The sequence below is a fragment of the Eptesicus fuscus genome, chromosome 6 (assembly GCF_027574615.1).
Source record: "Eptesicus fuscus isolate TK198812 chromosome 6, DD_ASM_mEF_20220401, whole genome shotgun sequence".
Classification (NCBI taxonomy): Eukaryota; Metazoa; Chordata; class Mammalia; order Chiroptera; family Vespertilionidae; genus Eptesicus; species Eptesicus fuscus.
The window spans coordinates 83,194,515-83,266,603 of record NC_072478.1 but is presented as its reverse complement, the minus strand read 5'-3'; the positions used below and the strand labels follow the sequence as shown (position 1 = coordinate 83,266,603).

General features: G+C 38.9%; 1 long non-coding RNA gene across 2 annotated transcripts; it reads left to right on the top strand.

Annotated features, from left to right (window-relative positions):
* Positions 1-13,605: 13,605 nt before the first annotated feature.
* On the top strand, positions 13,606-53,802 carry LOC129149347 (uncharacterized). 2 transcript variants are annotated; one of them, XR_008556265.1, is made up of 3 exons: positions 13,606-13,740; positions 16,025-16,137; positions 53,791-53,802. It is a non-coding gene; the product is annotated as an uncharacterized LOC129149347 (long non-coding RNA). The 2 variants fall into 2 exon arrangements; XR_008556264.1 differs by lacking the exon at positions 53,791-53,802 and adding an exon at positions 43,377-43,501.
* Positions 53,803-72,089: the final 18,287 nt, after the last annotated feature.

Below are 72,089 nucleotides of genomic sequence, written 5' to 3'. Positions count from 1 at the left end.
ACATCAAAAATTTCAATCACATCAGTAAATTCTTCTTATTTTGCTGGGAAAACCTGACATTTTAATGTAATTTTAAAGCCAGAAAAATTAATGTGAAATATTATTTTCCTTAGCTTTTTACATTTGATTTTCTGTATATTTTATATTGTTCAATTTAGTTTAATTGCAGTATAAATCCCAGAGAACTTTAAAATGAAATTAGGCACATAGATGAAATATATGTGATTCTTCTAAATATGTTTCCTGGAATGATTCTTCTCAACCAGAAGGGAATATGTAAAATCTTCTTAAGCATATTTAATGCATGTTTATGAAGGTACTTAATTAAGATTATGTTCATATATTTTTTATCTACTGGAAACATTAATAAATTTCTAACTTTACATCCATTCTTCAATAAGTATCTATCAGCATTTTTATAAACATCTACATAAAAATATGTGTATTTGTACCTTAAATTATTAGAATATTTATATACTATAAAAAGTTTTTTCAATTTATTTCTATTTTTAAGCTCTAAAAATGACTTTCAAGAACAAATACATTCAAATTCTTTCTCCACAGCCATAACCATCTCACAAGATTATGAGGTCTTTGAATGAAAGGTTTGACCACTTCTCACTAAATTTTTATTCCCACTTTTCAAATTTCTATATTCAAGTACCAATTTTTTAATGTAAGATATACATTTGGTAATTTGTGCAATAACTTCTGTAGCTATTTGAATGGAGAAATTATCATTGGTGTAGTCAATGAAATGATGATGTTGGTAATAGGATGATAGGGGGCAATACATACAGTATTTAAGTAGGAATTATTTGCATTCAGACAGACATGGACTTAAATCCCTTCTCATCACTTACTAGCCATGTCCATAGGCAAATTGGCAGATCTCTGAGATCTTCAATTTCTTTTCTTTTTTTTTTATTAATTATATTTTTTATTGATTTCTTACAGAGAGGAAGGGAGAGAGATCGAGAGTTAGAAACATCGATGAGAGAGAAACATCAATCAGCTGTCTCCTGCACACCCTCTACTGGAGATGTGCCCACAACCAAGGTACATGCCCTTGACCGGAATCGAACCTGGGACCTTTCAGTCCGAAGGTTGAAGCTCTATCCACTAAGCCAAACCGGTTTCGGCTTCAATTTCTTAATCTATAAAATGTAAATAATAACAGTGCCTACTTCATAGGGTTTTAATGAGAATCAATTGCTATAATGTTTGTACAAAACTTATCACAGTGCTTGGCACACTTAATCAATGCTAATTAATGTTGTTTTTAACTGCTACTATTATTATTAGATTAGCCATTTGCATTAATCAGCTGCCAGATAATTTGTGGTGCTGAATGCCTTAAATATTTACTTATGTATTCATTTATATGTAAAATAACCCTTTTTATTAACACAATCAGAACTTGTACACTGTAGAAATGTTGAAAATAAAAACAAGAGTTCAAAACAATAACAATAACAATTAAAACTTTACATTTTTACCATTCCAGATTTATTGCCGATAATATCTTCAGCCCATAGCTTTCTTAGATTTTTCTCTATGTGAACATGATCATGTACATGTAATATTTTTCCTACTAAAGTAAAATCAGATTGAATGTACTGTTCTATAATCTCCTTTATTATCTATTAATTTCAACTTTTCATTTTAGTAAAGTTTTATCTCTTTGATAGCTATATCGTATTTTACTTTTCCTATTGACCCCAAATATTCTTTATAGCTTGTTATCTACGTTAGTATCTAATCCAAAACCGTATTTTGCATCTGGTTGTGTCCCCAAACACTCTTCCAATCAAGTACAACCCTTTTTTCTCTTCTTTTTATATAACATTGATTCACTGCAGAGATAAGATAACAATTTGCTTTTTCCCATAATTTTCTCCTTTTAAAATGACCTAACCTAGTAGTTATGGCCTCAAAAGTCCATGTAATAAAAAGAGAGAAGATAGCCCTGTCTTTTAAAAATATTATCACAGATACTGTTTGACCAGATGACTTTATTTGGTGTACAGTACATCCAGAATATTTAAGTAATATAGGGTCTTTGCCTTGCCCTGACTCAGCTAGAGAAATTTTACCAAGTTTTGTAGATGTCAATACTTCAGTATTTTACACAAATCTCTCCTATTATACAATGTCTTCCTGCCATTTCATCCTCCCTCACATTAACATATGGAGCAAATATATAAATATATTGTTGTCCAAGTGTTTTGTATCATCTTAGATTTCCAGATAACCCAGGACCAGTATTAAATAACCCATGTTGTACCTTAAAAACCTTAAATTTAAATGGTTAGGCACTAAAACTACTGAGAATGCTCTATTTTCCAGTCTATATGCATGTCCATGCAGGCCTACGACTGATCTTCAGCTAAGATTGCACCAATCTTAACAAAAGTATTCCAATTCTAGCACAACCAAGAAGACAGAAATGGAAAGTCATAAAAATATCTATGCACACAGAGGAGGGGAAAATTTCTCATGAGGGAAAGGAAACAAAGTACTCCTGTTTCGCTGACGTCTCTTCCCTTTATGGTTTACTGATATAATGGGAAGAAAACAGTGATTAATATCAAGATGCTAGAATGTTCATTACAGATTTCTCAACTTATGCTGTCATTCTCTAGAGCAGCAGCCTTTCAACAGTCCAAGTGTAAGAATTGAGGTTACCTAGGTGTTGGAGAACCAAAGTAAAATGAATTAAGTGGTCTTCAGGAGGCAGATATGCCACTGCCTCAGGGGGCCAGTGGACTAATAATAGTAAATGGGCTATCAGATCACCTCTTAGAGTTTCTAACAGTTAACTGTTCTCAACTCTGGACCAAACAAAATTCCTAATTATATCATTCCTAATCATACTGTACATAATTGAGTCCATATCTATACTAATAAAAGGGTAATATGCTAATTAGACCAGGAAACCTTCCGGACAAAGCCATGGTGGCGGGGCCGAGGCAGAGGTGGTTAGGGGCGATCAGGCCAGGAGGGGAGGGCAGTTGGGGGTGATCAAGCCAGCAGGGGGGGGAGTTGAGGGCGAGCAGGCCGGCGGGGGCGGTGGGGAACAGTTGGGGGCGAGAAGGCCAGCAGGCGGAGTGTTATGGGCAATCAGGCAGGCAGGCAGTTGAGCGGTTAGGAGCCAGTGGTCCCGGATTGCAAGAGGGATGTCCTATAGGGATCGGGCCTAAACTGGCAGTCAGACATCCCCAAGGGGTCCCAGATTGGACAGGGTGCAGGCTGGGCTGAGGGAAACCGCCCCCCCCCCGTGCATGAATTTCATGCACCAGGCCACTAGTTAATCAATAAAAGCATAGAAAAATAACCAATAGAAAAAAGAGTAACTGCATAAACTTCTATAGCAAAAGCATATTTTTGATCCAGAAATTCTATTAACTACACACTCAATGGAAATGAATATGTACACCCACTAAAAGACACTGTACAAGAATCTTCATAGCAGCACTGCTGATATCAAATAATCTTCAAAATTAACTGGAAACCACCCAAATGACATGCCACAGTGGAATAGACGTTTTTAAATAAGGACATATATTCATATACTAAAAGATGCTAGGACTGTGAGAATACTAGTAAACAATAACTACAGTAAATTTAACCTTTGCACTCACTTGCTTTTCTCTCGAGCTGCTACCGATGCTAACCGTGTCGAGTCACACTCGACATCCAAGTGCAAAAGGTTAATGAACTTCCTATGCATAATATGGAGTAAAAATACTCAGGCACAAAATATCACATATTATTTGCTTTCAACAGGCAAATCCTGTCTATCCCATTTAGAAGACAGGATATTTTACCCTCAAGGGAGAGTTTAGTGGTTTGAGTGGAGCAAAAGAAAGATTATGTGGCACAAATAATATTTGGTTCTTGATCTGGGTGAGGGTTACACAGGTATATGAAAATATATTGAGCTATACAATTTTGGTTTGTATACTGATGTACATAAATATCAAACACATTTATATAGAATATATGTAATATATACACACACATCTATAATAATAAAAGCATAATATGCAAATCGACTGAATAGCCAAACAGTGGAACGACTGTCCAGATAACTTTCCGGACGAAGCCGGGGCTGCGAGGGCCAAACCCCTTGCACGAATTTCGTGCATTGGGCCTCTAGTATATATGGTAATTCAATAAAAAATAAAAAGTATATATTTGCATCCCTTACAGCTCAGTTCCAAGTTTCTGTCACCTACATAAATAATAAGCAGTCTGATTCAGTAAAACTATATAAAGTTGAATTCAGAAGACCTGGATTTTAAGCTGTTACCATGAGCAAGTTATTGCTCTGAAACAGCTTTTCATCTATATAATAGAACAAATAACTTACAAGGTTGTCATTAAGATTAAATGACATGATGCATGATAAAATTATTGGTAAACTTTAAAATGTAGTATGAATATATCATATTAATAGAGGACAAGCTACTTAAGAAATATTTTTCAGATGAACTGAATAGTCTCTGCCATGACTTTAGGCATAGAAAAAATATTAGGATCTTTTTGAGCAATTAATGAGCAATGCTAAAATTTTAGAGTATTGAGAATGTGCTATATTATGGAAGGTAATGGGCATGAAATTTCAAATTATTCATTAAACATTTCACTCAGCATTTGGTAAAGATTTATTGCATGTCTACTGAAAGCCAGCCAAGAACAGAAGAAAATAAAGTATTTTGCACTCATGAATCATGCATTCTATGGAAGAAAGGTGAGATTTGTGTCTAAATCTGAGCTATGCCATTTATAGTTCATGTTACTCTACCTTTCTAAGCATCAATGTCCTCATCTGTACAACAGAAATGGTAACACTGGATACCTCAAAAGTTATTGTAAGAACTACTATGTGTAAAATTACTGGTTCACAATTTAGCATTCAATAAATGAATGTTAAAGTTACCACCACCACCACCACCACCACCACCACCACTGCCACCACCACCACCATGGGCCTGCCATTCATGGAATCATATGGGGAAAAATTATTTTTGCATTACCTCTGTCACAATGATCCAGTCCAAAAGAAAAACTTAGAATGTCACTTTTGTCAACCTCCCTTCCAAATTCTATATCTCTTACAAGAGAAAGTCCCAGCCCCGTAAGATAATATCCACTATCAAGCATGATTTGACTGCCACCCAGCTGCCTAATTTCATCTTCCAACTCTATGTTCCCAGCTCAGTACCTAATGCTCCATCAACGTGGCACTGCTTACAGTCCCACAGACACTCCACATCATTTCTTGCTAATATACCTGTACAGGTGCAGTCCTATCTACCTGATACACCCTTCTCTCCCTTCTTCCTGTCTCCTACCTACCAACTTAAAGGGGCTCTAGTATTTATCCCTCAGGAAAAAAAATATCATCAGGCTAGTTTGTTCAACTTTAGTCCTTCTACTTTCCCTTTTTCTCAAATTTTCTATAATAAAATCATATCCAAAACTTTAACATATGATATGGATGAGGTAGAAACCAGAGATTGCTTCTTGGCCCTTCCATCATTTTTCAGAGGTTTCAAACCACTGATCAGGGTGAGTAGACTTTTTCTGTAAAGGTCTCTGCTATAGCTAGTCATCGCTGCTATTCCAGGGCCAAAACAGCCATAGAAAATGTTTTCAACTGAGTGTAACTGTGGCCCAGTAAAGTTTTATTTACAAAATTAGAAACAGACTGCGGATCACATTTGACCTGCTGGTTGTAGTTGGGTGAACCCTGGTATAAATAATGGTAATGATGATGATGGTGACACTGAAGCAGTGAGCTAAACTTTTTTCAGGATAACCATATGCCAGGAAGTGTGCTGAATATTATCTAATTTAATGCAATGGTATTATAAGATAAAAACAAATTGTCATTTTACATATAGACCTTGCCAGTTTTAATACTATGTTGTCTGTCATTCATTGACACTGCAGAAATGAATTTACGGCAAATAGTCTCTTCATCCTTACTTTGGCAAGTGCTTACCCATCATCTCATTCTATTATTGGGGCTATAAAATGCCTTTACAATTGCATAGAACCCAAGTGGGAAATCCAGCTCAAATTCAAGAACCTTCTCAGTTTGCTGATGCTGACTTTAGTAGATGCTAAATTGAACTTCTTTATGATCTCTGGAGCAGATGGACCCATTAGCGGATATAGCTGCATGGAGAAAACCACTGAAATCTCCAAGGAGACAGAGCCTGGCATGTCTTTGTCCAGGTCTGGAGGCCGCGGGACTTGAAAAGTGCTTCTGAAAATCACTCTTTTCAAACATGCCAGATGTGGATAAGAGACACAGTCGCCCTGAGTTTTTCTGCAGTAAGACTAGTAATAAAAGCAGCATTTAGTGATTGTAAAGCTTCTTGACACAGACTGATTAAGATGCATTGTCTGATGTGGATTTTTCTTCAGTTCAAGTCAAGAGAGAACAAAGATAATCATTTCCATTGCTCAGGGCTCACTCAGACTGATGGATCCAGCCAACCAAAGCCATAGCGGAGGCCACTGCCTTGCCACAACATCGCAACTCAACTCATTTTATTACCTCCCTCTCTTTCTCTCATGAAGTGGTGGGCTTTGCTGAACATCAGCTTTCAGATTCACTCAAGTCTAAGGAAAAATTCTCTGGATGCAATAGCAGTGATGAAGGAAAAGAAAAAAGGGGAAATGATTTACATAGAATGCCAGCTATTAAGTGATAGGGCATAGGGGTGATTAAATGCATTCCTAAATTGAAAGTTCAGATTCTTCAAAAAGAGATAAACTTTTCTAGATTCATAAAAAGGGTAATAAAAACAGTGTTAATTAATTTCCCCTCATTAATCTTATTATGATTATTAAAAGTTCCCTAAGCAAGTGTATATATCACATCCTATATTTATGATAAGTACTATATACTTCCTTGAATTATTATTACTTATGTACTTGCATCTTTCTCAGTGATGTAGTTGAGCCAGCAAAGCCTGGTGATTAAGTATTTGGGCTTTGAGGCAAAGAGTTAGAGTATTGATTTAGTGTCTTATTAACTACAGGCATACCTCTGAGATATTTTAAGCTTGGTTTTAGACCATTGTGATAAAGTGAATATCATAATAAAGCAAGTCACACAAATTACTTGGTTTCTCAGTGCATTTAAAAGTTATGTATATACTGTACTATAGTCTAATAAGTGTCCATAACATTATTTCAAAAAATGTATATACCTTAATTAAAAAAATATTTTATTGCTAAAAAATGCTAACCATCATCTAAATCTTCAATGAGTTGAGCATAATCTTTTTGTTGGTGGAAGGTATGAGCCTTCAATTTGTACAAAAAAACACACACAAAATCTGTGAAGCACAATAAAGCAAAGTACAATAAAATGTGATCTATGAGTTTGTGTGTATAGGAATTTGGAAAAATCATTTGCCTTCTCTTAACCCCAGTTTCCATCCTATAAAGTGGGGATGACAATAGCACCTACATTATAGGATATTTGGGAGGATTATATAAGATCATGCATGCACAGTGTTTGAGCACAGTATCTGGGATATATAGAGTAAGCAATCAATAAATGTTGGTTATGATTTGCATTGGTGTGAAATCAGGGCAAATCTCTTAGTGCAGGAGTTTGAATGAAGTGTACCTGCCAAGAGTTTTTGCAGTATTCACATCACACTGGTATGTATATAGGGTCTCTCACTCCATTCCACTGGATGTCATTGAGAGTGAGAAGAAATCATGCTGGATCTAAATGAATACAGGGATCAAAGCCCGAGATCATGGCTGTGACTAAAAGTGGAATTAGTCCAGCCAGTTCAAAACTGTCACTGTGTTTTTTGTTTGTTTTGAATTGTGGTCTGATCAGCTGATTCATTTACTTTTTCACTCATTCATTCATCTGTCCATCCATCCATCAATTATTTTTTAAGAGTTTACCACATGCCAAGTAGTGAAAATAAAGATATAGTCTTTGCCTTCAAAGAGCTTAAAATATGAGGAGACACGCAGCATATTACCTACAATAAAGCATGTAACTTGTGATAAGGCAGGCTGCTTTGAAATCTAAGCATAAAAATACAAGTTGGTGGATAGAATCTTGGATATATGGCCAAGTTCCCTTTCCCACCTTACCCTTCCTTACACGCAAGCAGGCAGCTGGGAGGATCTGTTCTTATTGCCTTAAGAACAGGACACTACTGCAGAAAGCAGGGGAAAAGGCAGATTTCCCTGCCTTTAGAGTGTCAATATCCAGGCCCTAAAAAAACAGAAAGGACTCCTGGTTGATAAAAAAGATTCACTAGAGCCCTAACTGGTTTGGCTCAGTGGATAGAGCGTCAGCCTGTGGACTAAAGGATCCCAGGTTCGATTCCAGTCAAGGGCATGTACCTTGGTTGCAGGCACATACCCAGTAGGGAGTGTTCTGGAGGCAGCTGATCGATGTTTCTCTCTCATCGATGTTTCTAACTCTCTATCCCTCTCCCTTCCTCTCTGTAAAAAATCAATAAAATATATATTTTTAAAAAAGATTCACTAGAAAAAACCAGGAGAGAAAGAAAGGCCTCTTATTATCAGACAAGAAAATGATTCATCAGCTGTAGGAAAAGAGAAGAGTGCAGGGGAATTCATAAACAAGTAGACATCCGTGAGTCCCAGAGAAAGATTCTCTGGGAATGAATGTATAGGACAAAATCCCAAGTGAATGGGTTTGGTGCAGAATCAGGTCCTTGCTTCCTAGGTAAAGCTCAACCAGATTCAAGAGAGAGGATGTGACTCTCCATTGGTGCTAAGTACACATGATGATAGATTCACAGTGATTTCCTCACTGCATTGTGGTGCTGAAGAGGACAGTCCTGTTTGCCCAAGAACAGCATGGAATGAACATTTAGATGGTAATGCGAAACACTGCCTTTGTGATGTATGAAGATGGTTGACCCATGACTAGGTGGCATGATAGATTACTCAGTGACTATCTATGTAGACAGATAACATTAAATATCAGTTGTATACAACCCTGTCACATTGATGGCATACAGTATGACAGTGATTAAATGCAGTCTCTAAATTCAGAGTGTCTGGGTTTGCAGGCTCACCAAATTAAAACTATTTAACTCTCTGTGATTGATATTTCTCATCTGTAAAGAATAGATAATACTAACTTCTACCTCTAGGGTTGTTATGATGATTAAAGACATGCTCAATGATGGTAATGATGAGGACAAAAGCCCCATTCAAGAAAGGGGGAGGGATACAATTGACTGAAAACTAAATTTTCACTTCTACTTCAGACTAGGGAGTAAAGATAAAAAATAATCTGAGTTATTTGAAAATAAAAATGCATATTTCTGGTTTCCATTATTTGTGGACTTGGATTCATACTGGTCCACCAGCCTGGATGTATAGGCAGGTGGACTCAGTGAATGCTTGTTAGAAAAATAGATGTTTCAATGTGAAGATCTAATGACTAAGCAGTTGAGACGTTTTGTGAAAGTTGAAAAACACAGTATATTTTCGTTAGAAAGAATGCTGGGTAAAAGTTCAAAGGCCTGAGAGAAGAGTATATGGCCAGAATATGAATAACTTTTGGTCTGGCTGCAGTGAAGTGCGAAGTGCCTAAATCTTAGTGTAAGTTTAGGGAAGGGTCATCTCGATAATGCACCTGGTTGCCCATCCAATCCTATATAATAAAAGCCTAATATGCTATGTGTCCAGTTGTCCAGTCGTCCGTTCAACCAATCAAAGTGTAATATGCTAATGATATGCCAAGGCTGCTCAACTACTTGCTATGACATGCAATGACCACCAGGGAGGCAGATAGTCGACCAGTCGACCAGTTGCTATGACATGCACTGACCTCCAGGGGGCAGACGCTCCAACTGGTAGGTTAGCTTGCTGCTGGGGTCCAGCTGATCAGGACTGAGCGAGACGGGCTGGACATGTTCTGGAGCCCTTCTGTGGTCCCTCCCTGGCCCTGATAGTGCACTGGTGGGGTCCCTCGGCCTGGCCTGTGCCCTCTTGAAATCCAGAGAGCCGGTTTTTGCCTGACCCTGCTCAACACAGGAGCCGCCCTCTGGTGGTCAGTGCGCTCCCACAGGAGGAGTGCCACTCAGCCAGAAGCTGGGCTCCTGGCTGGCAAGTGCAGCAGCGCTGGCGGGAGCCTCTCCCACCTCCACGGCAGCACTAAGGATGTCTATCAGTCGGACATCTTTCAAGGGCTCCCGGACTGCAAGAGGGCACAGGCTGGGCTGAGGAGAGCCCCCCCTCCCCACAGTGCAAAATTTTGTGCACAGGCCTCTAGTGTTATAAATAAAATGAGAGGCAGATAATATCAGTAGAGGTAAAGTTATAAACTTTTTATATTTATGTATCTTCATGACTGAGATGTACAAAAAACTAAGATGAAAATTTTTCAGACCCAGGAAGATGGTTAAGGAAAAATACCTCTCTAATTTGGGTCACATGTACTGGTCTTAGTTCTCCAATGGCTTTCTATGTGTCAGAGATGATGCTTTATCTTTCATAGGAATTCCACATGGCACTTAGCAGCTACTGAAATCAATAAAGACTTGTGGGTTAATTGATTATAGTATTAAAGGTACCTATCAATTCTCTATGCCACTTGGGGTTTTCACAGTAATAAAACTACCCTGAACTTAGGTAACTATTCTGTCTGAGTTTCTATAAAATGAAACAACTCAAGCCCTACCAAAAAGAGGAGGGAGGATATTTCCTTTTTTTTTTTTTTTCTTTCTTTCTTTTTTGAGTTACTCATTAAGTATGAGTTTGGACTAAAGCAACCCAAGCTAGAGGAAAGGCAAATCTTTCCCACTGCATTAAAAAAATGGCTTCATAACAATAAAGAACCAGTTGTACTTGTGTGTGTGTTAGATTGCCATTCTATGAGTCAAATAAATCTTTATGTCATATATTTAATATAAAAAAACAGATAAGGAAGGGTTTGGGGTGATATATCACTACTTAGTGGCTGGAAACATTGAAGACAATATCAGCATGCTGTCTATTACCATGTATTATCTATAGTTCTTGTTTGAGCAATAGACACTATCCTTTAGCAGATGGGACTACCACTTTTCTCAATATTCAGAGTGCAAATGATAAATCCCGTGAGTCATCAAGTAAGAAAATCAAGAAGGATCATGGCTACTTGAGATATTATATTAGAAATGCATGAGATGTTATCACATTTACATACAGGTAAAGGAAGTATTACTTAAATTTTTTAATGTTAACTAATCTAAAACATTTCAGTGATAATTATTTTTGAAAGGTCTGAGTATATCTACCATTTAAAAAATAAGATTCTATGAATTAAAACACTAATATGATTATACAATGAATAAGGCTTATTTTTTAAATTAACATATCATTTTACTTAATTTGCATATATCACAAAATCATAAATGGCTGTAGTTGTTATAGACAGAAAAGGTAATAAATCAGTTCTATTAGAGGTAACATGTTAGAACCTCACAGAAAGAATATATCACAAATTAATAAGATGTTATATTTGACCATCATAGGTGATACCTGACAATCATGGGTAAGATGAAATTATTTTAGAAGGAGAGAAACAAAATGAAATAACTTAAAATGCTTTTTTTTGGGAAAAAAAGGTCTATTTATTAATAGTAGAATTCTCATAATAGTAACTATATGTGAAGTAAATTCCATAGTAAAATATAAAATGCCAGAAATATTTATGTAAATGTCCTTAAGAATGTAAGATCCCCTGAGGAAAATTGAATAAGAGTGATTCTGTTCAAATAAAATCTAAAATTTGTATCATCTAGTGTCAAATCCCACATAGTTACCTGATAGGATTAAAATGTAGGAAAATTTTCTTTAGATTATCAACTAAATGTTTTGAAGAACATACTGTAAAATTTATTTCACTGAAAATTAAATTTCATATAACATAATATTAAGTATTTTAACAGGTGATTTTGAATAAATCCCTGTCATTTTTTTTATTTATGTAAGTATTTTCAAGTATTAAATGTTTCTCAAAGGAATAAATAAATGAATGCAATCAGAATAACTGCATGAACAAAATTCCCAGTCAGTAGGTATCTCCTAGCAATCAGAAAAACTCATACAATAATAATGACAAAATTTACCTTTTACATTTGTGGGGTTGGCAGGACTGGAATTAGGAGCTCCATCTTCCCAACAAAAAGATTTAAGATCCACAGATGTACAGAGACCTCCCTAAAGTCGCACAGATAACATGTGGCAGAACTGGATCTTACACCCGTACCTGCTAACTTTAAATTTAACTTCCTTTTATCTTTCTATCATAGGTTATGGCTTGCAAATCATGCCCACATACACTCTTCATTTGAACTTCACAACAGCCTTGTGAGGTAAGGGAATGAGTGAGAAATGATAGGTAAAAGTTGGAAACCATGAGCAAGTTTGAGGACTGACCTCCTGAATAGGAGCATTCAGTGGGTGTCAAGAGAGGTTAGCTGTGGGAGCAACGGGAAAGCAGACAAGTTAAAAATGGGGCAAGATTGTGATGGGCCCTGAAATCCAAGAAGGGGGGCTTATTTACTTCCTGTTTCTCTAGCAATATATGGGGGCAGGGGGACGGAGGGAACAAAAGTAGTTTTACAGTTGTGAGTGGACAAAACACAGTTTATTCTTGTATTTTTATTAATTACTAGAGGCTCGGTGCATGAAATTCGTGCACGGGGGGGGGGGGGGGGCGGGGCTCAGCCCAGCCTGCACCCTCTCACAATCCTGGACCGCTGGCTCCTAATCGCTTACCTGCCTGCCTGCCTGGTCGCCCCTAACTTCCCCCCACTGCCGGCCAGGTCGCTCCCAACTGTCCCCTCCCTGCCAGCCTGGTCACTCCTAACTGCCCCACCACTGGCCTGGTCACTCCTAACTACCCCCCTCTGCCGGCCTGGTTGCCCCTAACTGCCCCCCCTGCCAGCCTAATCGCCCCCAACTGCCCCCCCTGCCAGCCTGGTTGCCTCCAACTGCACCCCTCCACCCACCCCGCTGACCTGGTTTCCCCCAACTGACCCCCCATCGGCCTGGTCACCTCTTACTTCCCTCTTGCTGGCCACTGCCAGCCTGGTCGCCCCTCATGGCCCTCCCACAAGCCTGGTCACCCCATGCAACCTGCTGTTCAGTTGTTTGGTCATCCCTCACTAACCCCCCTGCCAGCCTGGTCACCCCACGCAGCCTGCTTGTTCAGTAGTTTGGTCGTCCCTCGGGCCAACCCTGGGCAGCTGGGCAGCTGCCACCAGAGGCTTGCCTGCGCCTTGGGCCGGCCCTGAGCGGCTGGGGGGCTGAGGGGACTAGGGGACTCTGGAGGCAGGCACGTGGAGCAGCCACATGCCTGCTGCCCCGGTGGGGCTGAGAGGACTGGGCGCCACCATCTTGTGGCTGTGGGTGCCGCTATCTTTGAGGGTGTGACAGTCAATTAGCATATTCCCTCCTTATTGGCTGTGGGTGCCGCCATCTTTGTGAGGGCATAATGGCCAATTAGCATATTCCCTCTTTAATAGATAGGATTGTATTATTTTACATAAGAACTGTAAACCTATTTTCCCCACCCCTGTATATTATTTTCTGATTCTAGACTTATTCAGCAATTAGACCTAATTGCCAGCAGACTGTTCCAATCTTAATACTGTTCAAACATTTGATGAAAACTGTAGGAGGAGAGCAAAGGCCATCTTACAAGTATTCAAGAAGGTAAGACATACATTGTCACTGAAATCTGAAGCCCATTGTATTTCCCAAGTATTTTAAGGAGATAAAAAGCAAAAGAATACTGTAGTAGCATCTAAATGCAAATTACAAATCAACCTGCCTTCAATTACAATAATGCAAAAGATAAAACTACATTTGAATAGCATTTTATCACATACTTACCTTTTTCAATTTGATTCTCATAACCCCTAATTTCCAGTCAATAGATGACATCCACAGAGATTAACTGCCTTTCCCAGTGTTACATAATCCAGGTCTGTTAACTAACTTAAATAGTATTTATGCTGTTCTTCAGCTTCCCCTAGGAAGCTCTCAGTCGGACAGATACTTGCTTTCGCCAACTCCCCAAATCAGTTACAGGTGGTCCCTTTGGTGCTACAAGGCACATCTTGGAAATAATGCCAAATCCTGTTGTATTTGGTATTTGGTGGCCTGTGATCAGAGATAACTTTCCAGTTGCCAAATCATTGATCTACCTATAATCTTGCCTCTAGATCTTTATGGTTTGCTCCTAGTCTACTCCTATTTTGACTGAATGTTCCATATTCTTTGGAAATCTGGATTTCTATTTGGTTTCTTTGGCAGCTGTTACACACCAGAATATGATTCTTTAGTCTTGTATTTCTCTGTTTCTAATGTGATATTTTTATGAATTCCTTAATCCCTCTAGTTCCTGGACTTTGTCTTTGGACCACAGGTCCCTCCCTGATCAGTAAGACATACCACACATTTCCTAATGGACACAAAGTGGCCTGCCTTGTCTTTAACTACCGACTCTCAAGTTCAAGAAGGGCTTTCAGACCATAGCCACCGTCTGTTCAAAATAGACTACAACCATTATAAAGCAGCGCCCCGCGCCCCCCCTCCCCGCCCTCCCCATAAGCCCAGTTCTCCTAGCTGATCTCTCAGTCTTTCTGAGAGATCAGCTAGGAGATTTCTACACCTATAACTGAAGCTCCCTTAACTAGAAAAGCCGTAGTGAGTAGGCTGATTTTGCATTATCTCAATTGATTCTAGAAGGAGCCCTCCCTGGGCTGGACTAGCAGAGCCCATCCATCACAGAGGCTGCTCTGAATAGAGTCGCACTAAGCATTTCCTGCTTGAAATACTTCTATCTTTATCATGTTTTGTTTTCCTATCCTTTGGAAAAATGTGAACAAGGTGTTTCTCAGCAATTCAACTTTATTGCTCACCGGAAACAACAATGTAAGCATGAAAGAAAGAGATAGGGATGGTGGGGGGTGGGCAGGCAATTGAGTTTTAAGCAGCTAAACAGCTTTCTGCAGCCTGGAGAAAATTATCAAATCTTATTTAACACGTTATTCAGTAAGACACGCTTTAATCAGGTATATAAACATATACGTGTAATTATCATACATTGCCAAGTACAAGTCAATAGGCATATGAGACGGCACATGTGGATAAATGGCATGAGCATCTCCCCGGGGCTGAAAATACAACACTAAAACCTAGTCACGGGTGAAATATCTTCTTACATTGGCATAATATTTCTATGGATTTCCCCAAGCGGCAAAATTGGTATTTTAAAATCAGACATACTCTTAACTCTGAATTACCCAAAGTGTTAGAATGTGCATCGTAAAGAAAATAAGAGGCTAAAAACGTCTGAGAAAATATCAGGTACCCTAAGCTCCAAGACTTGTTGTTGGGCAGGGAGCAGATAAATAATGCAAGTCAGAAAGGACCTTTTCCTTTGCTTCCTTTCCTAGGTTGGTTCTGAGCCAGTTCCTCCTCAGACTTGGTCTATCTTGAATCTCTCACTCTCAGGAGAAAGGGCCTGACCACAGTGCGAATTTGCTCTCTTCCTCCCCCTGCACTGAGTTGGCAATTCTCAGTCATCACTTCGTGGGTGTTTTAAAAGACAGGACTCTAACAGGGACATCTGCCTCAGCCATCCTTCCCCAAATTATCATGCTGTTTAATGATGTTCAACTAGCCATTTAACAAGTCTAACTTCCCCAACTTGTAAATATTTATTGCTTTAACAAGCACTCTCCACCATATATTTGCTAAGACATAGAGATATAAAGCACTGTGGCTCCCTCCAAGGAGATGTGTGAGTTTGTAGACTCTGTCAGGTTGCAATTAAGAACTAAATGGAAGACATCAATTCCAGTGCACATGAATTGTTCAGCATCAACAATACCTGGAATTGTCCTGGGTGCCAGTGCAATTTACAATGTGCCCACTTGAGAAGTAGAGTGGAGACACTAAAATGTCTTTTTCATATATTTTCCAAATACAGCAACAAGACTTTCTTGGGAAAAGAAAACTTATGTCATGAGCACAGCCACAATCATCTGTATTTCCAGGTCAGACATCACTAATTGACTACTGCACACTTTACTTCCGAGTAAGGTAAATTCTACTTCAATCTGCTACTCTAGGCAACCACTGCCAATTGAACAGTGTTGGCACACAGGATGTCACCTACTTCTGACTCTTACATGGAGACTAATTTTTCCAAATGCCATGTAGTTTACACAGTCTAAACCAAGCATGTCAAACTCAAAGGCTAACACTGGCCAAATAAACGAGGCATGTGGCCCGCAGTCTGTGAGTTTGACATGCTTGGTCTAAACCATTAAATAGTCAATCTGATTAAATGTTAAATATATGTTTGTGTAATGAATATTCAACATCTTGCCCCTCCCCAAGTGTTTATATATTGTAGTTACTCCTAAAATGTCATTAGTTATTAAAATTTAAGTGAACTTAAAGAACTGTACACCTGAAACCTATCAAATTTTATTCCCAAAGTCTCCCCAATAAATGCAATAAAAAAGTAAAAAAAAAAAATCAGTGAAAAATTCTCAATCTTCTTCCAACCCTGTCTTCACTAAATGCACTGTTACTGCTATTGGAGTTATCCTTCCCCCACCTCGGGGTTTCTTTATTTACTTCCAAACTCTTTTGTTGAAGATGAATTTTAAGAATCTAAATGGACTATATGCCTTCAAAAAAATCTTCTAAATAATAGACCATAAATCACCTGCATTGGATTTCCTTGGAATACTATACAAACATGGCTCCCACAACAGACCTAGCAGACCAACATTTAAGGAGGAGACTGTTGAATTGTGTGTGGATGGGGCGGACAGTAAGGAGTATGTAGTTCTGAAAATCTGCCATGTGATTCTGACACACTGTAAGGTCAGTCAACTATTGTCCATGCCATCCTTTGAAGATTCATGGCTTTCTTGCCATGTTCTCTCCAGAAGTAGTTAAATCTAAAGAACTTCTGCTGTGCATATTTCCATTTCTGAACTTTAATTTCTTACTGTCAAGCCCACACATGCTAAATAGTACCTTACTAATAACAAGTTTTTATTCCCCAAAACTTCTTATCTTTCAAACACTCATGAATTCTGCCTAATATGAAACTCCATTCTTAGGATATGACATCCTATTAAGGAAAAACAAATGGAGCACTCTGTTCAAGAGATTTTTATTTAAATTTTCTCTATTTGACACAGTGAAACTTTGACTTCCAGAGAATACAACTGAGAGGACAAGAGTGTGACCTTTTTCTTATATAGATCCTAGCAAATAATTCTGTTTCTTTCATAGTCTGGCTTGGATTATTTCTGGCTTACCCATTGCTCATGACACAATAATGTCAATAAAGAAGCGAGCTTTAACTGTGCACGTATTTAATGTACCATTGACTTAAATGCGTTTAGAAAAGGTGTGCGCCAGGTCATTGCTTTTTCAACTCAAACTCTTTTCCTATCCTCAGAGACTCATGTACATGTTCACCTGTCTATATTCTCTGTAGATATTATACTTTATGATCTCTAGTCAAAATCATACACCTGATCTCCCTTTTGGCAATCATCTGAGAGTCTTACTTGACATAAGCTGAGAACTAGCAATTGTAAGTGTTAAAATTGAAGTCATAGATAATATTTTGTTTCCTTATTTCACTTGGACTATTTCAAATTTACCCTATATTCCTACTTGGGACAAACCTAATTTTCCACAGTAAAAAATTCAAGGTTCATAATACACAATTGACTGGGCCACAAACACTTAAAATGCACTCAGGATGTTAGGTGTGTCTTAGACACATTTTACCCTTTTCACATTTACCTTCTTCACAGTTAAATCAGTTTAAACATGAGGGGAAGCTATTTTTAAATTCTACTTTCAATCTTCTTCCACCCCTGTCTTCAATAAAGGGAGTGGGAGAGGGAGATATTTCAAGAGGGAGAGGAAGATATTTGTTTATAGAGTCTGGACCACTTATATTAATTTTGGGGATGTTCATTGGAGATGGGTTGTGAAAAAACTATGTAAGAAGCTGTTTGATTCCCGTGATTCTTAATAAATAATCTGTAATGACAGGCTTACTTTTACCAGAGAACTATTAATTAACATTTATTACCCAACAGACATTTATTGGGTACTTACTATCTATCAGATACTATTTTGGGTGATTGAAAAAGAACCATTGAGTAGTGTAAACTCCCTACTCTCATAATGTTGACTTTATAGCCTCAAAAATAAGAAAAATAAATGCTCTTTTCCTAGAGAACCACAGACCCTGTGCTATAGTTTCAGTGTCGAGTATCATGGGTACCCAATACGTGCTGGCAAATATCTGCCATATATAAACATGAAAGCTGCCTGGCATTGCTTACATCTATACCAGATTGCTATATTACGCCCCCACTTAAAAAAATACATAAAGAGGAAAGGAAGCTAGGAAGAATATGAAGAAGGTATTTGCTGGTTGAAACTTTAGGCACCAAACAAGTTTTGTATAATTGTTTCTAATAAGAGCCTATGTTAATCTTTGTTTTAAATATTTCTTTATTGATTTCAGAGAGGAAGGGAGAGGCATAGAGAGATAGAAACATCAATTATGAGAATCATTGACTGGCTACCTCCTGCATGTCCCCCACTAGGGATCGAGCCTGCAACCCGGGCACGTGCCCTTGGCTGGAATCAAACCTGGGACACCACCACCACCTGCGCCCCCCGCCACCCCCCAGTCTTCCAGTACGCAGGCTGACGCTCTAGCCACTTAACCAAACCGGCCAGACATGTTAATCTTTTTAGAGCCTATGTTAATTTTAGAGCAGTTGCTTTCTAGCATAATAAGATCTGTCAAATGCAAGTCATCTCATTGTGCCCACAATATGAACAGACATTCATATTATCTGGAATACAGCAGATAGATGTTGCTATTATGGGGAAAAGAGAAAAGGTGACAGGGTTGTCCCATTTCTTGGTGTGCTTTGGTCACATTTCATTTTTATGTGATTAGGGGCCTTTTGACACTTTAATCAGGGTGGTATCTCATATGCCTGGAACACTTAGCTTGGGACAGGAGACAGAACACTGACATTTGTTTTCTCCCCATGTTCATGTGTCACTGTCACCCCAAACTGGTGGGTACCAACAGGTGTGCAGAGAAGAATCCTGGCTAAACACTTTAGTGTGTTCTGGGTCAGAGGCCAGATGACAAGTATAGCAAGACTTTTACAAATGGACTTCTTAATGATTAAGCCAATCCCATCTTCATTTCATGCTGTTGCAATTGGCTATTTTTCTGTACTGAACAAGTCCCCCTGAGTGAAATCTAGGTGACATATGCTATCTAAGATGAAAATTCTTTTTGGCTCATACTGAAGTCAATTTTGTCCAACTTTAATTGATGGTGTAGGTACCAGGCTAGTAGTTTTTATATAAATGTCATATGTATTTGTCATTACTACACTTAAAGATATATATTTTATTCAATTTCACAAATGAGGAAACGGAGACAGACACTGAATTGCTCAGTTGAAATTATGTAATTAGCTGTAGTATTGGAACTGAGCCTTTCATCTTCTGTCCTAAATCATTGGGAAAACTGAAGTTGCAATAAGAGAACTTCCAGAAATGCAAAGTATCATGAACTTCCACACTTAACTTATAGTTTTAGTTGCAATTCAATTATTTTGGCTGTTTAATCATCCATTGACCAAAATGGGGTGCTCTGATCAATAACTTAGCTATCAAACTTTGCAATTGAACTTTCTGAACCACCTGGGCTTTGTTATTGTTATCCTTCCTCCACAAGCAAAATGAGAGAAGTGAGACAACCATATGAATAAATTTGGAGGCCATTTCCTAAATTTAATTCCGTATCCTCAAAAAATATTTTACATGAGCTTTCTTCATTCTGAGTTTATAAAAATGCTGTGAAGCAGGTCTGTTACACCTGTGTTAAACAATGATGAGACTGCAAAGTAGAGGTGTCAAGTCAATTACTCAAAATCCCAAAGCCAGCCAGAAGCAGAACTGATTATTTGGTTATATATAGGGTGTCCCAGAAAATGTATACATGCTTTGAATAATTATTAATTCCAATGGGTTAAATATGAAAAGAAACATCAGTTGAGCTTTCAGAAAAAAAAAACTGTGTATACATTGTTTTGGGACACCTATTCATTTTCCATTCCTATTTTTAGTGGGTATTCAACTTTTAATTACTAACTTGTAAAAGCTGTATATTCATTGGTAGCATTAATTCTTTATCCAACACAGTTTCATATTTTTTTTAGTTTGTCATATCTTTTAACTTTGTATGTAAAATGTTTAAACTTTTGAGGTGAGATTGATCTTTTTCATTACATTTTGTAGCTATGGTAAAGTACTTTAAAAGTCCTACTTTATCTCAGTAGTATAGAAATCATTACCTATCTTTTTTCTCATCCATTTGGAAATATCCAAAACAACCTAACCTCCTAACAATATGGAAATGATCACTATGTCTGAGTGGGTGGGTTATGGGTAATATTCCACTTTCTTCTTCAAGTCTTTGTGGTTTAAGTATATCAGGACTCTTCTTATCCCCTTAAATCCACTTAAGGTGTCTATATCAAGAAAGAGATTTTCCTGCCTCATGGATCTGGCCAGTTCAGGAATAGGCCCTCTACCGGTTTTCATGACCAGATTTGTGTTTCAGGCTTTGTTCCCCCCTGACTTTGAATTTAGTTGTTCTGCCTCTTCTGCTTCATTCACAAATATAATCTCATGCAGTCATGACAAGACGGCTGTTTGACATTGTGCGTGAGGGGCAGGTAGAATGGTGTCCTAGCTTCTTATAAAGAAGTAGGGTTTCATTTAACCAGGAGCTTTGGTTTCGTATTAGCTCATTGGCATGGGTTTGTTAGGTCCTTCGTCCATCCCGGATCTAATCACAATGGCCCTGGGTCACTTAAGCCAATCAAGATCCATTTCTGAAGGTTAGAGTGGGGCCCATTTCACACCAAATATTCTGCTAACAGTAAATTTCTTAAGAGATAAACAAAATACTATTTGGCAGGAAAAAAAGAATGGATACCAGTTATGTAACAAACAAATGCCCTCTACAAATCTACCTTCATTGTTCTTGGTAGGAAAGGAGTATATATGCTCAAACAAAATTTAAAAAAAAATGTGAATGAAGTAGTTTTCTTCTCTCACCCAATCAATGTCTCCCAGAATAAAGAGAGAAGTTATTTCTGGAAGTGCAAATTCTAAATTATTATATCCAGCATTCCTGGCCTGGCTGTCAACTGAACTTGTTAACAACATGGTCCTTGGAAATGTCATTCATCTGCTTAATTAGCCCTAAAGGAAGCACTTGTTTCAAATTAGGAGCAACAGCATTTCTGAAAAGGACATAATAGTATTCACAATGGCAACTTGTTAAAGTAACAGGGCTTTTAAGGCTGAGTGTAAGTGAAACTGACTGGACCCAGAACTACTTTCATTCACTTGGTTTCCCAAATCTCACAAGCATCCACATCTTCATCACCTCCAACTACAGCTACCATTCTTGTCACCAAGGAGGAAATGAGTTCTGGAGTAATTGGTTGTATACTATGACAACAGCAGTGTTGTGAAAATATTGCAATCATAACTGTGATATAAATACATAAATATTGGGGTTTTGTGTTTCCTTATGATTTACACAAGTTACAAACTAGTTTCTTAACAGGAATCTCTGTGCAAGTATTCACATATATTTGAAAAAATAATAATTGAGACAAGAAGGGGAAAGGGTAAGAGTTAAAGAGAGTAAGTTGACTCAGTGGAAACTAGCTTTTTCCTATTTGTTTAATTCAAATGAACTTGATAATATATCTCCCTAAATAGTTAACAGTTTACATCTAGTGGACTCAGTGGGTGAACTGTAAATATCTTTGTTTGATTTCCCCCCTTACCATTGTTATTGCCCTGGTTTTCTGCAAATAAGCCTATTCTTTCTCACCTTTGTGCTTTGGTTTATGGAGATTTCTTTACCTCAATTTCTGGGTCCACCCCACTATTCTCAATTGCTTAAAACACTTTGAGGGAATAAATAATTTATAAATAACCATATATTTGCAGTGGACATATGCTGCTTATCTGGCCAACCAACTTTTATTTGGAGAATGAAATTTCCCTCTGCCACACACTCACTAATGCTGTCAATCCCAGCCACATAAAGGCACACATGACAGTACTCCATGCTACAGGCAAAGTGATCAGCCCAAGGTGAGCTGACACATGCAAAAATCTGGTGGACATTTTCCTTTTAAACATTACCTGTAATTGTATAGGCTCCTGGTGGTCTCCTTCACACAACAAAGAAAGATATGACCAGAGAATGACCAGTAAAGCTAATACATAGGGGAACAGAGCTGAGTTATAGAAAAAAAGAAATAGCCAAGAGCAGTTTCTGAGCTCCTAGATTCAGCAGGAATTAAAGGCCCCTATACTTCCAGATCCCCTAAGTGTATGAGCCAATTATATGCCTTTATTGTTTAAAACAGTCACATGGGTTTGTGTCACCACAAAAATACTTATGACCTATCCTTTTGACACTTGCTTTTTCTTATCTTTTAATGTTTCATATTAAACTGCACTTGAATGGTATTTAATAGCCACTTGCTGAATGTAACCTATAATAGCTTTCTAAGTCAGAACCACATATTACACAGAATGTGGAAAGAGCCAACCATGAGGATGAGGATGACGGTGGTGATGGCCTTGGTGAGGGGATGTAAGTGACATAAAAGTTTTTTGAGGATGAAAAATTCATTAGCAATGTTGGAAGAGTTTGTCTTCAAAACACACAGCTCTGTCTCTAAGCCCTTATTCACAATTTTCTTGTGTTGCCAATGTAATTGCGGGAAAAAAAATGTTGGGTTCATATACATAAAGAGATTTTCTTTTAACCCTTATTTGGAGACATGGGAAGTATAGCTAATAGAATCCATTGCTTGTGATGTGGCATAATGATTGAAAATCAATCTTCCCTCATCATCAAAGCTCTCCCTACCACCAACTCTTGCCCCCACAGAATGGCAAGATCATTGCTTGCTGAGTGTTCCCACTAATTAAGAAATTCAAACCAGGAGGACAGAATATGTATGTTATCTCACCACAGCTCCATAGGCAAATTCTACACCAAATTATAGACCCCGATATACTGCAGAAAGTATTTTACATGTTTGGACAATATAAAAATAATCATCTTCATAGCAGCATAAAATATTTTAGGGGCCAAAACAGGTGAACTGTGCAGGATTTTCCAAAATTATTTCAATGCACTGCCTCTATGTTAGGAGTTCAGGTGTAAGATTCCTCTAGACTCTGGTGACAGGTTAGCCACGAACAAGGCAACGGAGCCCAAGTTTGACTCCAAACCCGCAGAATATTAATGATCATAGCACCTCACCCAAAGGACTGTTGTAAGAATTACATGAGCAAATCCTAGAAAGTCCTTTTCCTAGGACACTAAGTTCTCCCTAAATGCCTGAATATATAAATATGTGTATGTTGTGCACATGATTTTTAATTAGGACCTAATATGTGAGCAGGAAAGCTAGTGATAACCATATGCTTTCAGTTTTCTAATGTGAATCTAAGGCTCGGAGTGTAAAAGGCCATGGCCCAAGACAGTACTACCTGATGCCGACAGATGCAGAGCTGGGTCCAAAGTCTCCTAATTCCCAGCCCAGTGAGCCCTCCACTGAACAGAGGCTTTCCTCCAGAGCTGTGGATGGAAACCACACATCCTCCGATGTACCAATGATAGGTTGGAGCTTATCTGGCAAAGCACATCCTCACTTATTCATACGCACTCACATTTTGATATCCTAATACTAATTATTCTGCTTTGCCATTATATGTTTCCTCTGTTTTTCAGATTTCTCTTAAATATAACCATTATTCCTCTGTTTATTGTTATGCCTGTTAAATCCTTCCCTCTTCCTCCCTCTCTTTCTTTCAACCCGCATGCATATTTGTGTGCATCACTTTAGTTGGATTCATGTTTTTACTTATATATACACTGAACACAGAACCACCACAACTACCTCAAGAATATGATTCGGTCTCTGGTGGCCTCTCTGTATAGCTTGATTCAAGTTGGACTGTGCAGTATTTCCAACATGCTTTCAATGCACTGCTGCCCTACCACATCCCATCCCCCACCAAGTGTAATTCCTGGTGTGTGGCCACATAAAGAGGCCATGGGGACACTGGGAATATAGGCCATAAGCACCTGCTTTCAGATTTAGAGAACCATTATCCAACTTGCAGGAAGTGGGGCAATAATATTTTCAATAAAAGGCTCACTTCCCCCCACAAATTTGATGTACATTAAATTAAATTTGCTTTTTGGTGATAAACATTTTTTCCCCCATAAATTGAATACCTTATCTCAGACTGGAAAAAGCCTTTTCAATTCCTTCAAAATGTTCTGTAATAATAAGGCAACTCACTCTTCTATTTTTTTTTCTTTCCAAAGTAATTGGCTTTGATTCACTTTTGATTTTTTATATTGTACTTAAAAAGCCCAAGCTCCTGAATCAATAATGCAGAACTGAATTTTCTGTCCTCGACAATTATTTACAGAGTATGGGAACACTTGTAATTTAAGATGCCATTTAGGCAGAGTAGTAGTTTAGTTGCTTGCCTTTTAACTTGATAGAATGGGGATGAAAGAAGTCATTGTGGCCAAGAAAAAAAAATCAGCTCATAAACTACCAGTATTCTAAACATCATTGCTTTAGGAACAAGAAGAAACTTCTAGGTTTGGTGCATAAGGAGAGAAAACACAGTATTACAACATGAGGTATATATATGAAGAAACTATCAAACCATACAGGTACTGAACCATGTTAAAATGTACCAACACAAATAAACAGAATTGTAAAATTGTCGGTTATCATAAAAAAATCTATGGTATCATTTGATATGGGTATTCTTCATCACATCATGTAGGCAGTTACTTGCTACATTTATGCATAAGGCTCTAATTTGCAGTAAACAAAACTACCTTGTTGTCTAAAGTTGCTGTGGTGGGTGGCTGATGGGAGAGAGTGCTAGAAATACAGCACGAAAAATATTAAGAAAAGAAGGATAAAAATACCTAGAAGTGGACCATAATGCCAGTAGGCTCTTGACAGCAGATCTGTCCTAAATGTGAATGGAGTCTAGCAGTATGAAAATAGACTTCAGCCCGGCCAGTGCGGTTCAGTGGTTGAGTATCGACCTATGAACCAGGTGGTCATGATTTGATTCCCTATCAGGGCACATGCCCAAGATGCAGGTTTGATCCCCAATGGGGGGTGTGAAAGAGGCAGCCAATCAATGATTCTCTCTTATCATTGATGTTTCTATCGCTCTTGCCCTCTTCCTTCCTCTCTGAAATCAATAAAGATATATTTTTATAAAAAGAAAATAGACTTCATCTCACAAGTCAATGATGATATGCTGATTTAACTGTCCTGGAGTGTGAGATTGAGAGGGACTCTGAGGCTGTTCATAGGCCTGATGTAATCTATTAATTCCTGTTATAGATGTGAGAAAGGGGAGAAGGCATAGTGGACCTTAGTCACTTTATCAATTTTTGTACTAAATTCTTTCCTCTCCTTAATGCCTTCTTTATTAGCTCATGCTAATTATCACTCAATAAATAGTTGCTTAATGAATGTGTAAATGAACCAAGGACCTTATCCTGTTATTCTCTCCCACATGAAAAGCTTTATTTTGAGTCCTTACTTATTCTGCTTCCACAGTAATTAGACTGGATATTCTACCACATAGGATTCTCTCATTCTGTGACTGCCTGACGAACTACTTCACTATATTCAAGTCTTTGTTAAATACCATCTTCATGGAGGTCCACCTGACTTCCCTATTTCAGATTGCATTCATCTAATCTGCTCCTTTTAAAATCAAATTCCCTCAGACTCTATGAATAACTTCTTTATTAAGACTAATGATTCTTCCCCCAGCTACAAAGTACATTCTACTGGAGTAAGAACCTTTGCTTCATTGCAGAAGCCTAGTAGACACTCAATGAGTATTTGTTAAAATGAATAAACGCTTCACAGGAAAACTTTCCCATCTAATGGCTTTATTAGCAGCATAAACTGAGGGGCTGTATTCTATTTATTTTGCATTCTCCAGGGACATATAGCAAAGCACTGAGAATAGGCATTTTCTTGAACATTTGCTAATTGATTTGACCTAACTTCGATAAGCCATTTATCATCTATGCACTGCTATCAAATAGAAAATATTTTTCAGCACTTCCTATGTACTAGGCACCATGCCAAGTTATGTACATACATTATCTCACTTAATCCTCACAAAAACTCTGTGAGACATTATGTTCATTATATCTCACGATCTCCATTCCACAAACAAAGAGAGTGAGGCTGAAAGGCTACACCATTTCTCCCAAGTCAACTTAGCCAGTAAGTAACTGATTGTGGGTTGCTGGAGGCCATCTGACATCAGAGGCCCAACATTTAACCAGGAGACAGAGACAGTATGGATTTGGGGACAGGGTTGAAGGCTACCAGATTGAAAGTAAATTTCTAAATCTGGTTCTACTGGATGCTGAGTGATTCACTTTTCTTTTTCTTTTTAAAAAAATTCTTTCTGTTCTTCTGAATGATTCACTTTGTCTCTCTCCTAGTTTTTCCTATCTGATACTGAGATATCATTTTTGCCCAGGCTCAGAGAAATGACCAAAGTAAATAAATAACCTGCACCTGCAAAGTGTTTGGGATTCCTAAAATAAAAAGCCTGCTCTATATTTCTAAGGAACATTAAAATAATATTAGCTTGAGCATTAATAACCTGTTGCTGCAGGAGGAATGGATTGCAGCTAGCAGAAAACAGCTCTTCACATGTCATAAACTAAAACTCACTGGGAAACACTCAAAAGTTCAAAGTGGAAGGAGCCAGAGCAGGGGCTGGCACAGCCAGTGCTTTCTGAGTGACGGCAACCACGGTGCCAAGCTGGAGGAAGCTGGACTAATCCCACTCAGCTGGAAAGACTGCACACTCATAAAAGTCTCTGTTATTTCTAAAGCTAGTTCTTCTGGCGGTATGGCATTGAAATAGCAAAGATATCACCAAATGTCCTCTACAGATGTTAAAAAGAAAATCATATGTCAGCTAGTAAGCATTAACTTCCAAAGCAGGGTATTAATTAGCACATTCATGAATTTGAGTTCTGTTTTTCCTTCTTATCATCCAGAACCATCTAAGCAAACCAAATCTTCCATTTTTTTAAGGCCTGATTCATTGCAAAGAACAAAGGCTTACTCAGATGCTCCATAAAAAGAGGTGCATTGTAAGGAATAAGACCTCCTGCACAGACCATTATACAGGCACCACCATCCAATAAAACATTACAAAAAGCACAAAACTGACAGGGAGCAAAGGAAGTCAGGACTGGGTCTCACACTCTATATATTTGTTACATTTCCCTCTACTAACCAACATCCTTTCCTTAATCTTGACATTTCCAATTATTTTCATTGTTTTCTTCCAAAACTCCTAATAGAGCATAGCATCTCCTCATTATATCACATATATGTCTAAGTCAAAACCACAATGAGATACCACTTCATGCCTGCTAGGATTTATCTGACTTTAAAGTTGAGTTGTAGAAAGTATATGCAAAATGAGGAATTGTTGAGAGGAATAACTTTCTCAAAAGAATAGCCATGATATGCCTAGCTCCAGATAAGAGGGCGGGTGGGTGGATCACAGTAGAAAAGAAGAACATGGAAAAACATGAAACTTAATCCATAGGCAGGGACCATCTTGTGGGCACCTTGGAGGACATGCAGTATTTGGGACCTCAGCATAGCAAGAAGCTAGAGAAGGAACTTAAGCTAAGGAGTAACATCATTGTTTTTTTTACTTTCAAAGGGGTTGCTTTGGAGACTATAAGGAGAAAGAAATGGAGAAGAGCAATAATGGAGGGCAGCAAGAGCAGTTAGGTGGCCCACAGACAGCCCTGATAAGAGAAAATTATGTCATAGCCTCATGCTAGGGCAGTGAGATGGAGAACAATAGGTGACTTAGAGAGATGTTTGGGAGTTGTAATCTACAAGATTGATTAGCTAATGACCAGATATTTTGACTTGAATGACTGTGTGGATGTTGCTATCATTTACTCAAAGTGAGAATCTGAAAAGGAGTAGATTTGATGGGGAGGATTAAGAGCTCAGTTTTAGTCAATTTGCACTTGAGGCACCAGAAACATCTCAGTTGAAATGTCCAGTTAATTGTTGGATGCAAAGACTGAATGTCAGGAACGAATGAGAGATACAGGTTTGGGGTTATAGCATAGAGTTGTTAAAAGAAACAGTGGAATATCTGAGGTCACTTCTTCCTAAGAAATGCCATCTTCCCCAAAAACCATTTTTAGAAATATAAGAGATCTTAGAGGTTATTTACTGCAATTCTCCTATTTCTCAAATGAATCAGCTATCCAGAGAGAGCAAGTAATTTGCTATGAACCATGTAGTAAGCAGTAAGTGGAAGGGAGAGAGAAAGGGAGAAAGAGTCAAAATTTATCTCTTCCAAATGCAGTCCAGCATCTTCATAGTACACTATACATCTAATTATACTGTACTAGAGGCCCAGTGCACAAAATTTGTGCACTTGGGGGAGGGTCCCTCACTCTGGCCTGTGCCCTCTCACAGTCTGGGAGCCCTTGGGGGCAGGCCTAAGCTGGCAGTTGGATATCCTTAGCGCTGCCACGAAGGTGAGAGAGGCTCCCGCCATTGATGCTGTGCTTGCAAGCCATGCGCCGGGCTTCTGGCTGAGCAGCACTCCCCTTAAGGGAGCGCATTGACCACCAGGGAGCAGCTCCTGCATTGAGCGTCTGCCCCCTGGTAGTCAGTGAGCATCATAATGACTGGTCATTTGCATATTAGCTCTTTATTATTTAGGATAATTTGCACTCCATAAAATAAAACGGCATTTTAGCTTACTTTAATTGTATGTAAACATTCCCTGATTTTTAAAAGATCACATTATACCTATGGATTGATATAGGAATACTATGTGATTATGATTAATTACAATCTCTCAAAGTTCTAGTTATTGTTATGCTATTAATTAGTTTAATGAAGCATTAATTTTGATTGAATATATACTAGTAAGGTTTTGATTTTAGAAATCATTATCTCATTAACAAGTTATTGCTGTATCTATAGGAATCACTAGATTAACCTCCTAGTGTAAAAGAAGCAACTTCCCAAATAGCAGAAACCAGAATTACATTCCTGAGCTGTTTTTAGTGTTAATTTATTTGAAAGGAATATATTTTCATTTTGTAGGAAAGGTCAAATTACTCTGATTTTATCCCTCCTTTCAGCTCTAACAATTTTAAAATATACTCCCCCTTCGTGCTCTTTATGGTAATGAAAATATGTGAGCCATTTAATAACTATAATTTAGCACAATATAACAACAAACATAAATAAGTTTCAAAAATTGTGCATGTTTTCCATCTCTTTTCTTCGTGGCACATAAAAAAATTAAAACCTCTGTGAATAAGCTCAGGATTCTAATCAATAAATAAATATGCCATCTTATTCCCTTCTAAACTATGATAAAAAATCAGTATTACTGCCCAGTCGTAGAAAACTTCAAAAATTAAATCAGAAAGAGAGCTCTGGGACCATTGAAAGACCCTTGCTATGATTCTAACTTCTTCTGTCTTATCTCCTGCCCTCACTGTATTGGTCACACTGACCTTCTTTGTTTCTTGAGCACGGCAAGGTCATTCCTGATTGGGGGCCCCCAAACGAGATGTTCCTTCTGCCTGGCATAAACTTTCCTCAGATCTCTCCATGGCTAGACCATTTTCATCGTGAAGACATCAGCTTTAAGTCATCTTCTCAAAGGCATTTCCTGACTATCAATGTGACCCTGCCCTTATTTTCCATCCCATTTCCCTATTCTATGTATAGTATCTACAGTAGCTAATCCCTCTGTCTACTATGAAAGTACCTTCTTTGTGGATTTTCAACATATTTTCCCCTATCTCCCTCTGGAATGGGAGCTCCAGGGAAGCAGGGACTTTGTCTTCTTGTTCACAGTTGTGCCTCCAGTGATTAGTTAGGCGCCTCATGCAGAGTAGATGGTTTTAAATGATTATTCTAGCATACCTCCTTCAATTTATGCTTCGGAGCCTGTGGCCCACCAACCAATGGTAATGCTGAGGCAGGGACCCCCGATTTTTTCACTGAGAGTCAAAAACACTTCCTATCCTGATCAATCACAGCCGAAAGGATCCTCCTGACGGCATTTAAATATTTGTTGAAAATTTATAAATAGTAACAATAAGAAGATGACAGGTAACATTTACTGGACATCAGTTAGGTGCCAAGCATTGCACTGTTTTATATGCTTTAACACATTTAATGTTTGCAATAACTTTAGGATAGTATATTCTATTCTTACATTTAGATAGAAAGACAAACAGAAAGAGACCCAGACTGATCTAAATAACATGCCTACAGTCACAATTTGACATTACCTACAGGATGCAAATATATTCCTTTCAAAATCACTGGGCTTTTTTAATGATTCCAAACACAGATACTTATTTTGTTATGTTATGTTGTGAAAACCTTACAAGATATTTTATTGAACGCTGAAGAAAGAAAGCACCCTACAAGAAAAACAAACCTCAGGACAAGTAATGTCACAGCCAATCGGACTGATGAGGTTTGTATTCCTCCCAAGTTTCAATGTGAAGGTAACATCGGCAGGAGCTTTCACTGGGTTGCATCCTATTGATCACTGGAAAGCTCCGTGGCCTCAGGCTTGCTAATCGGTCGTCCATCACCGTAACTTCTCCTGCGCCTAATGGAGAAGTGTCAGCATTTGGGCCCCAAGGATAACAAGATTAATAAAATTCACAAGGGCATATTTTACATGTATTTTTCACCTTAAAATAAAATGAACCCAAATCCTGCATTCTTCATATTGACTTTTCTGAGTGTTCATGTCAGAATTTACAGATTTCCTTTCAAGGTCCTCACAAGTGTCTAACTGGGACAATAAATAATAGACTTAAACAGATTACTTAACTTAGAGGAGAGAGATGAGACTGTAAGTTCTTGAACAGCAGGTATGTTGATTATTTTCAGGGTTGCACACATTTAAGGAATAGAAATTGTCTTCCTCCCAAGACTGAAGTGGGAAACCATCGAGTCCTGTGTTATGTGTAATTAAATGAGAGCACTTGGGATAATTATAAATATTTATATTGACACTGATTTCAAACTTTGTTGGAATTTTTATAGTATCTAAAAGGAATAATAGAAATCATGAATATAAAAATAAGTTTAATATCTGGCTCCCTCTTCCAAAGAGCCTAACAATCTCAGCATCCTTAAACCCATTCTATTTTCTTCATTCTTAAAGAGAACTGAACATTTTTTCTTTTTCCATGTTTTTTCATTTTTCCTTACAAAATAATTAAGTTATTATTTCTTTTTAATCGTTAATTTACCTGAATCCATTAAAAACTAGTTCTAACCTATTAGGAAGAGAGTTTCCCATATTGTTCGATGTAGGAAGGATGGCTGTGTGGTCAAGAGAGGAGGGCACTAATTAATCTTCCTGGGTGACCTTGGAGGAAATGTTAAAGCTTGTGGTGCCTCAGTTTTCTATGTATCAGAAGACAGAAGTTGAAATGATAAACTGATAGATGGACTTCTCCCTCAGGTGCCCTTAACCTTGAACTTAAGAACCTTCTCACCTCTCATCCCATGCAATATCCTTGAATTCAAAGGTTATAAAAACACTGAAATATTTAAAATACATGTATATTTGCATTATCCTATGTTTTATTCTAGATTAAGAGACAACAGTTTTTGTTGGATTTCAAAAAAGTTCATGACTATTCCCCTGCTCCTGTTTTCAGAGTCACTGTCTACTCTCCAACTCTACCTATGAGAGGCTATATCTTTTTTTAAAAAAAATGTTTTTATTTATTTTAGAGAGAAAGGAAGTAAGAGAGAGAAACAATGATGCGAGAGAGAACATTGAGCCCACAACCTGGGCATGTGCCCTGACTAGGAATCAAACCAGCGGTGCATGAGATTATGCTCAACCAACTGAGCCACATCAGCCATGGGAGAGGCTATGTCTTATAGTAGATGAAAGGACATACTTTGGATTCAAACATTTTGGTTTCATTCCTACTCTTCAAAATACTAATTTTTTGGCCTTGCACAAGTTACATCATTTATTGCATATTAGTTATCCTATCTAATAAAAGAGTAATATGAAAATTGACCAATACACAAGATGGCCACCCCCATATGGTCAAAGATGGCCGCCCCCATGTGGACACAAGATGGCCGCCACAAGATGGCCGGCAGGGGATGGCAGTTGTGGGCAATCAGGCCAGCAGGGGAGGGCAGTTGGGGGGAAACCAGGCTGGCAGAGGAGGTCAGTTGGGGGCGACCAGGCTGGCAGGGGAGGGCAGTTAGGGGTGACCAGGTTGGCAAGGGAGGGCAGTTAGGGGTGACCCAGCTAGCAGGGGAGGACAGTTAGGGGCAACCAGGCCTGTAAGGGCGGGGGGCAGTTTGGGGCGAACAGGCCTGTAAGGGGGGGGGGCAGTTTGGGGCGAACAGGCCTGCAGGGGAAGACAGGGGCAACCAGGCCTGCAGAGGGGAGGGCAGTTGGGGCGACCAGGACTGTAGGGGAGGACAGTTTGGGGCAACCAGGCCTGCAGGGGAAGACAGTTAGGGGCAACCAGGTTGGCAGGGAAGGGCAGTTAGGGGCAATCAGGCCAGCAGGGGAACAGTTAGGCTTTGATCAGGCTGGCAGGGAGTGGTTAGGGGGTGATCAGTCTGACAGGCAGAAGCTGTTAAGGGCAATCAGGCAGGCAGGCAGGCAGGCAGGCAGGCAGGTAGGCAGGTAGGCAGGCAGGCAGGTAGGCAGGTAGGCAGGTAGGCAGGTAGGCAGGTAGGCAGGTAGGCAGGTAGGCAGGCGGTTGGGAGCCAGCAGTCCTGGATTGTGAGAGGGATATCCGACTGTCCTTTTAGGCCTGATCCCAGTGGGATCGGGCCTAAATGGGCAGTCGGACATCCGGTAAGGTGTCCCAGATTCGAGAGGGTGCAGGGTGGGCTGAGGGACACACATCCCCCCCCCTCCCGTGCATGAATTTCATGCACTGGGACTCTAGTCTTCTCTTTAAAAGGAATAATAAAACAAAGTTCCTTTTAAAGCTTAAGTGAGATTCTGTAAGCAAAACTCTTGGCACATAGGGAACACTTGTTGCTATTGTTATTTATGTTTTAAAATAAAATGGTCATATACATTTTATTATATATTTATTTTTCTAATATGTAAGTAGAAAATAAGAGTTTCAATAAATATTTGAGAAATGAATGAATGAATACATGGACAAACTAAGGCTTTTGAGTAGGTCAGTAAATATCCTTAATCAAAATCAGATACAAAATCCTTTGCCACAAATTGTGCTAAATAGTGAAGGAGTGTTAGAGGAAAACACTGAAAATGCTCATGTTTTTCTTTTTATTTGCCATTTTTTTCTCCCTAGTACCAGAGCTGCTATCCAATCTTACAATGTATACAAAAAACTTGCTTGGATTCAACTGTTTTATTTCTTTATACTCACAAATATAATTGCCCCAAATCACTAATATGAATGTATGCTAGGTAATGATTTTTAAATACTTAAACTAATATCCCCAGCACATAATCTATTTTGAACCTTTCTTCCTCAATTTACTCATTCAGAATGTTCATTCAAGATGCTACACAGATGCATTAATATTTAATATTATAAAAGAAAATGAGAATTTAAGGAAGTGTGTGTGGATTTTCTTTTGTTCTTGTAGACTAATTGCAGAGCTCCTGTTACCATTTCAATTATTAGTAGTAAGCGTTTAGCAGACATCTGTTAATGCTGGAGTTTTAGGCAGCCTTGTCCTGTAACAGCTGGAGATCTGAAATAATGATCTTTGAATACTAATTCACCTGTAAAGTTCATTTTGTATGCAACCAATTTGAGACATTTTTCACATGTCTTAATTGTTCCAGACTTGAGACATGGTTTCGGGACATTAGAAAGAGCCAGACTCAAGGTGGTCTCACTTGTAGTAACTGCTCCCCATCTAATTAGCAGCAAGATTTCTGAATAACCCTTAAAGTCTCCAGGTCTTGCCATCCTCATTTATAAAATTAAGTGTATGAGGAGTTGGCTAGAACCCTGTGATTCTAGCTCTGTAGAGAAATTAATTACCTGAGTTTTTTTAAAAAATAAATCTGATTGAGTTGTTCCTGCTAAATCACCATGGAAAGTTCAACACATTTTTTTTTTTTTCATTCATGGTTGGAAATAGCATAACAATGCCAAATGTTACTCTTTTTCTTTTTTCTTTTTTAATGGTTATCCTGGCTCCAATGAATGATTTTTTGTTGTTGTTAATCCTCACCCAGGGATATTTCCCCATTGATTTTTAGCGAGACTGGAAGGGAGGGGGAGAGACAGAGAGAAACATCAATATGTGAGTGACACATCAATTGGTTGCCTTCCACACAAGCCCTGACCAGGGCCGGGGATCTAGCCTGCAACCAAGGTACTTGCCCTTGGCAAGAATCAACCCCAAGACCCTTCAGTCCATGGGCCAAAGCTCTATCCACTGAGCCAAACTGGCTAGGGCCCAAATGTTACTCTTAAGTATAAAGTCCCATGTAATGTAAGTAAGAAAAGGATGCCCAGGGTATAAATCTGCCCGGTTTATTTCTAGCTTGACTCACATACTAGTATATCTCTCTCCATTAAGCATTTGATGAGAGCTCATTATGTAGCAACCACAGGACATAAAACGAAATCTCACATAGTCCCAATCTTTAAGAACCCACAATACCAGGTATTTACCATAAGACTCTCCGATTGACAACAGTAAGATAATGGAATAGAAAGCCTCATCCCCCTCCCCCAATAGAGACATCAATTCAACAACAATATAGGGACCAATTCCCTTTGTGAGAAATTCAGAAAGCAGGCAAGAGGCTCCTGAACCCCAAGTGAGTATAAAATCAGCCACACTGAGGCCAGTCAGAAAATTCATGGTACACAATCACCATAGACTCGCCCGCCAATTCAGCACAACAAAAGCCGAGAAAACTCCCAGCTCCAGGGATCTCGCTGGGGAGGAAAATAGAAGATGTTCTTGCTTTTCAGGGAGCGTCCCAGAGGACTAGTGTGTGTCTTGATTGAATCTAAGCACTGGCAGGAAAAGGTGTCTTTCACGGAGCGTCCCAGAGGACTAGTTTGTGTCTTGCATGAATCTAAGCACTGGCAAGAAAAGGTGCCACATTATAGGCTGCAGAGAAGAAAGGCAAATTTTGGACTAGCACACCCTCATCTTCCATAGTTCCCACCCCTATCCAATATGAAACAAGTTTGGGAAACCGTCCAACTCCCTGCTTTTCCGTGGGGAGGGACAGAGTTGGAGCATGCACTCAGGGTTCCAGTGTTTGAGAGGCGTTCCCAAAGGACTGGGTTCTGTCCCACCTACACAGCTGTACTGACTGGACAGGCATCCTCTCTCTGCCTGGAGGCCGCTAAGAACAATGGAGGGCAGGGCAGCTTGCTGCTCCTAAAGACCTGTGGTGCAGCAGATGGAGGGTGACACAGTTCAGTGCCCTATCCCTGGGGGAAAGAAAGGCGTGGAGCGTGTATCCAAGGTTCTAGAATCTCAGGGGGCTGTCTACCAGGCTGGTTTCTGTCTGGCCTACTGAAGCACTGATGAGTGCTGGCATAACCAAGAATCATGGGGGCCACTGAGAACAAACAAGAGCTGGGTGGCAGCTCGAAGGAAGCTACAGTACCACAACCTATTAAGACTGAATCATTAGGAAACAGAAAACGGGAACAGACCAGTAACAAATAAGATGAATCAGTAATCAAAACTATCCCAGCACAGAAAAGCCAGGATCAAATGAATTCACTAATGAATACCACCAAATATTAAAAGCAGAATCAATGCCAATCCTAGTCAAATTTTCCATAAAATTTAGAAAGGAACATTTTTAAACTCATTGTGTGAGGCTAGTATGACCCTGGTACCAAAGTCAAACGAAGATACTACAAGAGAAAATTACAGGCCGATATTCCTGATGAACATAGATGTTAAAATCTTCAATAAAATACTAGCAACCTGAATTCAACAGCACATTAAAAAAATAATATACCATGACCAAGCAAAACTTACTCCTGGCACGCAAGGGTGGTTCAACATATACAAATCAGTAAATGTGATACTCTACAAAATCACATGATCATTTCAATAGATACAGAAAAAGCCACGAAATTCAAAATCCTTTCATGATAAAAATGCTCAACAAACTCATTACAGAAGGAATGTATCTCAACATAATGAAGGCTATATCTGATAAATCCACAGATATCATATTATCACATACTCTCACATACTAGTATATCTCTCTCCATTAAGCATTTGATGAGAGCTCATAATGTAGCAACCACAGGACATAAAACTAAATCTCACATAGTCCCAACCCTTAAGAACCCACAATACCAGGAATTTACATGACCAAGTGAAAAATATTAAGGGAGACACAAATAAATGAAAAGACACTCCACATTCACAAGATGATGATGTAATATTGTTAAAATGTTCATATATCCAAAGTTATCTACAGATTCAATATAATCCCTTTCAAAATTCCAATGAAAATTTTGCAGAAATAGAAAAAAATCCCAAAATTCATATGAAACCACAAAGAGCCTTGAATAGACAAAACAATCTACAGAAAGATAAAGCTGGTGGCATTACACTTACCGACTTTAAAGCATATTACTAAACTACAATAATAAAAACTGTATGTTATTTGCATAAAGAAAGACACATAGCTTAAAGAAACATATAAGGGAGAACTAATAACTCAAGGTAACAGATGGTAATAGATGGTGAGTGTATATAAGACATGTAAACATTAAATGCTACAGATATTCTGAAAGCTTAGAGGTTCAAGACCCCAGAAATTCAGGCTCCTTGGAGGGCATCTAGGGAGGCAACGCTGAGTGAGAGATAAAGCTGAAAACTAGGGGGCAAGACAGGATTTCAAGGAGGCTTACTCAACTACTTAGGGACTTTCAACATTATTGCTCCACTCATACTACACTGGTTTTAATTCACATGCAATTACTCTCTGTTCTTTAGCAGGTCTCTGAATTGCACACCTCTATGGTTATGTGTATGATAATTCCTTCACCCTAGAAATTCCTCCTTTTGCCTCCTTTGTACACCCACTCCACATCGCCCACATCCCCACTGGTAACCACCATTCTGTTGTCTGTATTTATGAGCTTGTTTGTTCCTTTTGTTTGTTCATCTGTTGCCTTTGTTTTATATCCCACAGATGAGTGAAATCATATGGCTCTTGTCCTTTTCTGTCTCACTTATTTCACTTAGGATGCATACTCTCAAGATCCACCTATGTTTTCAGTTGTGGTACTGTAGTTTCATTAGATCACAAATGGCAATATTTCATCTTTTTATGGCTGAGTATATATGTACCATATTTTCTTTATCTAATCTATGGCCAAAGGATATTTTGGTTATTCCCATGTCTTAGCTACTGTGAATAATGATGCCATGAACATAGGGCTAAATATATCTTTATGGATAAGTGTTCTCAAAGATTTTTAATGAGCCTTTAAACTCAACTCAAATGTTGCATCTTCTCTGTAACTCTCCTGGACTTTCTTACCTTGCACCCTCATCTCTGCTATGAAGCACTGTGTTACCTCTGTCACAAAGCATTATAATTACTTCTTTGGGTGCATGTGTCCTCCACTAGACTGTCAGAAATTTGAGAACAAGGTGTTGTGTCTCTTCATGCCTCATATATAGCAAGTGCTTAATAAATGTTTTGAATCAAATGGGAGTAGAAAAATATAGACTCTGATAGAGATAAGCTACACAGGTTTCAGACCAGTACTTTGATGTGACTGTCCATATTCTCAGCAATGAATTTGAAAGATGAAATAGTTGGGGGACTCTCACGAGAAACAGTAAACATCGTATTTCCCAGTTTCTCTTTTTGTGTCTGTGGTGAGTCTTGGTCTGACCCAACAGAACGTTAGGCATTCCCTTGTTAAAATCTCTATCAAAATTCACACCAATGTCAAAATGACACTTAAAAATCTGCTGTTGTAAATTAATCACTCCCTCCCATTAACAGGGATCATTAAAAACTGAAGCTAACAGAAACAACACATGAAGTACACCCAGACGATCTGGAATCATAGAAACACATGAACTGGGCTGCCAGTAGGTGTCCTAATAACTGTAATTTCAGCAAGATGCATTTATTAGAGGTCTCAGAATTGCTAAGTGCTGTCAAAAGTCTTTCAGAAAGCACTGTGCGGTCACATCCCTGGCGGGAAGAACTATGCCAGCGGCAATATTGCTCATGTCATTAGTGTGCGGTGAGCAGATGCTGCAAACCTCTTTGAGAGGTTCACAGAACAGTCGCTGTGCAACTGGGACAGAGTCCACGCTCTCATTACTGGAAATGCCAAGCTGGGAAGGAAGTGGGTCAGATGTTCCTCACGCTCCTTGAGATGACATCACTGGCTGTTTCTGACCTTTGTCATTCAATGACGGTTTTAATTTCCCTTCTTCTGCGTGAGGCTTATGCTAGATGAATGTAAGTGGCACATTTACAGACCAGAAAGCTTTTCCTACTTCATTGTCATTAATCTGCTGTGAAAACAATAACGACGCTTACTTTGGCCTGCATCTTGGCCCTGTCCTCTAATTGAGTTTTCTGAACAAGAATCAGGTCATCAGCCATTTTGGCTACTTTGCCTCTTTGTCTTAAACTGGGATAAAATGCAGCAAGAAGGCCTTGGATTTGCAAAGAAAGTGGATTCTTAAACACTCATCGACTTCAGGACCTGAGTCACTCCTCTTCTGATGTTTAATTCAGAATAAAAATAATATTTTAAAGATCCCCACCAAATTCCCCTAAAGAGTTTATCTCAGAAGTGTTTTACCCAGAGGATTTTCCTGAAAATAACTGCTAATAAAAGATAATATGATCCTTTCTCAGGCAGTCACAGCGTCTCAGAACTGTAGGGCTGGAAGGCAACTTAGAAATAACCTTAATCAATTCTGCCATTTCGAAGATAGAGGGGAGTGCCTATTGGACAGGCTGAAGGACTTACCCACTACCACCTCCATCTGTTAGTGACAGGGCTCAGTCTAGAACTTGAACCTCTTAACTCTGAACAGGGGCTGTATGTTCACTTAGTTTTATTTTTTATATAATATTCACCAGAGGATATGTTTTTATTGATTTTTTAGAGAAAGTGGAAGGGAGAGGGAGAGTGGGAGAAAAGGGAGAGAGAAAGAGTTATGGTCAGATTCCTCCCATATGCACCCCAATGGGAGATCAAACCTGCAACCTGGGTATGTGCCCCAACATGGAATAGAACCTGCACCCTTTCTGTGCATGGGCCAACGTTCCAACCAACCAAGCCACACTGGCCTGGGCTTTGCTTAGCTTTTTGTGTCAATGAGGAGAAAACTGTTATATTGAATTACCACATCAGAACAATCATAATATGCATCTGTTTTAATCCGCCAGTGCAGACAAAATAAACATATACAACCAAATAAAGAATAAGCCCTTTAATTTCCAAAGAAAAACAGTGAGTGTCAGAATAAACCTCTCAGCCTAGTGGCAGGGGTCAGGTTCAGAATACTGGTATGGTATACATGTTTTGATCAAATAAATGACGCATTAAAATCAATCAGAGTTGGTTATCTACATGATGCCAAAAACAATTCAGTAAACCTGGATAAATCAGTGAGGAAGCACTTCCAAATTGCTCTATTCAAAAGAATTGAATGCAATATGTAACCAGATATTGTCAGAAAATAGGAGAGCACAGAAGAAAGGGGAACATAGCATCTGAATCCTACCCTGGGAAAGCACAGCACCAGGATGGAAGGAAACCAGCTGCAGGTGTGCTCAGACACCTTTTAGAGGCAAGCCTTTGCACATGTCCCATAAGTGTCTTCATCTGAAATGTGGCATGGATTTGGCTCTTGGCATGAATGCTTACATAACTTGAGACACCCCCACTAGCCATTGTTACCTGTACCAGATCAGGTCACCGAACCAACCTGGGACAATCAGTAGTGCCATCCTCCAGGAGTTTGGAATTAGGACAAGAAGAGTCAGTCTCATTGGGTGACTGAAATCCTAACAGGTAACAACAGAAGATACAGAGCAGCAAGGAAAGCTGGTTGACTTGGGAGTTCACAGGTGCTCAAAAAACAGCTCATCTATACTAATAATAGAGGAATATGCAAATTGTCCAGGATGCCATCACAGTAACAGTAATGACTGAACAGCAGGCAGTCACATGGGGTGACAAGGCTGGCAGGGGGGTTAGTGAGGGACAACCAGGCCAGCAGGGGGAGGCAGTTGTGGGCGACCATACCAGCAGGGGGGGCAGTTAGGGGTGACCAGGCTGATGGGAGGGGGCAGTTAGGGGCAACCAGGCTGGCAGGGGGGGGGGGGCCAGTTAGGGGTGACCAGGCCAGCAGGGGAGGGGGGGAAGTTGGGGGCAACCAGACTGGTGGGGGGGGGCAATTGGGGGTGACCAGGCCAGCAAGGGGGGCAGTTAGGGGCAATCAGGCTGACAGGCAGAGGCAGTTAGGGGTGATCAGGCTGGCAGTGGGGGAAGTTAGGGGCAATCAGGCAGGCAGGCCTAAACCAGCAGTCAGGCCTAAACTGGATGGGGCCTAAACCAGCAGTCGGGACATCCCCTGAGGGGTCCTGGATTGGAGAGGGTGCAGGCTGGGATGAGGGGACCCCCCCCCAATGCACGAATTTCATGCACCAGGCCTCTAGTGATTGTAATAAATTTAGTAAGAGAAATAAATAATATCCTGTGGCAGAGCACAAGGGAGTGAACATCCTCATAAGAGTAGATGGCCAGGGGATGGTCACATATGGGCATTTAAAACTGAGACCTAATGAGTAAGGAGCCAGCCATGTGAGAAGCTAGGTGAAAGTATTTTAATTTAAGCTCACAGCATGTGCAAAGGCCATGAGGTGTGAAAGCTTAGCACTTTTAAGGGACTGCAAAAGGCCAGTGTGATTGAAGCAGAGTGATGAGGGGGATGGAGAGTGAGTTTAAAGACAGCTTGTTAGTTAGGGTGACAATTTGTTCCTATTTGCTCAGTGCAATAAGAGTTTGAGCCTGTTGCCCATTATAATTATTCACAGCATTCCTTTTAATCTTAAAATGTCCTGGCATAGAAATGATTACATAGTTACCTTATTGTTTCTTGTCCAAAAGTAAGAATTTATATTTTCTTCCACATGCAAGGGGGACCCATGGAAGATCTTTCAGCTGAGAGGGGCAAGATTAGATCTGTATTTTTTGAGAGATCATTGTAGTAAAGAGTATGCATTATAAATCTGGAAGCACCAACTATGAATAACTGGGCTTTGGGTCTAGCTTGCTATTGGCTTCTGCCCTCGTCGGGTGCCCTTCCTACCCTCAGGTACAGAAGTTCCTGAATAGGTTTTTGAAGAGACACACTGATGGGGTCAGAAGAGTGTCTGAGTACAGCTCTCATCACATTCAGAAGAGGATCCCAACTATTCAGGCCACACCCATGCAAAACAGAAAGGGTTCAAGAGCCTGAATTACCTGCACAGATGGCTCAATTCTCCTCCTTGTAGGTACATCCTCAGGACAATAACAAGAACATTCCCTCACTTCTCTTCAATGCTGTCGCTTAAAGATAATTCCTCTGAAAAAAATGCAAGCACAATCCCCAAGCCAAGTCAGAGATGAAAGGAAAACTTACACGAGAAGATAGGAAAGAACTGCACATACAGCTGCTGAGTTCTGCATAAGATCAAAGATCATTTTCAACAGCTGAAACAGGGATGTCTTTAAATCAGAGGCTTGCCTGACAATCATCAGTCCCCTCAAATAAACAGAGTTATGAGGCAAGAGAAATACACAGTTAAACTTATACTGTTGGTTTTCAATAATACTAGAAAGTAGCAATTAAGACAGGTAAAGTCGGCTACTTCTTTAAAATGAGAGACTCCTCCATGCCACCCACTTATCTTGGATGGTTATAAAGACTGATGAGAAATTAATTTGGCAAATAAACATGACTGAAAGCTTATCTTTAAAGAAGTAAGAAGGTCAAATCAGGTGTGATGGCCTTTACACAGGAGGAAAAGGTCTAACGTTGTGGTGATTTATAAGGCATCTCCATAACATGGTGCTTCAATTCCTGGTCTGTTTTTCTAAATCCAATTCGAAAGTGGTGAGTAATTTTTACAGACACATCCTCTCCTTAACTCCAGCTCATATTTCTCACACCCTGACCCTCAACAGAAAAGATAATCTATTTCTTCCTCAAATATAGCTACAAGCCTACTGACTTTATCGGGAGCAGTTTTCTTTAAAAGTAGCCTATTCCTAAGGAATGAGGTGTGAGCAAGGGAAACAGTAGAGTTTCCATGATTAAAAGTGTCTGAGCTCCATGAGCAACATGGAGAAACCTAAAAAATATTCTGTGGTTTTGAGATTATGGTATATTTTGGGAAAGTGTCTACAAGGAAGAGAAAGAGAGGGGGAAAATACACGTGTATGTGAGGCAGATAAATAATTCCAAAAGAGACACAAAAATCAAAGCAATGTTTGTCACAATGTGACTGGAAGACCACCTGCATGGGCATCAGGGTTTCTCCCACAGATGCAGGTCCTCAGACCCTTGCACAAATCAACCAACAAACTTGCATGCCTATATGCATAACCCATGGACACAGACAATAGTGTGGTGAAGGCCTGGGGTACGGGGTGGGGGCGGGCTAGAAGAGGGCAATGGCAGAAAAAGGGACATATGTTATACTTTCAACAATGAAGATTTTTACAAAATGACTGACTGAATGAATGATGGACTTTCATAACAAATGCATGAATGATTATTATACATGCTTTTATTTCTTAACCATTATGTCAGAGTTTAATGAAGGTATAGTGACCAAGTATACCTAGCTAGCCTAATTTTGAATTAATTCCAAATCTCTGACACAGTCTCATGTCCACTACATGAATGGAGCATCTGGTATATTTGTACTATGTTACAGAAATGCCTTGCTTTTATTAGAAAGTGTCTATAATGGAGAAATGTTTTATGTCGAACAAAAATCTCTTTTATTACCACTGAAGCTCCTTTCCTCTACAGTGGCTTTGAAGAACAGAAAAAAGGCTGTGCTCTCAATACACTTCAAGAGATGCAAAATCAGATGATGACAGAGGAGTGTACAGGTGATGGAAATGAGTGGAGCTGGAAGGTTGAAAGACAACAGAGCGGTGAAAATTGTGTCTCATAAAATGCATGCTGAGTCAAAAGAAAAAAGAATTCTGTGCTGATATAGCTTCAAGTGAAAAAATCTGAATTTTCATGTGAAATGATGTCTAACATAATATGTAGGTAAGAATTATTCTGCTTCCAGCTATGACAGAGTAGCACATCTCACTAACAGCAGCTAAAAATCCAAACCTCTCTCTCTCTCTCTCTCTCTCTCTCTCTCTCTCTCTCATCTATCTATCTATATATATATAAAAATCCAAACCTCTCTCTCATCTATCTATCTATCTATCTATCTATCTAGATAGATGAGAGAGAGGTTTGGATTTTTATATCTATCTATCTATCTATATATATATAGATATATATAGATAGATAGATATAGATAGATATAGATAGATATAAAAATCCAATATATCTATATATAGATAGATAGATAGATAGATGAGAGAGAAGAAAGATAGATAGAAATATATATATATATATATAGAGAGAGAGAGAGAGAGACATAGAAAGATAGATAGATATAGATATAGATAGATAGATGCAAGATATATATGCAAGATAAAAATGCCAACGCAGCCAAGATTTGTGAGATCAATATCTCAGAAAAAGGAAGTCATTGAGGTGAGGTGTACAAGGTGTACACTGTGAATACCACTTTTCTGCTGGGAACGTTTGCTGTGTTTTGCAGAAGATGAGAGGCTGAGAAGCCAAAAAAGCAGGAGGTGGCAAATGCAGAGGTAGAAAAGTCATCAGAGTATTTTGGCAGTTTCCCAGGACTGGGGAGACAGAAATTGAAGTTTGAGTTTGCCAAGGCGGTTCTTACAAGAGGAAACAAGATTCCTGAGAAAAGGGAGGCTGAAGACAGTAGCCTACAAGGCAGTGTGTTTTCCTTTGATGCACATGCCCATTCTTAAGCTGTGCCTTACGTTATGTCTAACACAACTCCATTTTATTGCCATTGAAGCTTCTTTCCCCTATTAGCAGAACAGAGAACGCGCTATTCTCCTACTTGATTTCAGGAGATATAAATCAAGTGATTACAGGTGGGAACCATGCAGCTGATGAAAATGAATGATGTTACTTGGGTGCAGGATGAGAGGAGGTAGTGGAGTCTATAGTGAGCTGGAAAGTAATGCAGCACCTAAGAAGAGAGCAGTCACTGAGTACCAAACAATTTTTGCCTTTTAGGAATAAGAATTCTGTTTGTGTAAACCAGGACAGACTTTTCAGTTGTTTGGAATAACAAAACTGGAGTTCAAGATCCCAAGTAGAAGGAGTCATCATAAGAACTGCAGGCTCTCACTTGGAACCCCTGAAGACCTACATTCCTGGAATCCTGATCTTTACACTGATCTTTAAAGAAAATTTCTCATTGATTGTATTGAGTGTATACACCCTGCTCTAGGTAACAGCAAAGGAGAAGCCAAATAAATGTCTTGGGAAGTATAGTATCATCTATAAATATTTACCGTATTTTCCGGCATATAAGATGACTGGGCGTATAAGATTTTCCTGGGTTAAAAAATATGGTATATTGGACTATATTGATGGGATTAGATCTAATGGATTAGATATATTGGAATACCGTATTTTCCGGCATATAAAACGACTTTTTAACCCAGGAAAATCTTATACGCCCAGTCGTCTTATATGCCGGAAAGTACAGTAATAAAAATATTACCAACTGTAACAAAAAAAAAATGGCTAAGACAAGAAAACAAAAGGCAATGAAAACAAGCCTACACATAACCCAGATGTTTGAAATACCAGGCATGGACTTTGATTAATAACTATGATTAATTTGTGGAAGAAAATAGGGGGAAGATGGAGAATTTCACCAGATAAGTCAACTCTAAAAAACCAAATGGACATTCCAAAACTTAAAAACATGATAACTGACATTATTAGTGCAGCAGAAAGTAAGTCAAAGAAAAAAAATTAGATATAAGCACAGAAGAAGAATATATATATATATTCTGGAACAGCAACTGAAGTTCCAGAGAGATAACTCAGCTGTGGGGGATTCCCACTGATAACTCTGAGGTCTATTCTCCAAGCTGGGTCCCTCAGCAGAGAGCACCAGAACTGAGAAGGGTACCCAAATAACATATGGCTGTGAAAAGCAGAGGGGTTGCTGTCTGCCAGGGAGAGAAGGCTGGAAATTCAGGCACCCTCCTAAAGGCCAAGAGAGAGGGCTGAGTGGACTAGAGCTGGGTGAGCAGAAATCAGGATCAGGGGTTCTGGGGTTAGAGCTCATAAGGCAGACACCCCGTTTTCCTGTGCTGAGATATTCCCTCATGCTGCAGAGGACATCTTTCTCACACAGGCATTAGCTATACAGGCAGCTTCGCCTGAGGGGAAGACAGTTGATCCACCCTATTGGAAAACACCTTGCCCCACAGTACAGAGTTACTGAGGCCACTTAAGAGACTAAAAATAACAATTAGCCTCCAGGCAGAAACAACTGTCCTAACCTGTTGGGGGAAAAAAAAAATCACCACACCTGAGGAAAATTGCCTCAGGGCAATTCAAGTTGGAATCCTATCAGCCTATACAGAGGTAGTCTTTGGATGCCTTGAGTCTTTGCCTGATCTAATTAGTTAGAAATAGCATTTGAAATTATCCTATACTAGTGTTTCAGAGGTGTAACAGATCTACCTAATACATAGTCACAAACCCAAACAGGCAGCCAAAATGAGGAGGCAAAGAAACAACAAGAGGATTCTCCAGAAGAAGAGATAAATGAAACAGATATAAAAAAAAATGGACTGAAATGGAGTTCAAGATAATGATGGTAAAGATGCTTAACAGCATGAAAAAAGATATAGCAACTATGAAAAAAGAACAGTCATAAATGGAGAATGACATAGCACAAATAAAGAACACATTTGAAGGAATACACAGCAGATTAGGAGAAGGTGAGGATCAAATCAGTGAATTAGAAGACAGGGTTGAAAAAAAATCACTCAATCAGAGAACCAATGAGAGAGAGAGAGACATCAATCATTTGCCTCTGCACACCCCCTACTGGGGAATGAGACCGAAGCCTGGACATATGCCCTGACTGGGAATCAAACCATGGACTTCTTGGTTCATGGGTCAATGCTCAACCATTGAGCTACACCGGCCAGGCTAATCTGTGACTTTTAAAAATGCACATTCAGCCATCCCCTTCCTTCCTCCTTCCTGTCCTCTCTCTCTCTCTCTCTTTTTCTCTCTCTCTCCACTTCCTTTCCTCTCTTTTTCATATATTTGTTCCAGCTGCATTCATTTATCTAAGGTGGCTCCCTTTGAACCTAAGGTTTACTTCTAGAAACATAAGTTTGATGTTTTTTTCCATAATGATCTTTTGGCATTTCATTCTATATGTACAATCTTCTTGAATTTTTAAATGCCTATAACAACTTCTCTTATTTTCCATTGTTTTAGATTTCTACTAAATGTTGTTCAATCTCTCTCCCTAATCACATGCTTTCTTCATTCATCAAGATTATTCTAGCAACCTCCTATATTCACTTTTAGTGTCCATAATGAACTTTTATTCTTTAGAAAAGACTTTATAATTCCTTGAGCAATAGGTTTATATATACAACTTTCATTTCATTTATCAGATAGCAATGCAATTATATATTTCCCTTCCCTAATATTTTTATTACTTCAACAGTAAGGGCTGCATCATATCATTATATTTTCAGTTCCTGCTATACTTCCCAGCACACATTACATATTTACTGAGATACATGGAAAGGAGAACAAATAAAGGATTCTGTGAAGCAAATGTTATTTTTCTAAATTATTTTGAGATTTCTTTCTCTCCCTTCAACTCTTCTCCCTCCCTTTGGAATTGCTTTTTGAATTTTCTGGGTTATAAAGTGATGAAATAGTGTAATATCATAGTGAAGTCTTTTTTCTTTCCTATCAGATCTTTAGAACATTTAAAAAGTAATTATATGGACTCACAGTGTTATTAGTTATGTTCATTGAATTAACATTTCCATTATGAATCCATTTTAATTACACTGGACACATTTCATCAATATTTCTTCTGAGAGCAACAGAATGTGTAAAGGCAAATGCACCAGATTAAATGGAAAATTCTATACCTGTAAGTTGTGCCAGCCATCACTGGAGGTTTGATAAGGCCTCTGAAGAACCTCACATACTTAAATGTTGTCTACACTAGCAGATAGAATAGAGAATTCATTTATGATCTGATTTATAACACCCCCCAAAATCTAGGAAGTATAGAGACAGTTGACTGTGTTTCTCAATTTTTCTTCTTCATTTGTTGGTTAAGTGTGTGTGGCGGGGGATGTTGCTGATAGAAAAGTCAAAGGCCTACTGTCACTATTTGAAAGGGCTGAGGAAAGCAAGGGCACATGTGTTAGCAGTGTAGGTTGTACGCATCAGTAAAGACTCTTTTGTCACAAGTGTCAGAATCCTAATTCAAGTGCTCAAGTAGCTTCAGAAGAACAAAGGATATTTGTTGGCTCATGGAAATGAAGGGCATCTTGGTGGATCTAGGTGCTTAAATAAAATATTTCTTGACTTTTACTGGTACTCTAGTCCAGGAGTTAGCAAACTATCTTCCATAAAGCACCATATAATCAATATTTTAGGCTTTCAGAGCCTCAGGTCTCTCTTGCATATTATTGGAATTTTTGTTTGTTTTTACAACCCTTCAAACTCTAAAATAAAACATCATTGGCTCAAAATCAGGCCCTGGAATAGATTTGGTTCACACATGGTAGTTCACCAATCCTATCTAGTAAAGAGGGAATATGCAAATTGACCATCACACTGTCACAAATATGGCAGCACCCATAGCCACAAGATGGCAGCGCCCAGTCTCCTCAGCCCTGCCAGAATCCCACAGTCCTTTCAGCCCAGCTGGGGGGGCGGCAGGTGCACAGTGCGACCGGACCCGCCCTCAGCCTCCCAGCTGCCCATTGCCGGCCCGAGGCGCAGGCAAGCCTCAGATGTCAGCTGCCCAGCCAATGCCTGAGGCACAGGCAAGCCTTGAATGTTGGCTTCCCAGCCACCTAGGGCCAGCCCAAGGTGCAGGCAAGCCTTGGATGGCAGCTGCCCAGCCGCCCAGGACCACCGAGGCTCAGGTAACCAGGGCCAGCCGAGGCTTGCACTTCCAGCAGTGGCAGCAGCAGAGGTGTGATCTAAGGGTTGCCTCCCGCCCCTGAGAGCTCCCAGGCTGTGAGAAGGGGCAGGCGGGGCTGAGGGCCCCCCCCCTCCAGTGCATGAATTTTCATGAACTGGGCCTCTAGTTTCTAATAATCCATAGTCCATATTCAAAATTTGTTAACTCATGCAAAACCAACCCTTATAACCATTTTTGTTCCACGTGTGCAACCCAATTCAGGATAATGCCTTGTATTTAGTTGTCATGTCTCTTAAACAGTACTTCAGTTTTCTTTCTTTTTAATCTTCATAGTTAGAAAAAAAGTATGCCAATTATTGTGTAGAATATCTTTCAATTTGAATTTGTCTAAAGTTTCTTCATAATTAAATTAAGGTTATGCATTTTTTATAGGAATACCAATGAAGACATGTTGTGTTTTTCTCAGTGCATAAGGACAGGAGACACATGTTGTGTATTTGTCTCAATATAGGTGGTATCAGATGTTAGCTAGATTATTAGAGTAAGGTGGTAACTGTCAGATTTCTTCACTGTACAGTTATTATTTTATCTTTTGAAATAAAAAAGTAATTCATAGGAGATACTTTGAAACTATATAAATATCCAGTTCCTTATCAAACTTACCCCTACAAATTTTACTTTCCATTGATGATTTTTCAACTTCTATGCATTAGTTGTAATTCCATTGTAAAAAGAAGCTTTCTCTCTCTCTCTCTCTCTCTCTCTCTCTCTCTCTCTCTCTCTCTCTCTCTCTTTGTCTTTCTCTCTCTCTTTTTCTTTCTTTTCCTTCCTTCCTTGCTTCATTTCACCATAAAATTATATAATACTCACTTTAATTATTGGGTTTTAATTCCTTACTAGCATTATTTATTTTAACATTCAAAAAGTATTGACTACTTGATCACTGGGATCCTGTGTCCTTTTGAAATGTCTCTTCCTTATTTTTTGATAAAGTAAGATATTCCTATTTCATCTTGGCCCAATCCTGGAAACAGCCATTTCTCCAAGAAACCTCCTCAGTTCTTTCTGTGCATAATAATATATGATATGTATAAGAAGGTCACCCTTTGAGATGTCAGTGAAGGTCGTGTGGAAACAGTAACAAGTCATCTTTTAGTCCTCTCAGCCATGGTGACATTACAATGGGAGCCTGGTGAGGAGTCTGAACTCCCACCCCAACCCATCAATATTGAGACATAACCCCACTCAGGATGTCAAGGAGGATGAGGGAGGAACCTGGCATTCCAACCCTACTGACAGTAGCCAGGTGGCCCTCTGCTTTGCCCACTGTGCAATGTCAGAGGAGACTGCTAAAGCAGAAGATTTAAATTAGATTAAAAGTCTCATAATATAGTACTCCATATGTCAGGATTCAATTGCAATCACTCATATTAGAAAGAAGTAGAAAAATCTAAAGACAATAAAACAAATGACAACACTGAGATGACAAAGATTTAGAATTAAGTGACAGCTTTTAGAGCAACCAACGAAAGAATGCCTGAATAAGCAATTTTAAATATGCTGGAAAGTAAGAAAAAATAGAAAATTTCACGAGATACAGAAAATATAATAATGACATGAAAATTTTAGATTAAAAAAAACACAAAACATATAGATGAGCTCAACAGCAGAATGGAAGGGACAGAGGGAACCATCAGTGAATTTCAAGACAGAACAACAAAAAATATCCAATAAAAACAGTAGAGAGGTAAAAGACTAAAAATCTATGAAAAGAGCTGCAGATGCCTGTAATACTCTAACAAAAGATCTAACATTTGTGTTGTTTTGAGTCCCATAAAAAAGAGAAAAAAAGAGGGTTTGCTGGAAAAATATTCAAAGAAATAATGGCTAAAAATTTCCCAAACTAGACGGAAGACAAGCAGACAAAATATCTTACTCATATTCAAAGATATTAAAGAAAATGTGAGTAGATCTGGGACCATCTAATGGAGAGACCCATGTTAGGTCAATGGGTCCACTGGCTGCCTTTAGATCAAATGACAAAAAATCTGTGGCAAGGAGACAGGGTGTCTCATGGTTCAAAGAGAGCTCCATGTTTAACATGCAACCATCATAATTAAAAATCAGTTTTCTGTTCATCTTTGTGCTAAATCTGAACAAGGTTTTGCAGGTTACTTATAATACCCTTTCCGAGTGAGAGCCCTGGATGACATTGACTCCTGGAGGACTGTCCTTGCAGTTATAATTAACGGATTGATGCCCAAAGCGATAGGCCTCACATTAATTGCAAGACTGATGAACAAAGAGATAAGGACAAGGGTGCACACAGTTATTCTTTGGGAAAATGATGAGAATAAAAGGAATGTAGGTAAAAAATGGAGGGAAGAAATTGCATAATAAGTAAAATGCTTAATGCTTGTTAAGTATAATGGTCATCTCTTAGTTTCAAAATTTTTCACTCTTCTGTGTGTATTCTTGTACCATTTCCCAGGTAAGTGGTTATCTGTGTCGAAAGAATAACTGAGATATTCGTAATGGCATTCAGCCCCAGTGCTTCTTTGGGAGCAGGAAGATGGCAGGGAGGCACTGCATTAAAAACGTGGGAGAAGTGGATGGGGAGAAGGGAGGAGGGAAAGGCTGTTCTCTGGGGCAGTCTTTCTTCTCTCTTTGTACAATCTGTTCTCACCTAGGACACTGAGGCAATCCATAGGATACTCCCAAGGGTGCCATTAGTCTCAGGGACTCTATAGACACTATTATTACAGAGGAAAATTACTCTCCTTGAGGGAATTATTTTTCTCCGTTCATTGAGCATGACTAACAGAAAAGTTACAGAAAGAATATTATCAGCCAAGATGAAGCTGCTCAATTCTCCTTGGCCCTTAAACATCCTCCTTTTTGGCATTAAGTAATATGCTAATAGATGGAAAGTGCAAGTGTGTTGCTCTTTGAAGTGTGAGTATGTCTTTCAGATTTTCCTATCATAAAAACATAATATGGCATTCTATACAAAATGGTTGCTAAAAATGATTACTAAAACAAATCCTGAACACTTACTATGTATCACATATATGCTAAGAGCTTCATATTTGTTATCTAAATTTTATTATAATAGAGGCCCAGTGCACAAAATTCTTGCACTCAGGGGGGGTGTCCCTCAACCCGGCCTGAGCCTTCTTGCAGTCTGGGAGCCCTTGGGGGATGTCCGACTGACAGGTTAGGCCTGCTCCCCATGGAGAGCAGGCCTAAGCCAGCAGTCAGACATCCTTAGTGCTGCCGCGGAGGAGGGAGATGCTCCTGCCACTGCCACTGTGCTCGCCAGCTGTGAGCCTGGCTTCTGGCTGAGTGGCACTCCTCCTGTAGGAGCGCACTGACCACCAGGGGGCAGCCCCTGTGTTAAGCGTCTGCCCCCTGGTAGTCAGTGCGCATCATAGTAACCGGTAGTTCGGCCATTTGGTTGATTTTCATGTTAGCCTTTTATTATATAGCATAATTCATAAAGTAGTTATTATTATTATTCCCACTTTGCATATGAATATACTAGGTCATATAGGTTATCAGTTATGGAGCCAGGATTTAAATTTGATTCCATTGTCCAAGTTCTTAAACACAATGCAGGAACGTAGACTAGTGATCAAGAAAAGGTTTTGAAGTCACTAGTTGAGGCCAGGCCAATATGAGTTAGAATACAAATAAGGAGTCTGTGTTTTATTCTCTAAATATTTGGGAATTAATGAAGGTTTTGAGCAAAGATACGACATCATTAGAACAATGTTCTAGGAGAATTAATGTGAGCACAGTGGTACACAATAGATTGAAGGAAAAAAAATAGATATTTTAAAAAGTATTAAGTCTACTATTAATGAGTACCCATTATGTACCAGGCACAGGTTATCTTATTAATGAAAGATAAAAGGCCTGAAATAGAGCAAAATGAGTGAGATTCAACCTAAGCATATAAGTATACAAAATATATAGTAAGCAAAATTAGTAGAATTAGCGATTGATTAGCAAGAGGAATCAAAATGTAACACCTAGAAAATTCTCAAATAGACTTACAAGAGCTCATTTCTCTTACCTATCACATTTTTTAAAAAGAGTGTTTAATACAAGATTTAAGAAAGACTGGACACTGAGTCATGAAATAATCAGCCCTACTTCCTGACAGTGGTCATCGTGTGCTGCAACAAGCATTGTGGGTCAGCCTTAGCCAGATAGATTTTACAGCCTCAATCTGCTTCACTCACAACATAAGATTGTAGCATATATTTTACCAATCAGTAAACAGCATTTATCAAGAACTCATAACATATATAGACCTATACCTGCTGTTGTATAGCTATTCTAATATAATATCCAGAAAGCAGCAAGTACCACATCTCTATTGTGCTAAAAAATGTATATATATTCAATAATTTATATAGCATCAGGATAATCTATAATAATAAAAGCATAATATGCTAATTAGATCGGACAGCCAGACGACCTTCCAGATGAAGCTGCGGCTGCAAGGGCCAAGCCCCTTGCACGAATTTCGTGCATCGGGTCTCTAAGACCTATATAAAATTTCAGAGCTTACCTCAAATTCTCTTAAAGAGATTCTTTTTCTTTTTTTTCTGATTTGCACATGAATTTCAAGCACTGGAGCTTTGAACAAAAATGTTCAAAATTCCAAAACTTCATGAATAACTTTGATGTAAAAGACTTTTAAAGCCCACTGAGCTGAACATATTAAAATATTTATTTCACTATTTCCCTTTTAGGGTTGATTCTAATTTACAAGAGATACTAGAACAATGTCAGTCTCTAGAAATTAAATTAAATTCTCCATTAATTATTTTCCTTACTCATCAGATAGATGCCCAGCACAGCTCTTGGCATTGCTGTGCACCTCCTCCCTCCCACAACTTTTCCCAAGGATTGAAAGTGTGACAAAAAGATGCATTTCAATGGGGGGGATCAAATGTGAACTAGGCCTAGAAGAGAGAAATTGGATGGGGAATGAGAGATTGGATTGATTATGGGAGGAAGCAAGTTATCTGGCTCATTTAGAGAGGAGTGATGGGGAAATGGCACAAAGAAGTAATTTTTTTTTATTAGCTATGAATTTTTATTTATTAACTATACTCTAGAGGTGAGCATTAGAGCTTATGCATACATTCCTTTCAGGTTCTCCTTGACCTGCCTCTGGTTTGGAAGACATCAAGAAACTGCTTCTACAATGCAATGCCCTGTCTGAGGTTATATAAACCAGTTAGTTTTACATGGACCAAAGATCAGAAAGAAAATTCACAACATGTGTGGAGTATAAATATACTTAATACATCAGTCTGACACTTAACAGCATTTAAATATCCTGTGTTTCCGGTATCACCCACTATGAGGAGAAGTGGTAGCTGTGCCGGCTACCAGATATACAAACTTGAATAAGACAAGGCTTTTCTTTCAAGGGGCTTATGGGTTTATGCAAGGATAGTGATGGTAGTGGGATAGACACGTAAATAAATTTCTTCCATATAGTATCAGAGAGCAGTATATGCTAGGCAAGCTCACAGAAGGGATATTCAACCACATTCAGGAGATCAGGATTGTTTCCCAGAAAAGATCGTGTTCAATCTGAGTTTTAAGGGACCAAAGTAATCTAAGGGTTGGGACTGGCATGCAAGGCAGAGGGAGCTTCAGGATTTTGAAGACTATTGATATCCTAGAATAAAATAAACCCAGATACTCACAGGCTTTCTAAACTCTAATTATGACCCTCATTTTGATGATTTTTAGGACTCCATCCCCAACCTTTGAGAGAATTCAGGCATGCTTCTGATAATAATTAACCGTCACGCCAAAGAGCTTTTCTTACTATTCAATTTAAAGGAAACACACCCTCATCACAATAACTCACTATTGACCCTACTCCATTTAATTTTCTTTAAGTATGTATCACTTTCTATAACTCACTTACTTATTTATTGTCTGACTATGTCCACTAAAAGGCAAGTCCAAAAGAGCAAGGACCTAGTAGTATATCTTGTTCATCTCTATATCCCCAGTGTCTAGAATAGAAGAGGCTCAATAGATTCTTGTCAAATGAATGAATGGTTGTCTTCTCTACCAACTGGAACAAAGGGTAATAACATCTGGTGTACTTCTGCCTTGGCATTTCTAGAAGCATTTTAATGGACCACATTCTTCGATTTTAGTGAACACTGAGTCATAAAACAACATCAAAACATCTATTCAGTCACTTTAAGAAATTACTGTGGTGAAATATTTGACAAAATATAATCATTTGTCACCGTGTTAAATATTTTTATGACAGCAATCTATAAATTCTGTGCAAATATTGTAAATCTCAAATGGTGAATTTTATACATAGAGATGCATTTTATATGCTTACCTATCTCACATGAGGACAAATAATACAAAGAAAAACCAATTCAATTTATCAAGTGCTTGTTGAGTAGTTATTATGGGACAAAGCTTTTGGGTAAAAGAAGTCAGTAATTATTCCATGATTTAAGTATGGTTTTCGAAGCCAATCTGAATCTCTTTGGAAGACTCACTATAATTAAAATGTCTTTTAAGTTGTAGACCTGCCTCATGGTTTAAGAACCCCAGTGAAATAATATTAAATTTTGAATTGTCTCATGATACTCTATATCTTTCTACATGCTATTTCAGTGGTAATCATAGTGACAAAAATCATAACAATGATTAAAATATGAAGTCTCACAGCAGGGCTCAGTGTATATGGAGCAGCCCTATTACCCTCATTAATACTTCCTGGGTGGGCAGGTATTACCATTATCTCTGCTTTGCTGTGAGAAGACTGAGGCATAGAACTATGTTCTGAAAAATCATAGGGCTATCATTTCAGGACCTGTAAAAGTATCTGACCACGGGGCTAAAGTTTCTGGTCACTACACTGTATGTGATTAACATAATTGCAGTTTTCTTTTTTAAGTGAAAAATCTACTCATTTAGTTCTTACTTAGTTGATTTAGAATTCATATTAATTTCTGTTATTAAGAGCAGTTTTCCTGTTATCTACTTTATCATAGACTTAAATGTACAAAGAATCAATGCTAAATCCATTTGCTTTTGAGCTGGAATCTCATTTTCATTTCTGAGGTTCCTGTGGGGACCTTTGAAGACAGTGAAAATAAAAATGATAGACATCATAGGGCCCTGGTTGTGTCTCAAAGCAATTAAAGATCGGAAGTCCTTCTCACAACTTGGCTCTTGATGACTTTTCTTAAGCAGCAGTTGCAAGGGCATACTCACATCGTATCACGAGTAAGTTCATTTGAGATAGAGTAATATGTTTTGTTCAAGCTGTTAATGCCGGCTCTCAAATGAGGTGAAAACATTTTGTTAACCCATATATTACTTTCTCTCGCTTGCCCTCCTTTCAGGCTCCAGTGTTACTTGATACAAATAATGACTTAAGTGATAGTGAGATCAATAATCCCCATCAGATCTGGCTTTGAGCTCAAAGCCATTTGTTAAGGAATCCATCTGTGTATAGTGGAGAGCTCAAAGACGCCAGCCCTACACAGATTTTTGTTCGTGGTGGCCCTGCCTCCGTGGTCGGCAAACTGCGGCTCGCGAGCCACGTGCGGCTCTTTGGCCCCTTGAGTGTGGCTTTTCCACAAAATACCACGGCCTGGGCAAGTCTATTTTGGAGAAGTGGCATTAGAAAAAGTTTAAGTTTAAAAAATTTGGCTCTGAAAAGAAATTTCAATCGTTGTACTGTTAATATTTGGCTCTGTTGACTAGTGAGTTTGCCGACCACTGTCCTAGGGCATGTTGCTTATTCTTCTTGGTCTTCTGTTTCTTCTATTTAAAAAAAATATTTTAAATGCTCACACCTGCTTCTCGGGGTGTATTTTTTTCCTAGTAAAGACTGTGCAAACACAATGTTAGCCGTGAATAGGCACTTAATAAACCGCACTACGCTTTGATGACACAGCCAGGAACAACTGCAGCATGAATCAGCAGGGTAAAATTTCCATCACCCCTGACCCTGGAGTTAGCCCATGGAATAGGAAAGGATAGATAATTTATCCAGCAGGCTCTGATCCCACCACAGGGATCAGGGATCAGAGCTGTAAGATTTTAGTCTTCTTATTTGATCCTTCCTTGTCTAGGCACAAATCTGACCAGAGGACAAAATCAAAGAGCAAGGCCAAATAAAGCTCTTTGGCTTGGGCTTTGAGCCCTTTATTAATTAATTCATTTATTCTTAACGAGCTAGGAAACTCACATGTACCAACTGTGGATGAAGTATGGATGGCTAAGTCAAAGATCTAGGTACTACTAACAGTTACCTGACTAGTGAGTAATGAAAGGGAAGCAGAGCCAAATGTGAGCATCAAACATTCCTAGAATCTTCAATGTTTTCCCATGAATATAGCTTCTTCAATCACCACCCAGTATGTATTTGCATTGTTTTATTAGAGGATGAGAATTTGATTAAATATTTTTTTCTTTTTGTGGTATTAAAAGATAAACTATTCAGTTGTATATGTTTCTCTATTTAAAAATAACATTGAACAAATCTTAATAAGGGCTTATTTGGGGAACAGGAAAAGAAAAGAAAATCTCCCTGTAGGTATAGCCTATGTGGAAACAAATGGGGGGGAGAAACTGTAAAACATTTTAAATTAGCTTTCCTTAAATGTTTCAAATAATTCATGTCCAGTTCTTTTAATCACTACTCCTCTTTCAAAAAGTATTAGCCACAGTGCTATCTCCACTGAAGCAGGGAACATTATCTAGTTTTGCAGCCTTGTACTGAATTTATCAGAGCCAGTGAATTAGAAATAGGTTAGGGCCTTATTTGCATATGTAAATATGAGAATTTCTTTGGGTTCTCCAACAGTGTGGCCACAAAGTCTCCATCTCTGCTTCCAGATCCAAAACACTGCCTGAAAATGTGATGAAAATCGAAAGGCACAAATGACAGACAGGGAGACCAGATGGCTGTGCTGTAGTCAGGAGACAGGGGTCCTTGGTTACAAATCAACACCAGGTTTTTAAGTAGTGACAATGCTTTCTCTTCAAAGCCAGATTAATTTTGTTAGCTGCTGGCTCTCCAGTGGCTGCCTTTTTATGGTCCAAATAATTCACTGAAACATTTATGTTTTATCCATTTTTACATTTTTAGTTCAAGCAGCTATCTACAACACTGACATGCTTCCACGAATTAACCTCCCTTGAATTAATACAAACTAAAAAACATGCAACACATAGGTGCTAATCATTCTGAGTTGAAAGCTTTACCTCTCCTGAAAGCCTTCTTTGTCTCACTCAAACTGGCCCTACCACCTCTGATTTCTCGTAGCATTTTCACCAGGAATTTCAATATTTGAAGAGTTAATAAAGAGTCGAAGATGCAAAAGCCTAGCTTTACTCACCCTAAGCTAATGCCTGTCTGTCAAAATGCCTCATTCTGTCCCATGCCACACATAACTTCCTGGCAGAAATTCCACTAAAACGCCAAATACCACTAAAAACACTTAATTCTGGTAGGTTGCTCTATTACACAATTTGATTCCATCTTCTTTGTCTCCCTAATTTTTAATACACTGTGTGATACATAGCAGAGTTGATGCTATGTTGCTGGAATGGATGAACAAATGTTAACCCTGGGAATTTTTATTTGTATACATATGTTTAGATTTGTACAAAACTAATATACAGACACTCTATTTAAATCACTAATATTCAATATATAGTTTTGCAATTTACTAGTAATATGTTAAGTACTAAGCAAAAATGATAAATAAAATTCTACGAGAAATCTTCCTCACTACCTCTTCCATTTCCTGCCCCAGGGCCTTGGCTTACACTCTTTCTCTGTCCTAAAGGAGTTTCCTCCTCCTCCTGTCTTCTCTCATCCAACTCAAAGGCCTCCTCCTCTACAACATTTTCTCAGCTTAGGCCAGATTTTGTTGAGCTTTTCTTCCTAGGAATCTGTCTGCTTCCATCAAAGCAGGGAGGATCATCATACCCTGACTTGCTAGGGTGTTGTCTACTCTATATTACTATTCTCCAACCTAGGAGAAGTTTAAATAACTACATTAAATAAAAGGAGTGGAAGCAAGAAAGGATGAGAGGGAGGGTGAACAAAGGTAAGGTAACCTTTCTTTTATTTTGTTTTTGTGTGCAGGCTCCCTGCTGCTGTTTAGTAAAACCATCTACTTGCAGTGATAAATTACTTGCAAATTATATCAACCCTAAATTGCTTCTCAAAGTTCCTAGCTGCTGATAGCAGCAATGTTTTATGGAGATTTAAACAAGGTGATTTGGCAAAGGAGCATCAACTCACACTTGTACAGCCCTGAAATGAGTTTTGGTGGCAGAGAGAGACTGAGAAATGAGGTAGATGTCCCAAATCCCTAATTTGTCACTTTGTGTACTTGTGCTGCCCGAGTTAGCTGCAGCACAGATGTGTGGTGGTCAAAGACATTTAACCTTCATTACCGCTTAGGGGAGGCATTTGCCTATACTGGTTTAGACTAAAGAAAAAAAAAAATACTTCTATGCAGATGGCTTCTGACTACAGTCTCCAGTGAACTTTTACTGTCTTGCTATTTTGTTTAATGCCATGTAAAAATGCTCCAGTGGGGAGGGAGAGGTGAGAAGTTAATACTTGAGTCTCTCTTTCTCTCTCAGATACCACACACACACACACACACACACACACACACACACACACACACACACAGCCATTTTCCAGAGTGACAGCCTAATCAAAAATCTAAATGTTTATTTCCTTCTACTGAACCAAAGTTGAACTGCAACCATGTGACACTTCTGTTTTTAAAATGAGATGTAGTCACTATGTCAGCAACACATAAGAATTATTGTTATACTTAGGAATCAAATCACACACAGTTTTGTCTGACTCTTAACCTGGCCTCTCTCTCTTTGGCACAGAATCTTCACACATAACAACCTATCTGCCATCTTTTTGGGAGTTCCCTTTGCTCTCTCACACTGCCGCCAGGTTTAGGCACCAAAACAAACCCATTTGCACATTCTTGTCCTGAGCTTGGCCTTCAGCAACCACTGCCTTGCACGTGATGAAGGAGTAGAACACCTTGAAGGGTTATCTTAAAATTAGGTCAAGAGGAGAGAATTCAAAAGAGAACATTCTGTTGCATCTAAGCAATTAAATAGACATTTTTTCCAATGTCTATGTCCTCCCATCAAAGTGTCTTTTTTCCTAGACAAATGGAAATGTGGAAGATACTTTACACTTTCCAAAGTAATACTCAAAGATTTTTTTAATACTAAAAATAATAAGTGCTTTGTGATTATTAGACACTCTGCTCATCTTAGTATTTTCCAGTTGAGTGCTAATGTCATTGCAACTGGTAGGTAGAAAGTCAATTCTTTTTCTTTTCTTTTTTAACCCTCACCAGAGGATATTTTTTCATTGATTTTTAGAGAGAATAAAAGAGAGAGGGAAAGATAGAGAGAAACATCGATGTGAGAGAAACACATCAATTGGTTGCCTCCTGCACGCCACTGACCAGGGCCTAAGCTGGGGAGGAGCCTGCAACCTTGGTATATATGCCCTAGATCAGAATTGAACCCAGACCCTTCAGTCCACAGGCGATACTCTATCCACTGAGCCAAACAAGCTAGGGCTAGAAAGCCGACTCTCATCAGGTCTCATTAATTTACACTGTAGCCAAATTAGAGGAGTATGAACAGGCAATGCATCCAGCACTTGTAGCTCAGGTGGATCCACACATCCCACATCTTCCCTGTATAAAGGCCTTCTTCGTATTTTATAAATAAGTATAAACAAATATAATCAAGAGTTATCTGGGGGCTGAAGCTGGGGAACACCAGGCAGCGTATTTTACAAGCATCCTTCATTTTAATATTGAGATGAAGGTCAGTAGGTTAATTGAAACTTAGAATATGCTGATGCAAGCATCAATAAAGTCTGACGATTTTGTAACTTCATTAACTTTTGGTCTTTTGCGTCTGGGAGAAACAGATTTCACTATTCTCCGTATGTCAGTTCTTGAGAGATACTTGACACCCACCCTGAATACTCTAATAATATTATAACAAAAGTGTACCATTGCCATTTCCCTGTGACGAGTAGCTATTGCAATTTAAAGCATATAAGAATCATAAGGGGATGATGCCAGAATGCAGATTTCCTGGGTCTCTAAGCCCAGATATTTTAATTCAGAAGGTTACAGGTGATGCTCAGGTATGAATATAAAGACTGAGGTAAGCCCTATTTGAAGCACCACCTTATAATTAAGGCCTAAATGTAGAACCTTACTAAGTCCCAATGATTCCTTATACCATGATAGGGCATGTCCAGTTCAAGTGTGTCCTTTTAAAATTGATCTTAAGGCTGAGTAATATTCCAAAACCTATATAATTTTAATAGCCATTGTCACCCCAATGCATTTAATTAAAAAATTGATTTTTAAGATGTGTACATGCTTGTAAGATTTCTGATGATAAGCTTTATTGTAATGAGGTTGACTTTACTACAAATGTCCATGATCCTGGCTAAGAGGTCTATTCAAAAGTCTAGTATTATAGTAGACAGCACACATTGCAATTAAAAATTAAGCCTAGATAGGAATCCTGAACCTACTGTTGATAAATGTATGAGCTGAGACTAGTTAATGTCTCTGAGCCATTATTTCCTTATCTATATATTGAAGATGACAATATTTTTTTTCTTGAGCAGGAAATGTGATAATGTTACAGTAGGCAGCTAGTTAGATATTAACAGGAGAGAAGAGAGCCAGACATCTAATTAAGCCAGATAAACTAGGAAGCAACATCTTCCCTGACACCCCAGTAGACAGACACATCCTCCACCAAAGAGACTTAATCCCCCAGCAGGCAGGAAAGACCACTTTCCAATCTCCCCAGAGAATAACCTATCCATGCCACAGGCTAATGGGGGAGGAAGAACCAATGAAGAGAAAATTCCTTTACTGGGCGCATGCGTAGTAGAAGCCAGATGACAAAACAAAACTATGAGGCATTCACAGTAGAAGCCAAAATGGTGACCATAGAGGGGAGGAATCTAGCCTGGGATTATCTGGAAAAGAATCGGATTGGGAAAGGGCACGAGACCCCAGAAGATCCATGAAAGTGACTGGATAGGGGGAAGGTCCAGCACAAGCCCATAAAGGATTAGGAAGAAGATTGTTTAGTTTGAAGGAAAGCCTGGTCTCTCCAAAGCCCAAGAAAATATAATCAAATCTTAACCAAGGCCCCAGGTATGTCCTCTTTTCCCAGCAGTCACTTAGGCTGAAGAGCAGTGAGGAAAGTAGGCTGGATGGTAACAGAGACACTCTGCTGGCCTACTAGGGCCTCATACGCCAGGCTTATGGCACCATAGCTCTGGGTCCCAGTCCTTCTCCTGGGCTTGGTGAGAACAGTGTGGGCCTGAGGCCCTTGAAGCTAAACTTCTACAATGAGATGGAGCTGAGGCACCTGATCATGGATGAGGCAGCGTGGCAGCCTCTTCAGGAGCATCTCTGCCCTGCATGACCCTCCAATAAATCTTGCCACCATTGCTCACATCCTCCTATGCATGAGTCCCCAAAGTGCTTTTCTTGTGACTTCCTAAGAACCCATTTCCTGACAGGTCCAGTAGACCCACATTCGTCCCAATCCATGTCCAACAACAATAATGTATATAAAGCATCTACCACAGTGCAGAGACATAGTAAGCACTCAGTAACTGAGAGGAATTATCATTATTACTATTTTAGTGCTTGACTGTTAATAATACCCTCTATAATCAGTGATATGGCCTATTAGGATTTCAGCACCACCAAAGAGAATAATTTGTCTTGACTTTCTCTCCCTTTATGTACCTCTTGTTCCAAGGCAGACCCTAATGCTCTTTCCTGGTTCAAAGCACCACAGGGGGGTATAGCCTTGGGGATGGAACAGCTGTGTGTGAAGCCCCACATTGAAACCCAGTGAGTTAATGTCATTTGAAACATGGTTTTCTTATGTGTAAAATTAGCTCACAGATTTGCAAGCTTCCTACCACTAATTACTAGATTAGCTAGAGTTACCCTGCAGGGAGATCAGCAATGAGGAAGACAAACATGGCAGTCATTCTTCTGTGAATTTGCATTTGCATAGTTACGGAACTCTAGGCTTGCAAAGAAGACAGGCCCTGCTTCTCCTGGTTAAATCTAATATGACATTTACAGTTTTACACAAGAATATTAGGCAACAAATTAGCCCAGAGCTGCAATTAATCACAATCCAGAGTCAACCCAAGGGAGCAGACAACTAAACAAATAAATTTCTTAACATTTAGCCCTCCTCTTGATACATGCAAGTTGGACAAGATAATTTGCTAACTCAAAAACATGCTGGCTGAAACTGCAGCCAAGAAGCTTTGGCAAGAAAGTTGTAACGTTCACAGTTTCAGACGTATAGTCACTTGAAATCAATACCTGACTTCAAATCTCAGTTCACTAACTTCTTGCATTGACTAAATGTTATCCAAGACAATCTTGTATTCAAGGAGAGAAGGATTCCTGATTCAGACAGCTTAAGCAAATATCTTGGCACGCCTGAAGGGAAAGGTGAGGGGTCAAAGGGGTTCCTGCAGGCAGGGCTGGATCCTAGGGCTCAAAGGATGCTATCAGCATCTGGTCTCCCTTGTCTTTGTGTCATGGTTCTGCTTTCCTCTCTGTGTAGCACCTTTGCAGCTAGAAGTCCCATAAGAAAAAGACATTCTTTCTTTCTTGACAGTTTGAAAGCATCCCTAGAATTGAGTCACATGCCCACTGTGAAATAATCTGGTGGCCTATATTGTTGCAATGATTGGCTAGGCCTGGGTCACATGCCTAACCCTGAAACCTGGCGGAGTCATCTTCACCTAAACCACACCAACAGAGAATGCCGGTGGTTTTGCTGTCCCAGGGAAAACAGAATGTTGTTACTACCCAATGGGAAAAAGTGAGCTGAAACTAGAAAGGAAAACATAACAGGTGCACACTATTGTAAATGATTCTACTGCTCAAAGTTTCAGTTTCCATAATTGTAAAAATATAAATAATAGCTATCATAATAGTATCTACCTTTGGAATTATGAACATTTGCATAAATTAAAAGCTAAATAATTGTGTTTTATTATCATTGCTTTCTCAACGTTATTATCGGTACGTATTCCTATCGGCCCTAACAATTGATTTCCCTTTACCTTTTCACTACTATAATTACAAATACATTATCTTTTATAAGTTAATTATGTTATCCTGTTTAGCAAGTTGTTCTTTAAGCCTAAGAATGGAAGTGATTCTGAAAGTCACACATAAAGTAGTAAGCATGGTTAGAATTAGCCTTTCAGTCACCTAACCTGAGAGTGAAGAGAAATTTGTAAGATTTAGGGAGGTCAAACACCAGGATTCATCACCTGAAATACCTCTGATGATATATCCACATAAGAGTCAGGTAAAGATACAGCTGTGTGGGGCTTTTCTTTCTGAGATATTGATGCCGATGTAATTAGCTAGCTATTAATAATAGGAAAGGAATGAAGGGAAGGCCAGACATCACAGGCATGTTCCCTGTAAAACACTGGAGGAGGGATCCAACAAAGGGAAGCTAGTTGCATGCCCAGTAAGGTTGGGATGGCATAGGGAAAGTGCCTGCCTGTCAATCATACCTGGGGACAGAGATGGTTGGCCAGAATGGGCATGGCCACTGCCAGCAGTTCACTCTCCTGGTTCCTCTAAGCATGCCTGGCTCATGGCTCACACTAGGATTCCTGGCCTTCTCCCATGTGGCCTAGAGTCATGTGGACCTCCTGCATGCAATGGACTAATGGGCTTCCACCAGTCTGATGTTGTATTAGACCCTGCTCCAACATGGAACGGAAACTCTGGACACTGGCTCTGATTTTAACTCTACTGAATCCCCAGTTGTACTTCCTCCATGATTGGATTAAAGGAAATGGGTCTTTGGAAACTCGGGAGTGTAATTCCATGAAAATAAAGCTCTCTACCATATCTCATGCTCCCCTAGGGGCCTCCAGAAATGCTTATTCCAGCAGAACCTCAAGAACCCCACTCCCACTAGCAACAGGGAAAGAAGAGGCAAGTTTTTATCTGGTAATAACATCAATTACAATCTGTGTCCAGATCACCTCATAGGAAAAGTCTCTCAATTTCTTGATATTTATGTGTACTGAAACTAATTTCATATTTTATAGTGTCCCACAGAGGGAAAGCAATATTCCCCCAAACTCTTCCTTGAAAATAATACACCAATTTCCATGATCATAAAGTAGTTGAGAAGTGCCAAGATATTTTAATCTTCATTCTAACAATGCAAACAAACCTAATAACTTATAAAATAATAGTTTATAAAAACAAACAAACAAACAAAAACATCAGAGCACAGAATGTAAAAAAAAAACAAAAAAAACTCTAAATAAACTAAATCCCAGAAAATTACAAGTCCTTCAAAGAGAAGAGATAGATAACACTATTAAAATTATGAAAAACAGGTGCTAGAAGTGAAAAATTTTATATTGGAAATGAAAAATTAACTTTCCAGCATAACAGCAGACTAGATCGACACAGCAGAAAAAAAAGAGAGAACTTGAAGATTCATCAATAGAAGATATCAAATGGAAACATCAAAAAGTGGGAAAGAGGGGTTAAAAATCAGATGTTGCTGAAATAGTATTAGTTGGTCTAATGTATATGTATTTACAGTGCCAGAAACAGAAAGAGAAGGGGCCAGAAAAATATTTTTATTGATAATGGCCAAAGACATTCTAAAATTGACAAAAGACATCTATCCATAGATGTAAGAAGCTCAGTGAAAACAAAGCAGAATAAATACAAAAAACTCACATCTAAACTTACCATGGTCAAACTGATGAAAAATAAGAACAACGAGCAAATCATAAAAGCAGCAAGAGAAAAAAGCCCATTTTTTAAAGGTCAGCAAATCAAATATACAACAACCAAATTGTGTTTATCCTATGAATCAAGTTTAGTTCAACACTTGAAAATCAACCAATGTATTTTACCACAGTAAAGACTAAAGAATAAAAATCATGTAATTATAGCAATACATGCAGAAAATTCAGCATCTATTTATTATAATAACTCTTAGTAAATTAGGAATCAAAGAAAATGTGCTCATCTGATAAAGGGCATCTTAAAAAGTACTGAAACCTAGCATTATAGTATTTAACAAGTAAATGCTGAATATTTTCCTTCTTAGATCAGTAATGAGGCAAGAATGTCTATTTTCATGATTTATATACAGTATTCTACTGGTGGTCTTGCCCAGTGCAATACAGGTTAGAGAGAAAGAAAAATGTCCTTTTGTAGATGGCATGATTGAGCATGTAGAAACACAATGGATTCTATAAGAGAAATAATAAAACTAACACAATATACAAAGCTCACATGGGTGATGTAGATATTTTTGAAGAGTACTGATTAGGTATTCTGTAGAATGTTCCTCAATTTGGGTTTGTCTAGTATTTGTTTGCCTCTACCAGGTTTGCCTGGAGTTGGAGGTGTTTTGGAAGAACATCACAAATGTTCTCTTTCTATCACATCATATCTGGGGTACATGTTATCAACATGATTTACCACCAATATTACATTTGATTACCTGGCTAAGGTAGCATTATCAAGATTCTCCATGGTTGTTTCCTCATTCCATCCTCTACTCTTTGGAAGCAAGTCAAGTCGCTAAATCTAGCCAATAGTTGGGTTGGGGAAAAGGAGGGCAGAGTAAGCTCTACCATAAGAAAAAGTTTCCACATAAATTAGTTGGAATTCTTCTACAAGAAAGACTTGTTTCTTCTCCCCCATTTATTAGTCCAATCATTTATTTTGTTTTTACTTTATCTGAGGGTCTAATAGTACATTATTAATTTTGTTATTTAAATTGTTCTGGCTTTGGCCATTGGCATCTCTTTTAGGTTTGCTCTTATGTCCCCTGGACCAACCCTCCAACCTTTTGATTTGTGAGCCCTTTCTTATATTTAAGCACTACAAGAAGCTCTAAGCTCACCTGGTATTTCTCTAAGAGAGATGCAGGTACCTTTGATTGGAGAAGTAGTATCAAGAAATCAGATCTGGGCATTGAGTATTCACATTGATACTGGGTTGTCACTGCTCCTTAGCTCTCTTTGTGGACAGAGCCAAGAAATGTATGTATGTATAGTAACTTATGTATACATACATATCTGTAATTATTTCTGGGGATCTTCATCTATATCTATGGTAAACACATGTTAATAATAATACCTGCTACTTGAATCCAGTGTCACATAATTAATTCTAATCTCCCTTGCTTACCTATAACTTTGCTCTCCAACAAAGAGAAGACTATCTCTCGCTACCATGCATATCCATTTATTTATTTGTTTGACTTCAGTATACAAGTCATTTTCAAAATTGTTAACCTGTAGCCCCATGATAAACAACCTTACCAAGTAGAGTACAGGGTTTATGTACAATTGATTTTCTTTTAGCCCTACAATTTGTTAAAAATCTCTTTTTCAAAGTTACTTAATTCAACTTATTCCCTCATCCCTTTCAGTGAAGTTATGTCATACATATGCAATACAGATAGATTCCCTTGTCACAGTCAACATTTCATCCTGGAATTTCCTCCAACCTCCTCGTTGATTTTTAATTCAATTTGCACACATTAAAGTTTACTCTCTGAGATGTAAATTTCAGTGGCTTTCCAGAAATTCATAGAGTCATGTATTCACCATTCCAATAACATATAATGGACCCACCACCCTAAAAATTCTTCTGTGTTTCCCCTTTATAATTAACCCCTCTTCCCTCCCCTAAACTCTGGCAACCACTGATCTGTCTTTGGCTCTATGTTTTTTTCTTTTCTAGAATGTCATATAAATGGAGTCATGCAATATGTAGACTTTTGAGTCTAGGTTTTTCACTTAGCAAAATGCATTAAGAATCATCCATGTTGTTGTGTGAATCAATAGCTCATTTCTTTTATTGGTAAATGGTATTCCATTGTATGGCTATATATCCATTCACCTATTGAAGGACATTTTGGTTGACTCCAGTTTGGGGCAATTATAAATAAGGCTTCTATAAACATACATGCAGGTTTTCATGCAAAGATAAGTCTCCGGTTCAAATGGATAATACTAGTACTTAGTAATGTGGTTGCTGGGTCATATGGCAAGTCTGTTTACTTTTATAAAAAACTTGCAAACTGTTTTTTCAAAGTGGCTGATCTATTTTGCATTTCAACCACAATAAATGAGAATTCTTATAACTCTGTATCTTCACCAATATTTGGTATTGTCACTTTTTTTTATTTTCTCATTCAGGGTATAGATCTGCATATAGTAAATATGAATAAATTTAATTCCATGACTGTACTTTAATCCCAACAGTATTGACTATAACATGTTAGGAAAATACCAGCCTAAATTAGTGTTAGGAGATTTGTTTTATAAATGTTGAAATAAAGCAGGTCTCATTTAGAGGAATGAAATGATTTGGGACAGAAATGGCAAAATAGTTCATCTCATGTGAACTCTGATTGTTAGAGGTATGTTTGGAGCTTTTGTTGATGGAAAAATCCATGTGTCTGGTGGGACTCGGTCACTGCCTCAACTCAGCTCCCAGGATAAGAACAGCAAGCAGTTGATTCAGGCAACACTGCCCTTTTTTTGATAATCTCTACATCTTATTTATGACTCTGGGCTGTGCCAACACATAATGAATGTCTCTATTATTTTCTGATGGGCCCTGTGTGCTCAAGGTTCTGCTTGCCTCATATTAGTGACTAATTCTTCCTCCTCCCTCATCTCTCATTCCACACCTCCTTATGTTGCCCCTTCCTTCAAATGGCATAGGAGGTGAGGGGAGAAGTGGGATCATGCTGTGAGCACATCTTTTCTCATAGCTGTGAGCTGTATCCTTTTTATTAAATTCAAAATTGTGCTTAGGGGAATGAACGCAGTGTCACGGATGGATGCAGTAGGTGCTGCTTTCTTCTCATGTAACAGAAAATAAAGTCCACAAACCATGCACACCAGTAAAAAGACATCTTTAGGGAAACATTAAAAAACCCACAATAGCCTTAAAATCACGACTCTATCTCCAAAAAGATAAGTTATGACATAGATAACTTAAAATTTAAAATAAAAGGAGTGGAAAGAAAAGAAGCAGGAGCTATTTTTCCCCTCCAACATGGCTGGAAGAGTCCTTTTCATCTCCAACAGAGGCAATCAAGGCTAATGGGAGCATGAACGTGGCCCCAAGCCAGCACTCAGGAGGCACAGGAGGAAGCATCAGGGGGCAGCTTGCCCTTCTGGGCAGCAGGAAGGAGTGACAGGGCCCCAGGGCCAGAGGAGCAGCCCACAGAGCTGTTAAAAGCTTCTCTCAAAAGAAAAATCATCTTATTTTGATCTTGTGGTTTATATTCCAAGGGATACAGTTTCATATATTGAAAATTTTGATTTTCCCCCCCAAAAAATATTCATGGAAAACATTTACCCCAATTACATACCTGGGTTTCTCACTGTTGTGATTATGGCGATTTACAAGGGGAAAGGGTGGGGAAGCAGAAGAGGGTAAAGGGGGGATAAATGGTGATGGAAGGAGACTTGACTTGGGATGGTGAACACACAATACAATATACAGATGATGTATTATGGAATTGTACACTTGAAACCTATATAATTTTTAACCAATATTACACCAATCAATTTAATAAATGTTTTTTTAAAAAGAAAAGAAAATTAGTGACTGAATGCCTCATCACAATAAGCATTTTATAAAAAGTTATTAAATGGTTGAATGATAAATGAATGTATGAATTAATAAATGAATGTATTTAAAGGATTCCTGATCTTCCTCCCAAAATTGCTTCACCATCTCAGACCCTTCCCCATCTCAGCTAATAACTGTTTTTTTCATATTCTACATCCTATATGTTGGGAAATGTGGGTACCTTCTCCATTCCTATCATCTAGTCTGAGCCATTTGGGGGATTACTGTAATACTCAACCAATAGATTTTCCTGTTTCTACCTTTGTCACTCCACAATCTAATCTCAAAGTGATTACTTTAAAATAAAGAACAGATTAACTCTCTTTTATATAAAACCTTACTTCAGTCAAAATAAAAGCCACAATTCTTACCATGACCTACAAACCCCGTGTGATCTAGCTACCTGCTCTCTCTCCAACCTCATCTCCTTCGGGTCTCCCCACTCCTCACTTCTGCCACAGTGGCCTCTGCTGATTTTAGAACATGCTGGGCATGCTTCTGCTTCAAGGCCTTTGCACTAGCCGTCCCTCTGCCTGGAATGTTCTTCCCCTCGCTTCATACTTGCAACTCCCTCACACTACCCCTTCATGAAGCTTGCACTGGCCATTCCATTTAATTCTGTTTTCAGTCCCTAACCCACATTTTTCATTTCCTTACTCTGCTTTACTTATTCCCCCCTTTTAAATATCCTTATCACTAAGCAAGACAGTATTTTGCTTCTTTATGTATTACTAGAGGCCCGGTGCATGAAATTCAAGCACGGGTAGGGTCCCTAAGCCTGGCTGACAACCAGTGCCGACCAGGGCCTTCTTTCATTCCACGCTGTCCCCTGGTGGTCAGCGCACCTCATAGCAAGCAATCAAACTCCTGGTCGAACTCCCAAAGGGACACTTTGCATATTAGCCATATATATATTGTTTGTTGTCTGTTTCCTCCTGCTAGATTGCAAACTCTGAGGGTTTTGTTTATTGATGCATTCTAAAGTCTAGAACATAGGATGTGCTCAATAAATATTTGTTGATAAACACAAACTATATTATCTTTATTATTATCACATAGCAGTCACACACAATGGTCTCGGGTACTACCTTTATATCTTCTTAAAAGACTCTAGTGAGAAAAAGAAGGGGCTAGGGACAATTTCTGGGGCCAGCCGTTGTCTGTAGGGGACAGAGGTTGATTCTCTCTCCCCAGCAACTGAGAATCAAGCAGTTATGTTCTGATGAATATCCCACAGCACCAATCCACAAGCCAGGGAGACTGCAGCTAATGAAACCAAATCACATATCAATATCAAAGACATCTCTTGAAATAGGATAAAATAAAAACGGAGGAAAACATCAAACTTTGGGCATCAGGGGAGAAGTCTAATAAAGAAAATTCAGTGAAAACCTCAGGGCAAAAACAAGAAGCAGAACAACTCTGATGTTTTCTCCCAGTTAAAAGACATCTCATAGTATTTCTTTCCACAGATCCTGGTCATATGCATGCTGGGTGGGGTGAGCAAAGATAAATTAGGGCCTCAAATTTTCACTGGGATGAGAATTATCTAAAAGTTTTGTTTCTAGCAATTCTGTGATCAACAGAGTGGTGACCAGCACAGGTTCCTGGGTCAGACTTCCTGGATTCCCTCTGTGACTTTGGAAAATCAGTTTTTACAGTTTTAGATCATATGGCATAGGATTCTTATAAGGAAAAAAATTAGGTGTCATTCATGAAGAAAATGCTTAATAAATGATCATTTTTTTATTATTAAAATCATATCCACTAAAAAAGTATGTTCTGTGACTCTTCCCTCCTGTTCCTAAATACAGATCTCCCTTCTTCCTCTTTCACCCCGTGTAAGTTGTTGCTGGGGCCTCTATTCCTTTCAGTCCATTACCTGTTGCGTCAAGAGTTTCAGTTGGATTAACTTGCCTTTCCTCTTGGCCCCCTTCAGCAATGCTAATGCTGCTGGCAGATCCCCCAGCTCTTCCCTAACCCCAATCTTCACTATCCAGAGGGAAGATGTGCTTTTAATTCCAAGTCTTCCTAATCAGGGCAATCCCAGATGTCAAGAATCATGGTCTATTTTAGTTATATGTCCATATAAAGATTCATTGTTAGTATTTCCCGCACACATTTGCTAAATTTGCCTGGCCAGAATCTGTTTCCATTTATTTTGGTAATAGGGTGCCAGCACACCAGCTTTCTCTACTCCTAGCCTTATGATCTGGGTATGCACTATTCCACCCCCTACCCTCTGAGCCAGAAGGGGATATGTGATTGCTTTAATGTCCATATAAGAAAAGTTTGAGAAGAGTGCAAAGCAGATGCTGAGAGACAGAGAGGGCGAGAGTCAGTCCGATTGACATTGTTTGAGCCCCTAGATGAAGCCATGCCTGAAGCTGAACCACCCTCAGTTTGTCAGTTATATCAGCCAATATGTTCCTTGGTTGCCTAATACATATTTAACTGGGTTTACTGTCATTTGCTACTGTATCTTAATTCTCTATTTATGTGAAATTCTTCTTTCCTTGTTTGCTGTGATATTTATATCTTTATGGGGTCACAGGCCCCTTTGAGAATCTGATGAAAACTCTGAACTCCTTTTCACTCAAAAGACACAAAATACAGAAACACAAATGTTGCAAATATTTTCAGGTTGTT